The 72,089-nt window shown below is 30.8% G+C and overlaps 7 protein-coding genes and 1 long non-coding RNA gene across 12 annotated transcripts; 6 read left to right on the forward strand and 2 right to left on the reverse strand.

Annotated features, from left to right (window-relative positions):
• The first annotated feature begins 2,997 nt into the window (after positions 1 to 2,997).
• On the forward strand, positions 2,998 to 5,961 carry LOC114423316 (oxygen-evolving enhancer protein 2, chloroplastic-like). Its single transcript, XM_028390024.1, has 4 exons — positions 2,998 to 3,329; positions 4,538 to 4,770; positions 4,934 to 4,984; positions 5,370 to 5,961. The coding sequence occupies exons 1-4, from the start codon at positions 3,086 to 3,088 to the stop codon at positions 5,628 to 5,630; spliced, it is 789 nt and encodes a 262-aa protein (XP_028245825.1). The 5' UTR covers positions 2,998 to 3,085; the 3' UTR covers positions 5,631 to 5,961.
• Positions 5,962 to 9,210: 3,249 nt separating this feature from the next.
• On the forward strand, positions 9,211 to 17,289 carry LOC114423318 (WD repeat-containing protein 26 homolog). The gene is made up of 5 exons (XM_028390025.1): positions 9,211 to 9,589; positions 9,978 to 10,883; positions 14,266 to 14,367; positions 15,923 to 16,552; positions 16,918 to 17,289. The coding sequence occupies exons 2-5, from the start codon at positions 10,092 to 10,094 to the stop codon at positions 17,137 to 17,139; spliced, it is 1,746 nt and encodes a 581-aa protein (XP_028245826.1). The 5' UTR covers positions 9,211 to 9,589; positions 9,978 to 10,091; the 3' UTR covers positions 17,140 to 17,289.
• Positions 17,290 to 21,434: 4,145 nt separating this feature from the next.
• Positions 21,435 to 23,551, reverse strand: LOC114423319. The gene is made up of 2 exons (XR_003668819.1): positions 23,357 to 23,551; positions 21,435 to 21,763 (listed from the first exon to the last, which is right to left on the reverse strand). It is a non-coding gene; the product is annotated as an uncharacterized LOC114423319 (long non-coding RNA).
• Positions 23,552 to 24,059: 508 nt separating this feature from the next.
• LOC114423321 (pentatricopeptide repeat-containing protein At5g27110-like) lies at positions 24,060 to 30,706 on the forward strand. 5 transcript variants are annotated; one of them, XM_028390029.1, is made up of 10 exons: positions 24,060 to 24,245; positions 24,884 to 27,208; positions 27,364 to 27,451; positions 27,599 to 27,707; positions 27,808 to 27,926; positions 28,223 to 28,305; positions 28,465 to 29,009; positions 29,107 to 29,629; positions 29,830 to 30,009; positions 30,146 to 30,706. In XM_028390029.1, exon 2 carries the CDS (start codon positions 24,905 to 24,907, stop codon positions 27,020 to 27,022), a length of 2,118 nt encoding a protein of 705 aa, XP_028245830.1. In that variant the 5' UTR covers positions 24,060 to 24,245; positions 24,884 to 24,904; the 3' UTR covers positions 27,023 to 27,208; positions 27,364 to 27,451; positions 27,599 to 27,707; positions 27,808 to 27,926; positions 28,223 to 28,305; positions 28,465 to 29,009; positions 29,107 to 29,629; positions 29,830 to 30,009; positions 30,146 to 30,706. The 5 variants fall into 5 exon arrangements, 4 of the variants coding, with proteins under 4 accessions (XP_028245830.1, XP_028245827.1, XP_028245831.1 ...); XM_028390026.1 differs by having other exon boundaries at positions 29,830 to 30,706; XM_028390030.1 differs by having other exon boundaries at positions 29,853 to 30,706.
• Positions 30,707 to 33,037: 2,331 nt separating this feature from the next.
• Positions 33,038 to 36,551, reverse strand: LOC114423322 (membrin-11-like). Its single transcript, XM_028390031.1, has 4 exons — positions 36,156 to 36,551; positions 34,584 to 34,704; positions 34,349 to 34,498; positions 33,038 to 33,464 (listed from the first exon to the last, which is right to left on the reverse strand). Exons 1-4 carry the CDS (start codon positions 36,407 to 36,409, stop codon positions 33,303 to 33,305), a joined length of 687 nt encoding a protein of 228 aa, XP_028245832.1. The 5' UTR covers positions 36,410 to 36,551; the 3' UTR covers positions 33,038 to 33,302.
• Positions 36,552 to 40,267: 3,716 nt separating this feature from the next.
• On the forward strand, positions 40,268 to 40,621 carry LOC114424200. Its single transcript, XM_028391051.1, has one exon. It carries the CDS (start codon positions 40,268 to 40,270, stop codon positions 40,619 to 40,621), a length of 354 nt encoding a protein of 117 aa, XP_028246852.1.
• A 4,865-nt stretch (positions 40,622 to 45,486) lies between these two features.
• Positions 45,487 to 45,849, forward strand: LOC114424201 (non-specific lipid-transfer protein AP10-like). The gene has a single exon (XM_028391052.1). The coding sequence runs from the start codon at positions 45,487 to 45,489 to the stop codon at positions 45,847 to 45,849; it is 363 nt and encodes a 120-aa protein (XP_028246853.1).
• An 18,462-nt stretch (positions 45,850 to 64,311) lies between these two features.
• On the forward strand, positions 64,312 to 68,983 carry LOC114424495 (probable transcription factor KAN4). The gene is made up of 5 exons (XM_028391355.1): positions 64,312 to 64,628; positions 65,057 to 65,133; positions 66,880 to 66,992; positions 67,945 to 68,083; positions 68,644 to 68,983. The coding sequence occupies exons 1-5, from the start codon at positions 64,505 to 64,507 to the stop codon at positions 68,875 to 68,877; spliced, it is 687 nt and encodes a 228-aa protein (XP_028247156.1). The 5' UTR covers positions 64,312 to 64,504; the 3' UTR covers positions 68,878 to 68,983.
• Positions 68,984 to 72,089: the final 3,106 nt, after the last annotated feature.

Raw genomic sequence — 72,089 nt, forward strand, 5'->3', positions numbered from 1 at the left:
TCAAAGTTACACATGATTGACTACTTCCCTACATATATAAAGTTATAAACATACAAGACTCTTCTAATTTATCCATACTTTAAAAAAAATTGATTAATTTAGTTAATAACAAAATTTAAATATTTTTTAATCTTTATAATGTAGTTTTTTGTTTTGTTTTTGTCCTTATATTTTTTTAGTCTTTATTTATTTTTCATCCTTATAATGTTTTAAATAATATTTTTTATCGTTCAAAATATTATCTAAAGTATTTTAAGGATTAAAAATAAAATAAATATAATTTAATAAGATTAAATATAATTTTTTATAAGGATAAAAACAAAAAAATACTAAATTATAAAGAGTATAAAGATATTTAAACCTAGAAAAAGATCGAGGGAACAACAAAGGGCATCAATGAATGGGATAAAGCTATTCTGGAGCAAGTGGAGGCCAAATTAGGGTTAAGGTCAGAAAAAATGTGTGACACCAGACACGTCAATATGGTAACATGTCAAGTGTCTTTATTGTTTAATCGGGACAAAATACATAAGAAGATGTAATTTGACTTCTCTGTTATCCTTTTCTATGTATCCTGTGTTGTCCCATTAAAATAACATTATATAATATATAGTTATGTTAATATTTAATGGAGCAACACACAAAAATAACATGAGAAGGAATAGAAAAGTCAGATTCGAGAATATGGATATGAGGAACTCAAATGGTTGTGTTGTTCGGTTTTGGATCTGGACTCAACTTTGAGACCAATCACCTCATGCTTTATTTCCTAAGGGCACAAATCTTGCTTGCATCTAATCTTCTTTGCCCTATAATTATAATTAATGTTCATCTCTGCGTTTCAAATTAAAACCTTTATGCTTTAAGCTGTGTAATCCCTGCAAATTTGTAACAGAATTAATAAAAGTGTTGTTTGCGATTTCGTATGAACATATCAAGCTTTGCTAAAATAAAAAGAAGGAATATCAAACCAAATTAATGGACTCCATCCTAAACAACAGAACCATTAAATTAACCAAATCTATAAGTGAAATGAATAATTATAAGTTTAAGAAAAATCAAATAAAGTTACTCCAATCAAACCTTTAATTATCCAAGACATAAAATCAGCTGAACCCACTTCATATCAACAATAATTAATAGCATTAAATCTCTCTCTCTCTATATATATACTTTAAAAAAAAACAGAGGATGTGAAAATAAAATCAGTGGGAGATACGTGTATAATTTTCTTAAATTTAAGAAAATATTTGAGTAGATTTTAGAAAAAAGACTTATGTAATTTTTTTTAAATTTCAAAAATTGTATAATTTTTTTTAAAAAAAGATTTGTGTAATTTCTTTAAATTCAAGAGACAGGTTTGTATAAGATTTAAATAAAGAGGGAAGACTTATGTAATTTCCTTAAAGGAAAGGTCGGTGTAGTTTATTAAAAAAACAATTCTTATTTTTCTCCTCATTGCTAAAAGCATCAAGTAGTTAAATATAGTTTAGTTTTTAACAAAGAATTAAAAAAAAAAAGTGCACGCAGTGTTATATCGTAATTGATGTAAGGTGTACTTAGTAAGAAGTAAATAAATAAACGAGAAATAGGATAGACGAAAATAGACGAGAGATAAATAAAATAAATGAATATAGGCGATAAAAAGTAGATTATTTTGATTTAAGATAAATAAGAAATATATAGGAAAGAAAAAAAATACAAGACAGGCGATTCTTTTTATAACAACACTCTTTACCATGTTATATTACACACTTTTTACTATTAATTAAAAAATATTAAAAACTATAAAATTATTTATTAGATTTATCAAATAAAAAGTAAAATTAAAAATATAATTTTCAGTAAATTTTAATTAAAAAATGACTTAAATACATTTTCGGTTCATGTAATTTAACAGTTTTTTTATTTTCATCCATGAAAAAAATTTCATCTTATGTAAGATGTGTTTGTTTTATTTTTTGTTTTTAAATTATTTTAGATAATATTTTAAATAATAAAAAATATTTTAAACCGTGAAAAAATATTATTTAAAAATGAAAAATAAAGCAAATATATTTTTTAGGGATTAAAAAAAAACTATAATGACAAAAATAAAAAAGAATACAGAATTTTAAGAATAAAAAATGTATTTAAGCCATAAAAAATACTAAATTTATTTTTATATATAAAATATATTCAACTAATTTAAACCCTTTTAAAAAATAACTAATCACAATAAATTTATCAATAATTTATACTACATTTTTAAGATTATTTTTTATTTTTCTCTTCACCTAATTATTTCTCACTTAACTAATTAATGTAAGTTTTTTTATTTTTCAATCCTCATAAGAGAAAATGTAATTAATTAAGAATATTATAAAAAATATATAATTAATACACCAAACAAAGAAGAAAGTCTTGTAAAAATTAACAAACAATAAAGTACTTAAGTTTGGTTCATACGATAAAATTAAAAGGTGTCAGACGGAAATGACAAGAAAGGGTTTGGTGCAGATGATTTCAGAAAAAAATAAGTAACCAACCAACTTGGGGTTTAAATATTTAATTTCTCATTTATCTCTACTAAATAACTATACAATATTATTTTTCTATTCTATTTCTTACTTATCTCCTTTAAAACAAGCAACACACCATATCATTTTATTATATTCTATTTTTTCCAAATTATCTCTATTTTATTTTTCTCTTCTAAAGCAAATAGAGTCTGGTATCATTTCTCCTTAACATTGAGTGCACTGTGCACACTTGAACACAAGTTTTAACAGCTCTACATTTACATATTTACATATTTTTTTTACATAAAAAAAATGTCTTCTAGTAGAGAAAAAAGAGAATACACAGCAAGGTGCCACGTGGAGCCAATGAGAACCCCAAGTCCCTTATCCCACATCAGAAATCCAATCTAATGCCACCACCAATCATTCACCTCCAAATGCAATATCCAAAAACCAGCCACATTTTCATTGCCACATCACCCACCCCACATCTAAAGCCACTTCCTAGTCCACACACACTTTGCCTACTCTAGTGTCTGATTCATAGGCCCAAGAGCAAAGAAACTAAGAAGATTTTGAGCACAATGGCATCCACACAATGCTTCTTGCACCACCATGCCCTCACCACTCCAACCAGAGCTTCATCACAGCGCTTAGTTGTGAGCACCAAACCAAACCACATTGTTTGCAAGGCACAAAAGCAGGTTGTCCAAGAGGGTGAGGACACTACTAACATTGTCTCTCGCAGGTTGGCCCTCACTGTTCTCATTGGTGCTGCTGCTGTTGGCTCTAAGGTTGCACCTGCTGATGCTGCCTATGGAGAAGCTGGTATTTTACCCTTTTGCCTCTTTCTTTAGATGACCATCGCATGATTATGATCATGCAAGTTATATCTTGGTCCGAGATGGGCTAGTGTTGTTTTCCTTTTATTTTGTACAACTTTGTTCTTTTTTGGTTTTTCTGTTGTAAGGTGTTCATAGTTTGGTTGGGCACCACTTGGGCTAAACTAAGTGTTAGTAATAAAACATTTTGCCCTGTAAAAAAAAAAAAAAAACCCTTCAATACCTCAATCCTGGAGAAAATTGAGGTCAAATGTGGCTACTATGGCGGCAACTTTTGTTTTGGAATGCAATTTGAAAAACCTTGGTATTAGCATTTAGCATTGAGATGAAATTTACAGATTTGTTGTAGAGAGAATTGTCTTTAACTGATCTGAATGGTGTTTGATGGTTCTTGTGGGATAAGGCTTTTTTGTTGTTTGTTTGAAGAGAGAATGCACAACTTGATTATATAATCAGAAAAAAATCATTGTTATTGAACTAACGAGGAGTGCTACCAAGTACCAACACACTCTATCCACCATACTTTCTCATATTGGTTAAATTTATGTTAGTTCTACTAGTTTACTAATCGAAGCTGCGGAATTGAGAATCAGACTCTCGTATTTAGTGGGACCCACATGAGAATTTCATCTGATGATGTTAGAGAGGGTGTTGCAAGTATTTCTCTAATAGTCAGTGAGAAGGGAGCCGGTGCTTTGATTTCTTAAGGAATTCACACTTTCTTTGGTGTCATGTTCTTGGAGAAACCAAAGAACTGCAATACCTTTGCTTTTTAAACCGAAATGCTATTTTGTTGTAAGGAAAGTGTAAGTTTACTTCTGGTTTTTGTGCATTGCCCATTCTTTGCTTGTTAGAGTTTAAAGATGAAAGAAATAGACTGATCATAGGGACCAAACCGAGAAATTTGCATAGGTCTAGATAGTGTGCCAAAAGTGGCTTTCATTGCCCTTTGGCCTTGAAGCATAATAAGCCGACTCAAACATATTGCAGAAATTATAATTGAAAGAATGAGATTGGTGAGGATTAGGGTATTTTTTATAACTTGATTATATAGAATCTGTGATATTATATCAATAAACCCACTATCTCAAATGTTTATACAGTCAAGTGAAGGCCAAAGAATAGTTTTTATCTCAAAAACTTTTGGGTACATTGAGAATTATAACTTCTTTATTATTGTTTTTTTTATTACAGCCAATGTGTTTGGAAAGCCAAAGACAAACACTGACTTCCTTCCATACAATGGGGATGGATTCAAACTCTCAATTCCCTCAAAGTGGAACCCAAGCAAAGAGGTTGAGTACCCAGGTCAGGTTCTTAGATATGAGGACAATTTTGACTCAACCAGCAATGTTGCTGTCATGGTCACTGCAACTGACAAGAAGTCCATCACTGACTATGGTTCACCTGAGGAGTTCCTATCTCAGGTAAAATTATTATAAATTCTATCTTGTTTTCTGATTGATAAGGAAGGTTCATAATATAAACAAATGTATGTACAAAATAGTTTCGAGAATATGTCTCTGAAGTTTAAAGATAATGACAGCAGTTGCTGGCTGAAATTCAAGATTTGGTTTTTCCTTTTTGTAGGTGGATTACTTGCTTGGAAAACAAGCCTTCTTTGGCCAAACTGATGCTGAGGTAATTAATTCATAATTTATGAGTAGCATTATGAGATACATTTTAAAACTAACAATTGTCTGCTCTCTTTTTTTTGGCAAATGCTGTTAAGAAACTAGTTAAGGAATAGGAAACAAAAATAGGAGTAAAATGTATTTAAGGTTCCTCAAGATTTGGTCAAATTTAGTTTTAGTCACTACAGTTTAAAAACTGTGGTTTTAGTCATTATTGTATTTCTGAAATGTGGTGGATTTTGCCCTTTTGACCCTATACTTCATTTTGACTTAACGAGGACTAACCGTTGCTAAATGTCATGTGTAGGAGTGATTTTATCCCAAAAATTACGTTTTTCTGACAGATTCTATAACTTTTGAGTTTGTCCATCTTCTGAACTTTAATTTCTCAGGGTGGTTTTGATTCCAATGCTGTGGCAACTGCAAACATCTTGGAGAGTTCAACGCCTGTCATTGATGGGAAACAGTACTACAGTTTGACTGTGTTGACAAGGACAGCTGATGGAGATGAAGGTGGCAAGCACCAGCTGATTGCAGCAACTGTGAAAGATGGCAAACTATACATTTGCAAGGCTCAAGCTGGAGACAAGAGATGGTTTAAGGGAGCAAGAAGATTTGTGGAGAGCACAGCAAGTTCTTTCAGTGTTGCCTAAGAACTTATCAGTGGAGTGCTATTCTGCATGTGAATCATCTTGAAGGGGTGTGTATGTGTTGAATTATGTGGCCACTTTTTGTCCACAAGTTTCAGTTTTTGAGGCTGTTGGTTGGAGTAAGCACTTTGATTCTTAATTTTTCATGTCTTCTAAGGACTTACCCTCCTCTCTTGCCCCCCCTTTTCTCTCTTTAATTAAGCATTTTAAGTTGCTATAAGCCCTTAAGAAGCATTATGTTTATAAAGGGCTCAAGGGTCCTTTTGCAAAGTGCTTGAATATTTTGTAACAATTTTTTTATTTTAAAAAAATTATTTTATTAATGGACAAATCCTATCCTAAGGGTTATGGCTATCGTTCCATGAAAGTTTAGCAGCAGCAATTAGGTTGCACAATTAAAATCACAAATACAACCATGGCAACCAATAAGTACATAGTAGGTTTTAACAAGTCTCACATGGACTAAAATGGGCTAAAAATATACAATTTTAGTCATTTATGCTTTGCATTATATTTAACTTGATCTTTTATACTTTAAAAAGTTTAGTTTTGTCCTCTTTATGTTTTTTAAGTGAGTCAAAATGGTCCTTTTAAAATAATGATTTTTTTTATTTTATTTTGAGACACAATTTTGAATCCTTTTTGACTAATTTGATATGTGAAATTTGTTCTCTTATATTCACTTGCATGGAAACTATAAAAATAAGCTGATGTTCAAATAAAATATAGAGTTAGAAAATCACGTGAAAAATGAGTCTTACAAGCATCTAGAAAAGAATTTAATATTAGATTTTATAATTTTTGGTTAGTTGTTGGATTCATATTTTATACAATATTTATTATGTTTTTGCCTTTTTGATTCAACCATAAGTTGGTTTTTATAGCTTTTGTGTACATGGGTTTAATAAAATAAGTTTTACATTTTGAATCAATCACAATAGGATTCACAATCATAAACTATCATTCTTTTTGAAATGATCATTTTGATTCACTTTACAAACATAAGGGACTGAACTTAATATAATTTAAAACATAAAAGTGTCCGTTAAGTGTCACTATTTAACCTTTCTTCATTTCTAATGATCTTTTAATCCACTTCAGCTGACACCGGAGCTTAGCCTCTAAGTCTATAGGAGGAGAAGATCTTGAAGACATGATAACTACTACACGAGAGTTTTTTCAAGAGATTAATATGGCCATCCATTAAGTGGTAGCCTCCCAATAAGGCCTTCAACACTAAGTCCTCCTCCAAGCTCAACACTTGTTTCCTAAAAGCCACCCACTATGGCTCAAGTTGGAGGGAGTACACAAAAGTTATGCACCACCAGCCACCAATGGAAATAACACACATATTCCCATTGTAAGAAACTCTAAAAGAGTTCTAGAGGCAAAAAAATCTACTTAATGATGGGATATTTGATTTGCTAAGCATCGATGTAGTAAATATCATGGATGAACACTTGCTACTGAGGACAAGTGTGGTGAGGTCTTCACTTCAGCTGCAAGACTCGTAGAATAAAGAAGACCAAGAATCACCCTGTAGAATAAGAGAAAGATTTAGTAGCCTTTCAACAATAGACTTAGGTGTTGAGTATAGAAGACTGAAATGCTATCTTCAAAAGATACAGTGGTTACACATGAGATGCACAAGACAAATTATGTGTGAGTGAGTTATATTTTTTATTTTAAAAAATAAATTTAAAACTAAAAAGAATAATATTATTGTTTGTAATTAATTTTTAAACACTTTAAATATAATACGTTTAAATGCAATGCTTCACTAAGGGATATAACACTCATAGTAGAAGGAGCAAATTGCACTCATCTCTCCTCTATTGTGTTTATGACCTATTACACACACCCCTTAAATGTTGGACCCTTATATAAACCTCCCCTAATTTTTGCAATTTTGTTACACAAATTTCATGTGTATGCACATGCTCGTTCAATGATAATTTTAGACAAAAAAAAACCATATCTTAATTCTTTGCTGGCAGACAGTGTGTTCTTTGTTGGTCATGGACATGAATAATAAACTAAACCAAAAGAAGGTCATGTGTCATGCACATGCTTGTTCAATGATAATTTTAGACAAAAATACCCATATCTTCATCCTTTGTAGGGACACAATGTGTTCTTCGTTGGCCATGACCATGAACAATAAACTAAACCAAACAAATCTCATGGAGCAAATCAATAAATGATGGGTGTTTTGAAGAACACAACCAACCCAAAATTGGCACAACATCTATGGATAGAAATTAAAAATAAACTTCTCAAAGCAATCAACACTTCTTTGGGGTCCCCAATGGGTGATTCATTCACGTTTAGTTACCATGGGCTGCAATTGCTATTGCTCCCTAATATTCTAAGAACCAAAATTCATGATTTGGAGGGTTTAGTTTGGTTTGGTTTTGCAATTCTAGGATGAAGATTAGGGATCTGGTGTTAATTTAGAGGGAGCGGGTGTGGCAGAGGCAATCGAAGGAGGTGTAGAGGAGGTTTGTATAGAGGCGGGAGAGGTAGAATGTGGTAAGGAGTTCTGTTGCTATTGGTGGTGACTAAGTTTTGAGATAATTTGGTGAAGATTAGGGATGATGAAATTGGTGAAAAAACACAGAATTTTTTGAACTTTTTCCTAAAAAAATTAACACTTCAATTAACAATGAGACTTAGGAGTGCAAAAATAATGAATTTTAATCAAGAAGATGCGAGTGTAATAAGCCACCATCAACCTAGGAGGTGAGTATAATTTACTCTAACAACAACCATGCCAATTGATAGGAGCTTAAAGAATGATACATAGACACAACTATGCCAATTGACAATAACAACACACATGAATACTTCTACAACATAAATTTAAACATCCTCTAACAAAAATAGAAAAATTAATATAAAATGAATACTTCTACAATATAAATTTTTATATCAATCTTTCATATCAACGGAAATAACAATGCTTCCACAAACACACATATAATTTATAGTATAGATGAAAAAATAAAAATTATAGATAATAACAACAGAGTGAAAACATCATATTTGTGAGAAAAATATATATTTAAATAATAAAACAACCATTTACTGCTATAAAAAAAGACTACCATTTACTAATTAAACAACCCACTATTTTATTGGTATCTAGCTTAACTAACTCATTAAATCCAACTTGTATTAACATCTCTATCAAATATTATTTAATAATTAACAAATACTCCAAGTTCTAAACAACTTAAATTATGCAACACCAAGTTCTAACCACTTATAATCAAACAAATGTACACATACATCAATGGACATTAAATATCCATACTTTTTTATTTTTCTTCTTATTTTCAAAAGGGTCAGTTCAAGTATGTACAACTATTTTCGAGTACAATACTTAGGTATGAATAATATATTTTTTTTTGACAATTTGTCTTGATTGATTGAAATTTATGAAATGCATCTAACAAGAATGGTACTATTTTCATGGTTACAAAGGAAAACAAAAATGCAACAGTTGAATTAAGTAGGAAGGAAGCTAGGTATATACCAAACCACAAAGCCCAAATAATTTAAAAAACTGAACCACAAAGACAATACCAAACAAACAAAGGGTGATTATCGGAAAAAACAAACAATGGGAAATGTAATGCAGTGAGACGAAGAGCAGAAGAAGCCAATAGATTAGATTAAGAAAGAAAAAGGAGAAAATAGAAAGAAAAATAAAAGAGAAGAGAATTCAGTGGAATAATCGATGAAAAATTTCTCTATATAAAGAGATATCCACACACAACACAAACTCTTCTTCTTCTGTGCTTCGGTAACTGCAGAGAGAAAGGAAGAAAAGAGAAGAAGAAGAAGAAACATTGCGAAGCATAGAACTTAGAACCAAGCGGAAGGAGGAATCGGCGGTGCTCCCCCGGCAATCGCTCATCGGCGCCGGCGAACTTCAGATCGCTTCTCTTGCTTCTCCGGTAAGTCGGTGGATCATCACCGCCGCGTTCTTCTGTTTCCTCACTTCGTGGATCTGCGGTTTCTGTTGCCGATTGTCGCGTTTCTCTATCGTTCGGTTCATTTCCGATTCTTGTTTGTGAAAGTAGATTTTTCGTGTTCGTGATTTTTTAGTTCGTTAGCGTCTTCGGTGTGTGCGTTCGCGGTTTAGCGTCGGTTTGGTGTTTACGGATTAGAATCTGGTGGATGTGTTGTGTTGTTTAGGGAATATGAGTATGTTCTTGTTTTTGTTGCGGATTGTGGTTAATCGATGATTCAATTCGAGGAACTTGGTTTTGCTGTTCTGATTTGTGGTTCTTGTGACGAGTTTTATGGTTGTTTGGTTATTTATTGTTGGTTTTCTGTGTGCAGAGGTTTGTGCCTTGCGGTTTTTTTCAGAGGCATTTGTTGTTGGAAATCTTGCAGTACGGGTTTGTTTGGCTCACCGGTGGAAAATTGTTATATATGGGCTGAGGTGTGCTTTTCATGGGAGGTGTGGAGGATGAAGAACCAGCTTTGAAACGCATGAAATTATCCTCTAAAGGATTAGTTGGTCTCTCAAACGGTTCGTCTTCAGTGGAGTCTGTTGGAGGCTCTTCTAGTGACTTGATGGCTCGGCCCCTGTCATCTGAAGGGGACGGCGAAGTTATTGGTTCCAAAGGGGTTATAAAAAGGGAGGAATTTGTTAGGATAATCACAAAGGCATTGTATTCGCTTGGTTACAAGAAGAGCGGGGCACGCCTAGAGGAGGAGTCTGGCATACCTTTGCATTCGTCCGTAGTGAATCAGTTTATGCAGCATATACTTGATGGGCATTGGGACGAGAGTGTAGCCACATTGAATAAAATTGGTCTAGCAGATGAAAATGTTGTCCGGGCAGCTTCGTTTTTGATATTGGAGCAGAAGTTTTTTGAGCTTCTGGATGGGGAAAAGGTCATGGATGCTTTGAAGACGTTGAGGACTGAGATTACACCACTTTGCTCCGATAGTAGTAGAATTCGTGAACTTTCTTCCCGCATGCTTTCTCCATGTGGCCAGGCTGGTTCTTCTAAGCGAGATATTGTACTGGTGAGGTCTCGGTCAAAACTACTGGAGGAATTGCAAAAGCTCCTTCCCCCAACAGTACTGATACCTGAAAAGAGATTGGAACATCTAGTTGAACAAGCCCTTATCTTGCAACGAGAGGCGTGCCTGTTTCATAACTCATTGGATAAAGAGATGTCATTATATTCAGATCATCACTGTGGAAAAACTCAGATACCTTCTAGGACATTACAGGTCAGAAAACGTTATGTCTCTATGATGTGAGGTTTATGTGGGAACCTTTATACTTCTAAAATGACCGTAATTTTCTGAACAATCTTTATTGGTTACTTTTTACTCGTTAGTCAGTTGTGGCAACATCATCCTCTTTCTGATTGCTTTTTGCTAGGTAGAACTCTATGGTTGTTTACTTATTCTTGTTCCTTTACTGACTTTTTTTCTCGTTCTTTTTCTTTCATCGGGGATTTATGATGAAGCCATGGATGTTTAACAGTTTGTGTTTCCTTTTTGTATTCAATAGTTGTACTTAATTATAAAGTTACCTTTTGAAGTACTAAATTTTCTGAATATTAGTTTTGGATCTGGAAAATGGCTATGATTATTGTATACTAAATGTGGATCATTTTTCTCTTTTGCCTCCGCATATATGATGAAGCATTAATGCATTATTGATGAGAAAACTTTTGTAGAGGGACCACCAAATAACATTATGTTGATAGTTGTTTCACACTAATTGTCAAAGATGCTCATCTTTATCATAAAAAGATATAAAGCCCTTTTGTACTAGAAATGTAGCATAAGCTGTACTTGGGAAACATGAAGCTTCTCTATCCTTAGGCTTTTGGGTGTGCTATGCTAGAGCTTACTTTAGTTCTAGAATTTCTGTTTCTCTTATTGATATTGAATTACTTAAACATCATTCATATTGGGTTCTGGTTACCCTGGTTTGCTTATAGGTTCAACTATATTTCAAGAATGTTCTTGTCAATTGTAGCTTGTATTATGTCCTATATTTTCTCATTCTTATTACTCCTATATCCTTCTAATTCTTTAAAGACTCTTCTAGTCATGTGCATCTGTTGTTTCAGCTCTCAGCCTTAACCTCAACTTCTCTGTACTTTGTTGTCATTTTGTGTATGTTGACTTATATATCTGTAAATGTAGGTAATTTTTCCCTAATTGAAATAATTCCTATATGTGCTATGAACAATCACACATTATTACCATAAATTGGGGCCTGCTTGTGTAAACAACTTAATTAAGGATTTATTGAATAAGAACTTATTATGTATGTACTTATTATAAATTGTTTCTTGCTGATAAAAAAAAAATTATAAACTGTTTCTATAATCAAAGAGGAAATATGATTAATCTGTTTTCATAGAATCTGTAAGCTTTTTTCATAAGTTATCCGGTAAAGTTTATTAAAATAAGCCAAAAAAAGTTTATGCACATATTGTAAACTCTCCCAAAGACTTGCACCTACCCAGTGCTTATGTCATCAGATAAGTCCAAATAAGTTATAAATAAGGATGAGCTAGATTTTGCTATAACTATAGGACTGCACCCCTATCTTTTTTCCTTGGTTTTGGAAGCTGGTGCCACATTGCATGCTTGTTGCAAATGATATAGTCTTGATTAGTGTTGAGACAAAATAAATGGGAAGTTGGAGATATGGAGATTGAAGATTAGTTTTTGGGGCCCATGTCTTTTGTTTAAGTAAAAGTGGAGTATATGGGATATAAATTTAGCAAAGAGTGAACTAATCCTAACTTAGAATTGAAAATTGGAGACTATTACATATGATAAGTCAGTAAGTCACAGTTTAAGTATTGTGGGTCCATTATAGAAAACAATGGAGAAAGAGGGAGATATAATTTTGTAAATCATACTATTCAAGTAGGGTGGGGAAAATGGAAGTGTTTCGGATGTCATCTACGATAGAAAGGTACTACTCAAACTCAAGGAAAATTTTACTTCATATCAATAATATTTGCAGTGTTGTATGGAATTGAATGTCGGGTGATACAAAGCTAACAAAAGAATAAATTTAATGTAGCTCATACAAGAATGTTAAGTTGGATGAATGGACATATTAGACAAGATACAATGGAGAATAAATTTAATTAGAAGTGAAGCCCGGGGTAGCACTTATGGTATAAAAGAAGGCAGAAGATCATCTTTGGTGGTTTGGGCATGTGGAAAGGCGGGTAGAAGCCCCAATAATCAAAGAATAGCCTAATTGCTAGAGTACGAAGGAAACTCAGAAGAACTATATGTGAACTCATTAAGAAGGATTTAGAAGTCAATCGTTTGTTGATAGAAATGATTTGATAAACATTATGGTGTCGTTTGATCCACCTAGCCAATCTCACCAAGTGGGAAAAGGCTTGGTTGTTGTTTCTGTTGTAGCTACATGATGGTATGCAATGTTGTTAAATATCGGCCATGGCGATGGCATGACATGGCAGAATGGCTGAATGGCATGATGGATTTTTGCCAACTACCATAGGCCATTTGTTAAGGGAGGCCCGCTATGGCGACTCTATAAGGCGCAATGGCATGCTTATATGGCAGAATTTTGGCCTTCCGCCATCCACCATCCGCCATCCGCCATCTGCCATTAATAACACTGATGATATGTCAGGTCTTGAAGTCTTATGCTTGTTTAAATAAATAACTTTGTGGAGTTAAATGTATATTTCCAAAATGATGCTTTTGGGATTTCCAAAGTGCTGTTGAAATAATATTTGGTTAGAATTAACGAATATAAGGCATCAAGCATCAAGCAGTTCATAGCTTCATATTAAATAGAAGCTAAAGAGTGTACATGTATGTTGTTGATCTATGAGCTGCTGGACAGTTGATGGACATTATTCGGTTCTCTTATGTATGTCCATGACTTTGTTGATTGATTAGCTGATTGGTGATATTGGGGACTCCTTGAGAATTTTTTAGTGAAGAGTCGTGTCACTCCATAAGTTCTTATTAAATAGAAGCTAAAGGTTGTGCATTAACATCAATTCCTTTTGGGGTGAAACAAATTGAGAGGGGAATGAGAATGGAAGCAATGAAAGTAGGGAAATAGAATGGATGGAATTCTCCACTTCAGTTTCAGATATGTATAAATTGGGTGGAATGAAAAAGAGAAGAATCTGATTTTTTTTTGTCTGGGGACAAACCAATTGAAAGTAAGAAACATATCAATGGTAAAATAACACTGATGACAAGTCTAGGACATGAGCTTTTGCATTGTCAAAGCCTGCTGGACTAATGAATTACTTTTCGAAGTTATTCCTAACACTTTCTGAGTCAGAAGTCAGAACCAGTGTTGTTAAATTGTGGCCATGGCTCCACCATGGTGTAGCGGATTTTTTTACAACTGCCGGCATCATAATGTGCAATCTGCTATGGCATGTTATATGGCAGAATTTTGGCCTTCTGCCAAGTTCCGCCATCTGCCATTGATTACATTGGTTATGACCACTGGATTCCTCACACTTTTGTCCACAGAATGTTTCGTTTATACAATGATCATCTTGTACTTACTTTCTATGGCATATAAAGACATCTGTGTTCTGATTTTATTTTCTTTTTCCTGTAAATATTCTGACAGATATTAGAAGCACACGATGATGAAGTTTGGTATGTGCAATTTTCGCATAATGGGAAATATTTAGCTTCAGCATCAAATGATCGATCTGCAATCATTTGGGAGGTAATATCTGATGGTGAAACATATGATGACATATCTGTTCTATTTTTATCAACAGATCCTCATTGCACATATCAATTGTAATATTTTATTCATGTCACATACACAAATAGAATATGATGACATGCACTGTTCGTTTTATAACTGGGAAGGATATCTGCATCCATTAGCATGATCCCAAGTTCAACAATGTCCAATTCTATCATACCTTGTTCTTTACTTTTGCAATATGTAGGTCATGTTTCATTGAAAATAGTGAGAGCTTAACCCTAACACTGTATGATGTGTTCAAAGACAGTAAATCATCTCAAAGATACAGTCGGTGGTTAGATTGAGTGTAGTCTACTGGTATAGTGAAAGCCAGAGCACAGAGAAGTTAGACCAAATTAATTTCTATCTAAATGGAAACAAAGACAAATGGAAAAGCATGGATTTTTTATGTATAGATGGTTATCACTGTGTATGTCCTATTTTTTTTTGGATCCAGTAGAAGGAACATAAAATCTTGTGGCATTGTCTTGTTTATTAAATGGAACCATTTTAGTAAGATGGAAAGGAATGTCTGTTGGTCCTTGCCACCTCTGAATTTTTATTAAATGGAACCATTTTAGTAAGAGAAACAATTTGAATTGGTAATGGTATATGTATTATTTACCTATATGCAATATGTCTACCCCCTTATAATATTAATCCAGAGAATGCAAAGCACAACTGCCCAGCTTGCAGCCACAAGAACATAATAGAATGCAAAACTGACTCTTCCTCCAATCTCTACAGGTTTACACTTGACAGACCCCTTTCCCATAGCTAGCTGTGACAGCTCAGCCTACTAGCATTTCCCTTCCTACCCCTTTTAGTATATACTTGCAAAATCATAGGCTTGTGAATGAGTTTTACCACCCCATGTCCTGTTGCTTCGATTGGGTTTCTAAATTCGCTGGCCCTAACATTGCCCTCTCTTTTGAAGCCTTGTCCCCAAGGCTGACATGGTAAAGGCCTCTTCCCATGTAGCTTCTTCAACATGTTTGCTGCTCCATTGAATGAGCCATTCAGTTTTCACTTTTCAAAACGTTCTGTAGCCCTCCCTTAGCTCTAGACAATGCTTCCAACAGCTGTGACTTCTGCAATTCCTGCGCCATTCACTTTTTTGGTTCATGTCTCTGCCTGATCCCTCCACTCTTTTCCTGCAGCTTCCAAAGAAGTTACATGAACATCTATGTTGGCAACCTATGATGCACAGATATTATGTGTATTAGATACAATACATATTCAATATAACAATACAATTATTCTTACAATATAGGAATACGATACAATATAAGATACATATCTACATATAAATAGGATTTGAAACCTTTTTCTTTCCTGACGATTCCACAAAAAGTTACCCCTCCATTTTGACTTCTGTTTCTTCACACTTTACAAGTTTTTTTTTGTGTTTTGTTCTATCTTCTGTTAACATTGGCCACTGTTCACACACACAGACAAACAAACTAAATGTACTTAAAGTTGTGCATTGGGTTTCACATTCTGTGCTTTTTGCCTTTTCATTTAATAGGTTGACATGAATGGTGAACTGTCTGTCAAGCATAAATTGTCTGGTCACCAGAAACCTGTTTCTTCTGTTTCATGGAGTCCTAATGACCAAGAGCTCCTCACGTGTGGTGTGGAGGAGGCTGTTAGGCGTTGGGATGTCTCTACCGGTACGTGCCTGCAAGTTTATGAAAAAAACGGTCCTGGCCTCATCTCCTGTGCATGGTTTCCAAGTGGGAAATATATACTTTCTGGCCTCAGTGACAAGAGCATTTGCATGTGGGATTTAGATGGGAAAGAAGTGGAGTCTTGGAAAGGACAAAGAACCCTTAAGATTTCTGATTTGGAAATAACAGGTGATGGGGAACACATGCTGAGTATTTGTAAAGACAATTCAATACTGTACTTCAACAAAGAAACGAGGGATGAGAGATATATTGATGAGGACCAGACAATAACTTCCTTCTCTTTATCAAAGGATAGCAGACTCTTGTTGGTTAATCTTTTGAACCAAGAAATACATCTTTGGAATATAGAAGGCGATCCTAAACTTGTTGGCAAGTACAGAAGTCATAAACGCAGCCGGTTCGTTATCAGATCTTGCTTTGGTGGTCTTGAGCAATCTTTTATTGCTAGTGGTAGTGAGGATTCTCAGGTATTGATTTTAAATCCCCAATGTACAAATACATAATTTTTATTTATTTTATTATTTTGATGTTATTTTGTAGGTGGTTCGATTTTCAAATCTCGATGTTTTGCTATGCATTATTCATGCAGTCAGAAATTCAGAGTCGTCGGATGAAAATCAAATGACTAAGATTTATCTTTATAAATTAGATTTAAAACATGAATTCAAGAACTGAGTTGTCTGATATTCATCCAACAGTTACAAATGTTCTGACTGCATGAAAAACCGATTGCACCGAATCCAGTGTCATGATTTTCCTTTATTTCGTACTGTGGACAATTTGGACAAAAGCCAAATTGAGTTTTTAATGGGTTTGTGTCTTTTTTGGTTAGGTTTACATATGGCACAGAAGCTCGGGGGATTTAATAGAGACATTGCCTGGTCATTCTGGAGCAGTTAACTGTGTGAGCTGGAATCCAGCTAACCCACACATGTTAGCCTCCGCCAGTGATGACCGGACAATTCGGATATGGGGCCTAAAGCGCCTGAATGTAAAGTACCCTAATGTACGCACCAATGGCGTCCATTACTGCAATGGCGGCGAATTTAGATGAACCTACGCAAACTGTTTCCAATTCCATTTCTTTTTTTAACCTTGCAATTGTACGTGTAAATACCTTCACTATCACAAGTAGACGACATTCATACCTAAACATGCATGTGACTTTTCATCAATCTCAAAATAAATTCTTATTTTATTTTAAGCGTGTTTAATTTATCCTTTTTTTTTATCTTAGTTTGAATAATTGACTTCAAGAAAAAAGGAATTCTTGAATTCTTGTTTTCTATATAAAAACTAATTTGAGATTTATGGATGTGAAATAAGAGAGATTTGAAAGGTGTTGATAGAGTTTTTGAGAGAGAAAAAAGAAAGACTAAAGATATTATTATTGATTCAGACTTAATACACCTGAATAAGATAGTTAGTAACTGCTCTAACAGCTCTACCATAATAATAGAATCACAATTGTTCTAGTTGAATCACAACTGCTCTAGTAGAATAACAACTCATGAATCATAGAATAAAACTTAATACATTAATACCCCTGAAACTCAATGTAGTTGAGAATCAGAAATGGACTTAACTACATTGAGTTTGGACCTAAGAAAGAGAAACCAAGTTGGTGAGGCTTAGCGAGGACATCAATCCACTGATTTATAGCAGTAATATGATACACATTGAGTTCTTTAGCTAAGACTTTCTCTTTGACAAAAAAGATGTCAATTTCCATGTGCTTAGTCCAGGAATGAAGAACTAGATTATGAGTAATAACTATTGCAGTTTGATAGTCACAATAAATCTCTGGGGTCTAAAAAGGAACTGATAATCCATGTAACCTCAGTCATGGCTTGAGCCAAGCTCCTATATTCTGCTTCAGTGGAAGATCTAGCCACAATTTGTAGTTTCTTAGACCACCGTGAAATCAAATTAGGACCAAAATAAACCACTGCATCAAAGGTAGACCCTTTATCATCTGGATCCGATGCCGAATCAGCATCACACATGAATTTAATTGTAAAAGGCTAAGAGGAAGAAGTAACCTTGAAATGCAAACCATGATGAATAGAGCCTTTTAAGTACCTTAGAATGTGAACTGTCCAATGAGAGTCCATAGGATTAGCCATGAATTGACAAACCTTGTTCACAACATAGCTTAACTCAGGCCTTGTAATGGTTGTGTATTAGAGAGCACCAACAACAGGCATATAGAGAGATGAATCACTGAGCCATCTTTGGTTAACTTGTGTCGTCACAGGGGAAGAAATAGATCGTGCTTCTGCCATTTTGGTTTTCTGAAGAAAATCTTCTATATATTTACTTTGAGTTAGTAGAATAGTCCCATCAACCACTGATTTGATTTCTATACCAAGAAAATAGTCAAGTTTTCCCAATTGTTTAAGAGAAAAATTGGAATGCAGCTTGGTGGTGAGTTGCTGAATTATAACATTGGAGGTAGTAGTAATAATGATATCATCTACATAAACAAGAATGTAGATAATGTGTCCTGTGTCTTTATAAACAAACAATGAAGGATTGCACTTGCTGGCCACAAATCCAAGTTGTAAAAGAATTCCTTTGAGCCTATCAAACCATTGTCTTGGGGCTTGTTTAAGGCTATACAAAGCTTTTTGTAGCTTGCAAATCAAGGTTTTATCGAAACTTTCGAAGCCTTGTGGCTGCTACATGTAGATAGTTTCTTCAAGATGACCATTTAAAAAGGCATTGTTGACATCTAGCTGGAACAAATCACATTTATTAGTGAGAGCAAGAGTGATAATCAACTTGATTGTAACATGTTTTATCATAGGATAAAATGTTTCATTAAAGTCACAACCAGCAACTGATGAAATCCTTTAGCCACTAACCGAGCCTTGAATTAGCTAACTGTTCCACAAACATTTTCCTTAATTCTAAAGACCCACTTACAACCTACAACCTTTCTGTCTTTGGGAAGAGGAACAAGATCCCATGTTTTATCGTTAAAAAGAGCCTCATACTCTTGTTTCATAGCAGCAAACCATTGAGGGTCATCAATAGCCTGTCTAATAGTCTTAGGTTCAAATTGTGCCAAAAATAGTAAAGGATGCATCCTAGGTTGATGAATTCCAGATTTAGATTTGGTTTGCATAGGGTGGACATTATGTGAAGGAAGAACAAGATTAGAAGAAGAAGTAGAGCTGACAATATGAAACTGAGAAGAAGGGGTACTAGACAATTCACTTGGATTTCTGTTTAAGTTAGAAACAATGTTAGAATGTTCATTAGTAACAAAATTTGGTTTAGCATTTGAAAGGGGGGAAGATGATTTGACATTTTGAGAATTAGGGAATTTACTATTAAGGGATCAACACTTATAAAAGTAGAATTAGTTTCAGCACGTTGAGAAGAAGGAATGGGTTCATTAGAAGAAGGTGAAACAAAGGGAATATGAGTAGCAGGTAAAAAATCACTTAGAATAAGTGACAAGTTGGATAAAGATAAAAAAGATCACTGTAAGGATATTTAAGCTCATTGAATATAACATCTTTGGAAACATATAATTTTCAATTAGGAGACACTTGTAGCCTTTATGAGAAGTGGAATAACCAAGGAACAAACACTCATGTGACTTGAAATCAAGTTTGTGTTTATTATAGGGTCTAAGAAAAGGATAGCAAGAACATCCAAAGTTCCTCAAAAAATTGTAATCAAGTGACTTGTTGAACAAAACAATATAAGGAACTTAAAATTTAAGAGAGGTAGTGGGAAGTCTGTTTATCAAATAAACAATAGTTTGGAAGGCAAAATCCCAAAATTTTAAAGGAAGAGAAGCTTGTTTGAGATGGGTGAGGCCTAACTCAACAATATGCCTGAGTTTTCTTTCGACAACTTCATTTTGATGATGTGTGTGAGGGAAAATTAACCTGTGAATGATCCCTTGAGTTTGAAGAAATAGGGTACGAGGTCTAAATTCACCCCCCCAATTTGTCTAAACACTCTTAATTTTGATATCAAATTGGAGTTCAACCATGGTTTTAAATTGCTGAAAAACAAAAAATATTTATGATTTATTTTTAAGGAAATAGATCCAAGTGAACTTAGAATAGGCATCAACAAAGCTGATATAATAAGAGAAATCATTTGAGGATGAAATATGAGATGGTCCCCATAAATCACTGTACATAAGTTTTGATGGCACTCACAAACCAAAAGGGGGTGAATTGGTTCTAAATCAAATCAAACAAAAAAAATAGAGTTTTGAAAAACTTTCTTTTCTAAGGATCGTATCACAAACTTTTTTTAAAACCAATATTTAACCAATCACTGTTAACACAAAATCCTTTTGTTAAAGTTCTTATTCAAAAAAATATTTTCTTTAAACATCAGCAAATTGATCAAGAATACAATGAGAAATAAATATAAGATGAAGAGAATATGTACACTAATTTTTATATTGGTTCATTTTCTATCTCCAGAGAAGCTACTCCAGTTATTTAATCCAAATCGAATTAGATTTTCACTATGCAATAGAATTCTTTCAAGAAATCACAATCAATCTCAGTTCTTACCCTAGGAAAAGAGACTAAGGTACCTACCCCTAGGGTACTTTGTGAATAAAATCCTAAGAGAAACCTACCCTTAACCCAAATTAGAAATACTTATTCTAGCATGCCTTCAGAAATTCATACATATGCTAACAACATGTAAAACACACGAAAATTTGAGTCAAAGAGAGATGCAACCTGATCAATCACACGTAAGAACCTTTGCTTGAGTGAATGAGTCTCTCCTTGATCCTACAAGTAATTCACAACTCACTTTTTACCATGAGAGCTTCAGAAAACGAAATCTAGAAGTTGTGAGTCACATACATATTCTAAGCACTTTTTCTTCTCTCTTCTTCCTTCTTAAAAATGAGAACACAAGGTGGTTATTTATAGAGAAAATAGTTATAACCGCCTGTAATCGATTACATATCCAATGTAATTGATTATTTCAAAGAAGTAATCGATTATATTATCATTTCAATCGATTAAAGTATTCTTTCCAACATTTGGAAAACTTTCAAGAAAAATGTAATCGATTAAAATAGAGAGTTTTATGCACTGAAGAAGTTTCTAGCTTTAGAAACAATCTTTCAACCTCTACATGATGATGAATAATGTACATATGAAAAGATAGAGACTAAGATGCAACAATCAATACAAATGTCACTCAAAGAGTTGGCCATGTAAAAGACAAAATTTCTTCAAACTCTAAAGCTTAGTCTTCATGTTGCCCCCTATCTCTAACAAGTTCAAGAGGAGCACAATATACTATTGGAGATATAGAAGATGGTAGTCTATATGACTTACCAACATAACAAGCAACGCAAAATTTGAACATAGTTTTATTAACTATGGGTATATTTACAATGATTAAGCATAAGCCTTAGTACATTAGCATCAGGATGACCAAATCTAAGGTCCCATATAGTTTGAGAGCTAGTACTAGGTGTTGTTTTAACATCAAGAACTGGATTTACAATGAAATAATAAATTTGTTTTAGAACAACTAGAAGAAGAAGTAATAACATAATCAACACTAGAATTTGAAAGTAAGCAGGTGGTTGAGGCATAGTCTTTGGGTGCAAGATGTGGAAATATGTAGAGGCCATCAGGACCTAGTGAACCTTGAAGTGAGACTTCATCGGTTTCCTGTGATTTCACAACACAATGATTAGGACTAAACTCAAATAAAACATTGTTATCCTTAGAAAATTTGTAGACACTCATTAAGTTTTTAGTTATGGTAGGTACATGCAATAATTGTTTTAAGGATAGAGAAACTCTAGGATTAATAAGGGAAACAAACTTAGCGTAACCAAAAGACTTAATAGAAAGGCCTTGGCCATTACCAATGTATATTTGGTTTGACCCCTAAAATGGACCAAGCTGCTGGATGTTTTGAGACTTTCTAGTTACGTGGAAGGATGCAACATAATTAGGTATCTAGGTAGTTGAGTTAGGATCTTGATTTTTAGAATTAACCAACATTGCACTAGGTTGGGAGTCTTTGTGAGAATTAGTTCCCTGATTCTATTCTGAACCAAAAGTGTTCGATGAATTGCTTTGAAACACTGGTTCCATAAGAGTGAGAGATGTGTTTGGCTGAAAATCAGAATCATAGTGAAAATGACACACCGTTGTTGTGTGACCAAATTTGAAGCAAACTTGGCATTGAAAATTTGCATAATGATCGCGACCTCTACCGCCACGATGATGACCTTCACCATGGCCAAATTCATTGCCTCCATGACTATAGCCATTGCCACAATTTAAACCACTACTTCTCCAATTAGAAGTGGTTCAAACTTACTTTCAATCACTGAGATAACTGGATCATACTCCTCTGATAGTTCTGAGTTCTGTTCAAAGTATCCTAGCTTTCGCACATGTTTGCTTTTATGCAAACGGGATCTCCACATGATCCAAGCGCATCAACTATGCATTTGATGCGCAGAAGAAACTCACACATTGTTTTTGTTCAATCATTGTAGTTTTGAGTTCTGTTTGGCGTATCCTAGCTATTGATATGTTATTCCTCCTAAAATAAACTTGAGAAAATGACATATATATATATATATATATATATATATATATATATATATATATATATATATATATATATATATATATATATATATATATTATCAATTGACATCAGGCATCAAACTTTAGCAGTTACACCGCTTAATAACTTTATGTAGAATACAGAATTAATCAATCCAACCGTTGAATCATGATATTATCTTTCTAATCTGTATATAAAATTTCACATTATTTGGATAGCCATTGATATGTTATCCTACTTTATAAAAACTTCCAATGCTACATTTGGATTGCTTGATTTCATATTCTACAAAACATTAATAAGCAGAGTATATGCAGAAGTTTGACAACTGGTTTCAATCCCTGCAGAATACACTCTTCTTGGTGAGGAGTGAGAAGTTTTAACTTTTAAGCGTGACTAAACCCATTACTCCATTAGTCTTGTAGCCGGCCCAAAAAACCGGAGCTTGTGGCATACCTCGGGTCTCATTGAGCCAAAGTTCCTAATTACAGTGGTTAAAAAAAACAATGATAAAGCAATATATATGTATGCGCGTGCACAAACAAAATTGAGTAAGCAAAATACTAACATTTTGTTATGAAAAAATTATTAAAATCGAATGGGGCGCATAACATAATTTAAAGTCAAGTAAGTGAGTGAGTAAAGTAGAAATGAAAAGAAAAGAAGACAGTTAAAACCTTGATCGTTGGAGGCCACAAATTCTTTGAGTATCTTCAAATACTTGTCCATGAGAACCTTCGAGGGTTCACCAACGGAGGAGAAGTTTATGAGATTGGGTTCATCGGTGTTCGCCATAGCATTACCTGCAACCTTAATCCAAACGAAGAAGACACGACAACAGAGTAGGGCTTTTGTTTTGTTTTAGAGTAGGGTTTTTGTTTTCAACCGTGGGAAAGGAAAATATAGTTAACCGTGAGAAACTCAATCCCAACCGTTGATGTTTCATTTAATTTTAATTAATGGTTACGATTTCTGTATTTTCTTTCCTTTTTTTTCTTCACTAAATAGCTAAATTCATCCATTAAATTGTGACGCATATATAAATTTGTCCCATAAAAAATTAAATTTATTCCATGATTTTTGCAAGAAGCAGTACGAATTAGTGTTGAAATTAATGATAGATTCCTGAATTTTATAATTTAATATTAAATTAATTTTTAAAAATATATTTTATTATTAAATTTAATTTATAAATATGTAAAATGTTATATTTGATTCCTAAATTTTATAATTTAATTTTAAAAAATATAATTTATGATCAAATAAATTTTTTAAATATTATATTTTTCACGTAAATTAAATTTATTTATTTTTATCTTAGAATTAATTTCTCACCAATAGGAACGTTGGGAACCAATTTGCCTATTTCGCCATTTTTTTTTTCAACTTGTTTCTCCCTCTGTCCCTTACACAATGCCCCCTTCTCTCTCACCGCCGCTCTATACAGAACACGGGAGCGCTACAACTGTACAAAGTCTCGTATCAAACACAATCTCTTAAAACAAAACTCAGATACTTTTTTATTGTTCAGTTTTCTGCAAATCTCTCTCTCTCTCTGTCTCTCAGGTGAGCATTCTCTCTCTCATATTCAGCAGCTAATACAACCGAAATTTCTGGTGGCAATTTTAGAATCATATTGATGCGGGATTTACAATCTATAATCAAAGTTCACATTTTGAATTTGAGTCAGAATATGGTATATTCTTTAGTTGAATAAAAATGTAGTCAAGTTTGGTTAGTTGATTCTCTTTCTGGTCTCTACTTATGCTGATAATAGTGATAGAGAAGTTCTAATTATCGGTTGGCTTATCATTCTAATTAAAGAATTACTACCTTAGTTGCTTCTTCTCCTTTGCCAATAGGGATGTCCTCAATGAGATGGAGTATTGATACTAGAGGGAAACTTATGCATGTCATTTATGTTTACACTTTTTATTTTACTGAATACTTTTATGTCATCTTTTTTTACTTCTGCAAGAACTCTGATATGCTCATGATCTTTGTTTATAAGTATGATGATTATCTTAGATGGGGTGGGCATTAGGGTGTTTCCGTGTTTGTAGTTCCTATTAATTTAAGGTCGTTGGATTTTCCACTGATTTTAGGAAGTTAGCAATTTGAGTGATTGTATTTGTGTTTTTGTTTGTTATTTATTTTATTCCCATGCTTTAGAATTTAGATTGATGATTATGGTTTCTGTGTAGTGTCTCTCTGGTCATTGCTGAATGGACACTAGAAAACTACTACCCCTTTTGAGAGCTTGTATGAATTCCAAGTCACTGAAGCAAGGCAAGCTCATTCATCAGAAAGTTGTAACTTTGGGCTTGCAAAATGATATTTTCTTGTGCAAGAACTTGATTAACCTGTATCTTTCTTGCCATTTGTATGATCATGCAAAGTGTGTTTTTGATAACATGGAAAACCCATGTGAGATATCCTTGTGGAATGGCCTGATGGCAGGTTACACTAAGAATTACATGTATGTGGAAGCCCTAGAGCTTTTTGAGAAGTTGTTACACTACCCTTACCTAAAACCTGATAGTTATACTTACCCTAGTGTTCTTAAGGCTTGTGGGGGGCTGTATAAATATGTTTTGGGAAAAATGATTCATACATGTTTGGTAAAAACTGGTTTAATGATGGACATTGTTGTTGGAAGCTCTCTTGTGGGTATGTATGCAAAATGCAATGCATTTGAGAAAGCCATATGGCTGTTCAATGAAATGCCTGAGAAGGATGTGGCATGCTGGAATACAGTGATTTCTTGTTATTATCAAAGTGGAAACTTCAAAGAGGCCCTAGAATATTTTGGCCTAATGAGAAGATTTGGATTTGAGCCTAATTCGGTTACAATCACAACTGCTATTTCATCTTGTGCTAGACTTTTGGATTTGAACAGGGGAATGGAAATCCATGAGGAGTTGATCAATAGTGGGTTTCTGCTGGACAGTTTCATTAGCTCTGCTCTTGTTGACATGTATGGAAAATGTGGTCATCTAGAAATGGCCATAGAGGTTTTTGAGCAGATGCCTAAAAAGACTGTTGTTGCTTGGAATTCCATGATTAGTGGATATGGTTTGAAAGGTGACAGCATATCATGCATTCAACTTTTTAAGAGGATGTACAATGAAGGAGTCAAGCCAACTTTGACTACCTTAAGTAGTTTAATAATGGTTTGTTCACGATCAGCCCGACTACTAGAGGGGAAGTTTGTGCATGGATATACAATACGAAACAGAATACAGTCTGATGTTTTTATTAATAGTTCACTCATGGATCTATATTTTAAATGTGGAAAGGTAGAGTTAGCTGAAAACATCTTTAAATTAATACCAAAGTCCAAGGTAGTTTCTTGGAATGTTATGATTTCTGGATATGTGGCTGAAGGGAAACTTTTTGAAGCCCTTGGCCTCTTTAGTGAAATGAGAAAATCGTATGTTGAACCTGATGCTATTACTTTTACCAGTGTTTTGACAGCTTGTTCTCAACTAGCAGCACTAGAAAAAGGTGAAGAGATTCACAATCTGATTATTGAGAAAAAATTGGACAACAATGAAGTGGTTATGGGAGCTCTACTTGATATGTATGCAAAGTGTGGTGCTGTAGATGAAGCATTCAGTGTTTTTAAATGTTTGCCCAAAAGGGATCTGGTGTCCTGGACTTCCATGATTACTGCTTATGGGTCTCATGGTCAGGCCTATGTAGCTTTGGAGCTTTTTGCTGAAATGCTGCAGTCCAACATGAAACCTGATAGGGTTACTTTTCTTGCTATATTATCTGCTTGTGGCCATGCTGGGTTGGTTGATGAAGGGTGCTATTACTTCAATCAAATGGTCAATGTTTATGGCATTATACCTAGAGTTGAACATTATTCATGCTTGATTGATCTTCTTGGACGTGCTGGAAGATTGCATGAAGCATATGAGATTCTGCAACAAAACCCTGAAATCAGGGATGATGTTGAGTTGTTAAGCACATTATTTTCTGCATGCCGTCTGCACAGAAATATTGATTTGGGAGCTGAAATTGCAAGAACGCTTATTGATAAGGATCCTGATGATTCATCAACCTATATTCTCTTGTCAAATATGTATGCTTCTGCACATAAGTGGGATGAAGTACGTGTGGTGAGATCAAAGATGAAAGAGCTTGGATTAAAGAAGAATCCAGGGTGTAGTTGGATTGAGATTAACCAGAAGATCCTTCCTTTCTTTGTAGAAGACAATTCACACTTGCATCTAGAGCTTGTTTTTAAATGCCTTTCATATCTCTCTGATCACATGGAAGATGAGTCTAAACCATTTACATATCATTTTGATGTTGAAACACTGAGATTATATTAGTTTTCAAATTTGCAAAGGAGGATAAGCTTGGGAGCTGGACATCTCATTGGGGGTATTGTTTATTTTATGCAGCTATATGATGTGGGCCTCATTTGTTTTTTCGAAGAAAAACAGTTTTTTCTGGTTCATTGGTCGTTGGTCCTTTTGTTAATATTTCCCGTTAATTTGGCATTTTGTATGAATTGGGTATGTAGCCATTTTGTCTAGTTGAGAAATTTTGAATTCTTTTGGCTAGTTTGTGAAAGCTAATCTACACTGAAAATCTTTGATGGATGATTTGGTGCTTATATAAATTTGTGGCTTGTAAATGTGTCCATTCATGATCTGAATTTTTACTGCAGTGTACAATTTTGATGAATTGTCCTCTAGAGATCGTGCTCTAGTGGAGAAGTTATCCCAAAAAATGGGGCTTAGTTGTACATTTTCCGGGTGAGTTCTAACTGCAGCACACATTAAATTTCCATTTTAAATCTGTAAGAATTATAGTCCCATGCCTGGATGGGAACTGTTGCTATTGTATTTGTTTTCTTCAGTTGTACATAATGTTTTCTTGTTCTGAACCTGCATTTTGTATAGGCGTGGGATTAGAAAGAAATCATCTGTTCACAAAACCAAAAAGGAGGTTGACACCACTAGGATGTTGGGTAGTCTTCCTCATGTCACATTTCCTGAAGAGTCAAATCAGGTATTGGGAGATTTCTGTTTTGGCTTAAGGTCTTTGAGTATTCTTGTATAGACCTGTTTCACACTATGTCCACTTCATTTTATTTGTGTTGGCATGCCAGTGAAAATGCAGAATAAAAAGGAGATGGAGCATCCCCAGCATCAAAACCCATTGTTGATGAATCAACAAGGATAGAGATTTCCCAGACATAAGAATTTTTTTTAGCATCAAAGGATGAAGGTTTCACTGACTAAGAATACCCATGGAGTATTTTATGTTGTTTATCTGTTTCACATGGAAATATGATATGGGCTACATTTTCTTTTTTAAAAAATAGTATGATTCATTGGTCTTTTCCTGAACCGTCCTGGTGAATTGGGCATACATTTTGGCTTTTTGTTAAATTTGAATATTTCATAAGGGCTAATAGACATTGAAAATCTTCAAAGGATGATTATATAGCTGATATCAGTTTGTTTGGCATATGCAGATTGTATTTGCTATACACATTCACAGAATATTAATTTTGTCTGCAGTGTACAATTTTGAAGCGAACTGAAGAATGTGTTGCAGTGCATCAATTATCCCAGAAAACGGGGTTTAGAGTAAAAAATTCGGGGTAATTTCTAACTGCCGAGTATATTAGCTCATATAAAATTGCATATGCAATTTTCCTTTTCATTGTGTAAGAATTAATTTACAGTTTTACTAATACGTGTTTTTATTGAGTTTTACATATTGTTTTCTTGATAATGAACCTGTTTTTTGTGTATGACAGGTATTAAACAGAAAGTATCTGTTCACAAAATTGAAAAGAAAATTCACACCACTACCAAGTTGGAGAATCTTCCTTGTTTCACATTTTCTAAAGAGTCAAATCAGGTGTTAGGAGGTTTATTAATCCGTTATCTATCTGGTGATGAAGTACTTTGGGGAGAGATGATTGGAGCATATAGTGACCCTACCGACAGAACAAAACAAAAGGCTTGGTTGAATAGTCATTCTGTAAATTCGAAGTTGTCACCACAGAAAACTTTTGATTGCTCTTTAGTTGTATATGATGAGAATGAGATTACTATCAACGACTGCAGCATGTGGATAAGGAACTGTACTGTTGTTGGACTACTTCCATTATTCTTGCTTTCCAAAGAGATCGCTGTTGCTCTAGCAAAGGATTGTACAGAGGGACACGAGTCTATATCTTCTGATAATTTAGTTAGAGTAATCATATAGATCGGTGGCTTTATTTTGAGTCAACAGCACTTGATGCTTCTCAGATGAACTACGTGAGAGAGTGATTATCAGCAGCAATTTTATACAAAAGTATGCTGATATTTCTTTGTTTTTACTTTCAGATTAGATCTTGTAACCATGTTATTCCTTTTCTTTCAATCTGCTTGATATATTTGTTTGTTTTCAGGTGACACATTCAACCGATGTTCTTCCTCATATTCTACTGTCTGCTGTGGATGCCTTAGCTTGCATTCTGTCCCGTCATGGGCTTTCTGGCATACCACAGACCTCAGATTGTGCTAACACACTGACTTCTATAAATGCTACAAATCCAAAAGAATTCCAAACACAGCTTATAAATCAAGATGCACCCCAGATCAATCCTTCTGAAGTTAAGGCATCTGAACCTGAGGCCATCGAAAATCCGAGTAACTAAACTATTCAAAGCTTGCTCAACCCCAACAATGAATACAGATAAGACTCCTGATTCCTGAAGGATTTTGTACTGGGCTTATAAATCACAATGGCGTGCCTTCTTCTGGAACTATCCAATGGCACAGAAAATCCAGGTGATCCTCCTACAAGTCAGAACACTACAACAGGTTCAGCTTGCTCCATCCAGTCAGCACATATAAATGATGATGCAACCATGACTGATGTGACACCTTCTAAAGATCCAGATCCAACAATATGGTGGGATGTTTCAAAAGGTATAGGGTGAAGTTGTAAATCTTCCTTCTTTTTTTCATTGTTAGTTGAAGGCATGGTTTTAAGTTGTGGTCTACTAGCACAATTGCAAATGCAATATTGTGGTTTTCGACGTCTCCACAATCATTTGTCAATTTCTTGCAATATTTCTCACATTGGTTGAAGGTGTAATTCTAATTGTACATTTACGGGCAATTAACAGGGGCCACTATCAAATGATTTCAGTTGAGTGAACCTTTCCTGAGGTGGGATGGATCAAAGCTAATGTAGATGGGTCCTATAAGGCTCTGCAACATCTTACTAGCAGTTCAGCAGTTTTTCGTGATTCCACAGGTTCTTGGTGTTTTGGGTTCGCGCTAAATCTTGGAAACTTGTCTTGCGGGTAACCCTTGCTTAAATTAAGTGAATTTGAGGATTCTGTTAGGATCTTTAGTGTGACTTTGATTATAGAAGAGCATGTGTTTATTAGGTGTGACAAACTGCAATATCTTTTTTTTTTTCCCTTCATTTTGTGTTAGATCATTGGATTCCGCAAAGCCTTGTAGTCATTGGTTTATTGTGGTACTGTGGAGTGTCATCACTGCCCTCAAGCTTGCTAAGGAGAAGGGCGTTTCACAGCTGTGGATTGAGACTGATTGTACTCCAGTAATGGATTGTATTTTGAATAAACGGGTACAGAAAGGTGTTCCTTTTGCTCCTCTTGTTGAGTCCATACTTGAGTTGATGACAAATTTTGACGGTTCGAGTTTACCGTTGTTATCATGAAGCAACCACAGTTGCTGACTGGTTGTCTAAATATGCGCATAATATTGCATTTGGTCTTCATGTGCTTGATGTTCCTCAGCATGGTTGTGTAAAATACTTAACTGATGTCTCTGCTGGAGTTTATAAACTCCGTACTGTACGTGTTAATGACTCATGAGGGACATGTTCCTCTAGAGAGTGTGAAAAACTAATATGGCCATTTATAGATGGTTAAGATTAGTTTCTAATCAATTTTGATTATTCATGTTATATGGCTGATTAATTCTTCTCACACTCTGACTTGTCCCTTATAAATAATGTATTTGTATTCTATATTGACTGGATATTTTTGCTAGGAAATCTACTAATATGTTTCAGCCAGAAGATTAAAACAAGGAAATGAGGTCTGTGGCTTTTTCACATGATAAGGCCGTGAAGAGAGGGAGACACAAAACCAGGACCCTACTGGTTCGGGGTCCTAGGTGTCATCTCTCCTAATATTGTTATGTGAAAACTCACGGTATTCATTGCCCAGCAAATACCCTTTTTTTTTTATCTGCAAAATTTATTTCCCATCATTTGCTTCTTTGATTGATTGATTAATCACAACGGACCTTATGTTCAATGGATGGTGTATGCCCTTTATCTTTTTGCAATCTTTGGAGCGAAAAACTCAAAAATAGGAAGAGTATGCAACCATTCTAAACATAGAGCATGCTTGGATAATAAGTACTTTTGAGGCAAAAGTAATTTTTTCAATGCATCAGGATTCTTGCTTTTTTCATTTTACTTTTATCTGTTGGATTTACATTGGAACATGCACCGCAAAATTTTTAACTACAAATCAAATATTCACTTAGTCATTTGCAAACAAGTTACTTTTATTAGGTGTGTAAACCCAGGCTATTTCTGACTAAGTTGGACATCAATCTTATTTCTGATAAAGTCAGACATCAATCTTTTGAAATATTGTTGAGATTTGAGATTTCAATTTAAACTCTAGGACAACAAACAGATTTTGAGAAAAACTCTTACAAAACAAAATCAAATTCAAATCTTGTCATTTAAAGTGAAAGACATAGATATATAAGACATAAAATTTTATACTTAATGGTTTCTACAATAGAGACTTCTTTATATTTTTTACAATTTATTAAGCTTCACTAACTTTAACAAATCAAAGTTCATTAAGTTTTACTAATTTTAACAAATCAAGAAATTTTGATGTTTTATTTGCATGGTCTTATCATCTTAAAAATGAATATATAAATTATGCATTAAGTTTTTTTTCTTTCAAGATATACTGTGTGCTTTGAGAATACTATTTATATTGCTCCTAATTATAAGATATTTTTAATTAATTCACGTTCCTTAAAATATGTAGTTAGTTTAGTTAATTATATTAAATCTATCAATTATTTATATTATCATTTCAAAACTATATTATCTTTTTATCCACTTAATTATTTTTTTATTAATGTTTGGAGAGAAAATTATTAAATAAAGGTATGTTGGGAAAAAATAATTAATGTATCTAAAAATTAGAAAATGGTTTTATAGAAAGATACAAATAAATTTATAATTAGGGACAGATAGATAATTAAGAACGGAAAAAATATATTAAATTTTAAGGTTAAATAAAATTTTGGTCGCCTTGGAATTTCAAATTAAGTTTTAGTTCTTATAGTTTGTTTATCCATTTTTAATGCTGGTAATCATAGGCTATATAGAGGATAATTTTTGCCATTTTGTTGCTCATTTTTAGCCCCTCACTGGAACTAATTATAACAATAAAAAAGCAAAAGACTAAAAATGGAAAATAAGGATTAAAACTCTGACATTTGACATCGACCAAAAATTTATTTAATTCAATATAAAATAAAAATTAATAATAGTTATAAAATAATTAATACTTAATTTATTATCGATATGTTCCCTAAACTTTTAAATTTATAATTTTAGTTTTTAAGCTAAATTTTGACTCAAACTTTCTAAACTTTTTTTCCATTATTAGTTTTAATATATTTACCAATCTAATCACTTACATGCCATAAAAAAACTTGTCTAAATAACCACGTGTAATTTTAACAATTTAATTTAAATGAAATAAAAGTTCAATGTTCATTTATAAATAAAACAAATTTAATTAAATATAATTTTAATCATTATTACACAATTTTATAACTTTTAATTAAATAATATTTTCTTAAAACTCATCATTGCAATTATCATTGATGTTTTCAACCGAATATGTTTTCTTAAAAATATATTACAATACAAACTTTTGTTACACTATCATATAACCATAAATTGCCATTGATGGTAAATTTGATGACTTTCATAACAATTATTTTAAAAGTGATATCTATAAATAATTCCCAATTGATTTTTTTAGGGAAATAATTCCTAATTGATTAATATTGTAAAAACATTTACATGGACAATAAATGCAAATTAAATTCTTCATTTTCTCGGGTTATTTTTCTTTTGGCCAAGATCAAGAGTACTAAAATTTTGAAGTGACCATATGCTATTTTCTATATAAAAAAAAGGTTGCAATATTTTTGAACCATTTTTTTTTAGAATTATTAAGCATAGAGTACAATTGTTTTCCTTGACTCAAGTTTGAACTTTTAGTGCGAGTTACAACCCAGTAAAATTAAAACTTTGCTTTATCAAGCATCTCTTGGGTTTGAACTTTAATATTGAAAATAAAAATAGATACTTCAAATCAAAAGTAGCCTAAAACATATGTTTTCAGTTAAGTACCTATCGTGCAACAATAACAAGATTTATAAGCAGAGCAGCTCTGTGTTACCTCATGATGCACAAACTGTTTAGGTTTCGCATTTCAGCCAAATATACTTTGTATTTCACTTTTATATGCTCTCTCATAAACAGAAATTTCAATTTTTCAACATCTGAGAATGATCAATGTCTCCACATAATAAACGCGAACAGGAAAACGACAGTCAATAGCATTCCTGCATATTTGATCCACTGGTCGACTCGGTTTCGTCTCTCAATTAGCCTCAAAACAGAGTTTGATATTCCCACTGTATTGAGGATGTCCAATGCTTTTCGATGTGCACTCTGCACCAATATATACGTTCAGATGAAAATGTATATCAACAACAATATGACGGGGATTAATAATGCTTCGCTAATTATCACTACTGTAAAGATTCTTGGGAATTAAAACCATTAGAAAAAACCAATCTGGGTATAATATAGGTTAAAATAGAAAACAACACTAAGATGGTAAAAAATACATTTCCTTTTCTACAAAAGAATAAAAAGGATAATGAAAAGCATCAAAACAAACTAAGCTTGATGCTCAACGCATGAAACATAAAAGATTCAATTTCAAGAACACGCTCTCATGGTATTGCCCAAAATGAATTTTTCAAGTGTGATGAACTCTAAATGGAAGAAGCAAGAATTTTTCAAAATTTAATGGAAAAAGGGGAAAGGAAAATGTAAAATGTTTTAGCTTCTGAAACATAAACTAGCATAAAATGAACAAGAAATAGAGACGGAAAGCAGAGATTTTTCATAATTATATCTAATGTAACTAATGACCTAGTGGAAATATTTAAGAGGTCAACATCTGAAAAAGAAAATGGCATAAAAAAACTCAAATAGAGACAGAAAGAAGAAATTTTACATAATTAAATCTAATATAACTAATGACCTGCTGCCTGCTGGTCTGCAGCAATTTACCATCTAAATTTACTGGGTAGAGAAACTACCTCTTTACAGACATAATATCTCTGCTTTTACCATCTAAATTGTACTTTTTTTTATGATGTCTGCTTTTAGTAATAGGAATGTTGTCATATCCTAATATTGACTGTTACTCATAACCGGAAAGAGATTATTGTAGCTAAACCTAAACTGTAGCATAGCAATGTTTCGTATCCTTCCATCCAGCTATTATGTTATATGTAGAAGAATGAAAACAGAAATGAAATTACCTTCAAGCGTTCTCTTTGGCCATGTATTGAAGAAAGGATGGCCTCCCCAAGAGCATTTGCATTTTCCAGTTCCCGGGAAGAAGAGCGAACTGACTGTAATGCTTGTGCCTCCTCATCATAAATTCTCAAAACATGAGCAGAATCCCCATTCTAGCAATTTTAAATGAAGTTGCTGTTAGCAAAGATTAAAAATAAAAAAGCAATTAAACAAGAGCATGGTAGTGCAACAACATACAGCTCGTCCCAAGAGTTCTGTTCTCTCATTAGCTTCTCTCATTCGTTTCTGATTCCGTAAGTTATATTTATCCAAACTTGCTCTCAGTGATTCAGCCTCTTCAGCTATTTGTTCCACTTTTCTGTACAAGAGAACATAACACCCTTTATGAAAATGTTCAACTAGAATACTGCAAACCCATTGACAGAACCAATGATATATAACATATATAAATATAAACAGAAGAAAAGAAACAAATGAAAAATTTGATTTTTTGTTTCATAGAAATGAAAAATAGCATGTAGTTATGTGTGAAACCATTTTACATGATATGACTAACCCAAATAACTGAGACAATTAAGAGAACCTGCCCACAATGTTTTGTTGGGGACTCCAAAATTCTGGAGCTACAATAGATCTTAACTTGGATCAAAGAACGTCACTTTGGCAAAGATCAAGGAAAAGAATCAGGATGTAACATATAGTCCAAAAGATTGAGATGATTTAAAGTAGAATATGGTTTAGTTTTCAACTCGAGGGGCAGGGCGAAACAAGTAAATATGGTTTAATTTTCAACTGGAAGGGGAGGATAAAACAAAGTAAATGTTATGATGTGTACCTTACCTGTCTGATTTATTTAGAAGAAAGGAGGGAGTTGTTTAGAAATGCAATACAGATAAAAAAACAAATTTATGTAGATGTTCTTATTGCTCAGTGAACACTGTTGGAACAGAATGAAGAGGCTGGGGCAAAAGCTAAGAAACTGCACACACATTTCACTCATGTTCTCATTATTTCCAACTATGATAAATTGACAAGTCCTAATTGCTAGCATATGTCTGAGTAAAATTTATAAACTAATGGTTTCCCAATACAGCTCTAGAAACATGCATACATCAATTAACAACATATGCAAGGTCTGCTTTGAGAGCAGATTCAAGAATTTACAATAACATATCAGTGTATAACTATCACAAATTGCAATCACATAAAATCTAACATGCCAAACATTTTACTGAAATCCACTACAACAATCCATTAAAAAACAACAGCAAAAAAAATGCTAAAAAAAGCACTTCGGAAACATAAATGAATAAGCAACAACAACAACAACAGCAAAGCCTTGTCTCACTAGGTGAAATCAGCTACATGGATCACTTAAATGAATCAACATGAAACAAAATTTCCCTAAACTCCCTCACTTGAAAAACACACACATTCACCCTAAGCCAACAAAAATAATCAACCACATCATGCACCGAATTTCTCTCAAGACACACTGAACGCTTTCAACTTCGCTCCTACATTTCGAATCATCAAAATCGACAATCCGTCACACAACGCAAATCAACACACAGTTTTAAAAAGCGTAAATCCAAACTCCAATAGTGTAATTCCGCATTGAATTTGAAGTATTCTTATGATTCATTTTAAAAATGCAATCGCCAACATTCTTCCACAATTCGAAAAGCGCCTCCAACGATCACAACGCCAATCAACACGGACAAAATGAAGGAAGCAATTTCATCAGAAACACGCGATTATCCTAATGGAAACAACCGATTCAACGAGATCCAGATCCGAATCGAATACCTTTTCCAGAGATCGCGCTGAGGTTTTGCGGCGATGGATCGCCAGAGTCGGTCCATCTCGACGCAGAGGGTTTGGATCTGTGTGATATCCTTCTTCACGGCGAAAGACAGCTCGGAGTCGGCGCCCGAGAAGGCGGCACCGGCGGCGGCAGAGTACTCGAGGCGTTCGAGACGTTCGAGGCCGTCGCGAGACCTCAGCAGGAGCTTCTTCGCGGATTGGTGAATCTCCGAGAGCGTTCCTCCACCTCCTTCCATGGCGGAGACGGTGACGGTGACGACAACGGTGGCTTCTGAGATTTTCTCAGAGAGAGAACACGTTTCAAGGTCACCGGGAAAAAGCAAAATGAACCGTTGGTGTAGGTTGTAATATTTTTTGTTATTAATTTGAGAAATGCTAATTCCACCGAATTTTTTTGCCGTAACACCATCCGCATCAATCTCATGTAGACACTTGTCATTTCATCTTATAGGAAAATGCCCATTTAATCTATAGTGTGGTTCCATTAGACAATTTAAATTATGAGAATTTCAAATATTTTAATTTAAAATTTTTTATTTTTAAAATTCTGTGTTTGGATTCTTTTATTAAAAGTAGAAGCTATTTATTTTCGACATCGTCGCCACCGCCAACAGCTTCTCCTCCGACACCTTCCTTGGTCGAGGCAACCACGACAGAGTCTACAGAATCACCTTGGACCCTGGCAAGCTCCTCGTCATTGTCAAAACAACCAAACTTATCACCACTAGCACCTTTAAAAACCACGCCACCAAATGCACCGGTTGCGGCAACTGCACCAGTCCCGCTGAAAACGAGATCGAGATCCTCTCCTAAATCCCCAGTCCCTGCCTCGTCAACCTCATTGGCTTCAGCACTGACCCAAACAACAATAAATTGCTCGTCGCCGAATACATACCCAACGGTAGAAGAAACTCTATTGATGTTAACTTTAGTCCTCCATCTGTGGTGGACTAGGCGGTGCCGTTGATTAAGATCAACGACTTTGTCGAAATCTACGACTACCGAATCGGCCCTCCGCCGGACCTTGTCGAGGTGCGATAGCTCGCAATGCTGGTCACCAAATGCATGAGATCACAGATCTTGCCGCATTGGTTCTTGACTATGGAGATGCAGTCCACGACGCCGGAGTCAGAATTTAAAATTCAATCTCTCAAAGGTAGAATTTGAAATTCTATTCTTCAACTAGTTAAAATCTTTTTTAAAATTTTAAAATTTTGAATTCCTTTTACTAAAATATCCAAACAATTGCTTTTAATAAAAAAATTTAATTCCCTATAAAAAAAATATATTATCTAGTTAGATTATCTTATCCAAACACACTCTTAAAAGATTTTTTTTGGAAAATTTGGAGGATGCACCATACATTTTAACACATTCATCCTAACACGTTATTATGGTCAAAATTTATTAAAAATTAAAAAATCATAAGAGAATCATTTAATAAGACTTGAGATTCATAATTTTTTTAAAAAATTTAACCAATAAAAAATATATGTTTAAAATGAATATTTAAAAATATATTATTAGTATTTTCGATTCTTACAAATTAAAAAAAAAATATTACTCATATCCCTCACCAACTCCAACTTCACTGTCAATAAACTGGAATATTATAGCTAAACATGCTGAATTGTGAAAGCATCCCTACAATTCCCTCCTAGCTAGCCATCCCAACAATTTTCTTAACTTCTAGAAATTTAGATAATTTAGATACACTGCTGCAGTAAGCATCAACAAGAATATATAGTAAGGTTCGTGCCATTATGATCGAAGTGGTCAAGAATGGCAAGTAGAAGTAAGGTTCATGCTCTTTATAATGATTAATCTAATGGCATAACAAGGAAAAGGACAAACATACAGAACTCTTAGTAGAAAAGAAAAATACCTAAGTTGGTCAGTATAATAATGCATATTTTGGATTCAAAACAACCACTGTCCAATATTGACATCGTTGCTCTACAAAACCGGAATGATATATTGAGATTCATCCGTAGGGTATTTGCTCATTCATGTTCCTTGTGTTCGGGCATACCTAACTGGCTAAGCACAATTTCCTTAATTTCAATTTTAGCAATTACAATCTTAATTAAACTGAGATCGGGTTTATATATATGCTTGTCTTTTCATCCAAAAATTAGTTTATATATTTAAGGGGTATGGGTAACCCTGTCAAAAAAAGGGTATGGGCAACGTGAACAATATAATCCTTACAAAAGGTTTATATTTATATATTTCTGCTTGGCTTCTTATCCCAAAGTTAGCAAGCATTAAATGAAGGGTAACGTGTGTTTTTTTCTTATTAAAAAAAACATAGTACATTTTTTTATAACATGAAAATATTAATTATAAAGTAGCCAATAGTTATAATTTTTTCACTAACTCAAAATAGTAGTGAAAAAAAAATTATATTTTACTTTTGGATCAATTAAATTTATTTGTAAGCAAATAATTTTTCATTAACATTTTTTATTAATTTTTGTGATAAATATGTTCATAATATTTTAAAAAATATTATAATTTAAAATAATTGCATTTAAATTTCACTTTCCAACATAATGTGTTGGGGTTAGCTGGAATAGCCACGAATCTCCCCGAAAATTTACCACCATGCACCCGTTTGTTACATGGAAAGCCACACTTGCAACAAGGGAATAAGGGGCATTAAGTAATTTGTCTAGTAATTATGTAAATAAGAAGTTATAAAATGGAATTTAAGAATTAAAAGGAGAAAGAGAGAAGAAGAGAGGGATTGCAGATTCTAATCTCATCACTAATATTGTTTGCCGGCACCACTACTGTATCTCTCTGTATGTTTTCCGGTACCATTTGTGCTTTCATTTTTTATATATTTTGCCGAGAAAAAAAAATATCATTAATATTTGAACAAAAATTAATAATTAATATTGATTGATAAAAAAAACTTAACCACCCACGAAGACATCCTCCAATAGTCCAATTGTAATATGTGTTTTAGTACATAAGAAAAAAAAACTTGTAATTACTAATATATATCGTGACTTTCCTCATAAAATTGATCCATATATGTGACGAAGGAAAGCTTAATGATGATAGATAATTTGATCATGATATTTTCTCCCTCCGTCTTATTATAATTATTGTTTTAAGTTAGTTTACACGAACAAAAAAAATTAATAAATAAATTAAATAAAATAATAATTTTATAAAATTAATCTTATCATCATTATTTATTTTTTTAGATATTTTATACATTAATTATAAGTATAAAATTAACTAATATTGTATTAAAATATTAAAATAATAATTATTTTGAGATTTATTTTTTTTTCTGACACAATTGTTTTTTTTATACTACATTATTAATTCAAAATATCCATAGACTTTGTCAAAGATTAGTTTTTATTAGAATATTTGATTAGTCAATTTTTCTCATCTACAAGACTCAAACCTCAAATCTTATTTAAGAAGATCGAATTTAGTATTACGGAGTTATTAATTCTTAAACAACTATTCATATTATGGGATGAAGAAAGTATTATTTTCTTAAAAAAAACATACTATCAATTTAAATGAAAAAAGAGAATTTCATTTTTTGATTTATTACTTTCTCCAAAAACTTTAACTAAACTTTTAGTACAGTGTCTCATACTAATCGCCGTATAAGAAGCAAAAAATTATTTCAAAATAATAGTTATTTTAACTTTTAAATGTAATGTTAATTTTTTTTCACTTATATCCCTTGGAATATTAATGATATAGGCGAAAAATAATAAAAATGAATTAATAATTATAAAGTTAATTTTATAAAATTATTATTTTCTTTCTTTTATTTATTAATTTTTTTATTTATGTAAAATAATTTAAGACGATAATTATAATAAGAAGATAAAACTATTATATAGAGAAAGAGAATTTAACTCTAACATTTATTGCATTCTCTAAAAAGTTTAAATTAACTTTAATTAAGAAAGAGATTTAGATTTTGTAAAAAAAAATTCTGAATTACCCAAAAACTTAATATTAAGCCTATATATAAGTAATGTTACGCTATGAATGCTTCATCAAATTAAACTTCATAATATTAAAAATAAAGTTGCATACATATTGAAGATAACATGGGGCAGAAGAAAGTTTTGACACTTGTCATGTTTGTTATGGCTTATGGTTTGGCAGCAACAAGATTCAGTGCCTCTCAAATCCCTCCAACTTGCAATGGAGATGAAGCATTACTCACATTTTGTGGGTCTTATTTGGGGAATATCCTACCCAACCCAACTTCTGATTGTTGTAAATCAGCAACTTCTGCGTTTGACAGAGCCATGTCCGACTCCACCGGTCAAGGTATAAGAGATCTTTGTGATTGTCTCATGGTTGCTGGACCAGTTTTGAACTTTCAACAAACCAAACTTGAAAGCCTTCCTGATGCTTGCGGGATTAAGCTTTCCTTTTCTATATTCTTATGTGTATGAGACAAAATTAATTAATGCCCCTCCTAGCCTAAACCAAAAAATAATAATATATTGGTTTATGTATTTGGTTATGCGTACTAGAATATGGTTATTGTTGAAGAGAAAGCATAAATAAATTCACAGTATAAACCCTAGATGTAAAGTTTTAAAGTAGCTTGCATGTGCTCCTTCAAAAGATTCTCTTTCTTTTTCCTGGTCCCTCATTTCTTATAGGTTTCATTTATGTTCCTGGCAACATGCTTATTAATTTGTTGAGATTGTCAGTTTATGTTTGTTTAATTAATCCTTGATATATTGAGTTTTAAGTAGAAATTCCTATTGCATTATAGTTTTGTTGGTTGGTTGAAACGAGAAATATATATATATATATATATATATATATATATATTGGTTTTATAATTCTTGTGAATTTCTGGATTTGGAAAAATATAGTGAATTGGGCCAACTTATAGTCAAAACATATATGAAATGAAAACATATTCATTTAATACCATAATTAGTTTTTGGTATGTTATGATTTATTTTCTTCCTTTTGTGCTTTGGCCTTGTTTAATCTACCCCTGCGTGATTTAAGTTGCGAGGAGCGACTATATGGCTCCTAGTAGCTTTTTTTCTTTCTTTTTTTCTGAATGCCTCAGTAGCTTTAATAAGCTATGTAAGTTACATTCCCTTGTCTTCTTCACTTATGGAATTTGATTTATCGTTCTCCAGTTCAATAATTTGTTAACGGAAGCTTGAGGCTGTTTAGAGAGGGGCTAAAAGTAATATTGGCAATCCTATATATCTAATGTATTGGCAATCCTAATTCTATTAATTTTAATTAGACTACATTATAATTTTGTTCTTTTTAGTTTTCTAAATTCATGATTTGATCCCTGATTTTTAATTAACTGTAACATATATTTGATCCTGTTTAGGATTATAATTAAATGAAAGAAAGAATAATAACTTTCGTTTAGGTCTTGCACTATTGAGAATTAGCCCTTTCGGATATGTTAAGTGAGAGAAAAAAGTTTGATGGCAGTGAATCATCTATTTTAACATTCTCCTACTATTGAGACTTAAATCAGAGAAAAAGGAATAAAACGAAATTTTTTGGGCAAGGAAAGATTTTTTCGTGCGTGTTAATGTCCAGAGGATTGAATTAACACGTAGTGAAGTGATGCAACATATTTTTCCCGCAAGTGAATTACTCTTGAACTTAATTGATTTAAAATGAGACTCCCACAACACACACGTTTACCTTTAAAATAATATTTTTGATAGCTCCGTGTTTAAGATTTGTGGTCACACTTATATAGAGGGATGTGTCAAAAGTTCTATCCGTTGTGTGGGGAGAATGAAATATGTTGAGATCACACATTGAATAAAGGTAGTTTCGAGATAAACTGTATAAGTGAGGAATAATCCTTACCTTACAAGATATGTTGAAAGTCTCATACGACGAATAATCATGATGAAAATATGGTATATTGAAGTATGAGACATGTTGAAGTCTCACATAGAATAAAGATAGTTAATTTCGAGATAAACTATACAACAAGATGTATGAAGCACTATAGTTAAAAATTATATTAGGTTATAGATGATTTTATCTAATGACATTATTATTTCCTTTAACTATTTCTTTTAATTGATAGTAACTATTCAATAATAATATAAAAATTTGTATTAAAAAAACTATCTAAATTGGTCTATTTTTTAATTCACAGGTTTGGATAATATTAAAAAACAAACAAGTTATTTAAAAAATTACAAAAATATCAATTTTTAGATAAATTGATACTGTGATGCTTAAATTAACATTGACTTTTAGAAAAAAAAATTGATGTTATCGTGCATAAACCAACATCAATTTTTAGAAAAATTAATATTGTGGTATAATAATAACATTAATTTTCTTGAAAACAGATGTTGATTTTTGCAGGAGAACATTTTTCTATAAATTAATATTGTTGCATGTACCGCACCATCAATTAAAAAATTAATGTTGTCAATGTGTACCGCAACATCAATTTTCGAGAAATTAACCCTCCATTTCCCATGAATCCTAAAGTGAATTGCACCTCTACTAGTAGCCAAGGACATTGATGGGGTCGATCAACCTCAGGAACCCATGCTTCAGATCGTTAACTCCTTCTTCTAGAGTAAATAACAATAGAATACTATTAATTAGCTAAACCCCTGTGATCGAGTTAACATCTATCCATGTTTATATTCTTTGTATATATCTAAAAAAATAGGCTGTTCAATTTACAAAATTGAACCAATTAAAAAATTGACATGTTTGATATTGGGTGGTTCTTTTGTCATTTTGCTACATACAGCTAACTTACTAGTAATCTCTTAAAACACAAGAAAAAGAATTAAATGCAAGAAGCAATAGCAAAAAAATTAAAAGAAACATAAATTCAGAAAATTGATCAGGATTTAAATGACAAAACTAAAATAAAATAGAAAGTTAAAGAAATAAAATTATATATAAATCAAACAAAAATATATAAATAGTATAAACAAAAATTGTTTGATTTATATATTTATATATTTTTGTTTGATTTTCCCAAATTAAAATAAGTTATTTAGGAACTATTATGTTTATTTAAATAATTGAATATTTTTTATAAATATTTAATATAAACTATTAAATTATTTACTAATTGTAATGATTTAATAATTATATAGATAATCAATTAATTATTTGGTTCTTCCAAATTATTAAAAAAATTAAATGGAATAATGAGTAAAGAAGTCAACGAATACTATGAAACCTAATATTGAAATTTACGTTAATTAATTAATTATATTTCAATTGATGTGACTCTCCATGTTGTCTATTATGTTCCTCTAATAGATAATTAATTAATTATATTACCTTTGCTTTATCCTTAATTTGAGCCCGTGCAATTTGAAACAAATTACCTTCTTTATTATATACAATAGAATTATAATACAACTATAAATATTTAACGTAATATATTTTTATGAATTAAAAAAAACAAATCAATAAAAATGTATGATTTCAAAACCAAATTATTATAATTTAGAAACCAAATTAATGACAGATAAATTATTATAATTTTTTTTATTAAAATTACTTATCAAATAAATTATCACTAAATTTATATATAAGGATATACGGATCATTAATTTCATGATATTATATTGCTCGGATCAGCTAACAATCAACGATTTGAATTGAAATAAATTATCATAGATCCATAATCAATATTTTTTGAATTATTAAAAGATTTAATGGAATAATGAATAAGAAATGAAAAATATTTTTTTAAGTGATAATTGAATTAATAAATATATTAATTTTATTCAATAACTTTATAGTTATTATAATGATTCAATAGCTAATTAATTCATTTATTAAATAAATTTCTATTAATCTAATAATCAATTATTTGAATTAAAATATAACTAAACGTATATATTTATTTGATCATTATAATTAATATTTGCAATTATAACAATCGTTACATTTATTATAATTATATGATAAATAATTAATATTTCAATCAAATCAATTTATTTAGAGAATGTTACATGTAAATTTTTTATTTATTTCAAAGCAATTTAATTTATAGAACTTCGAAGAAAGTCATGTATACGTTTGCTTTTAAAAAAATATTTTCGTAGGTTATTTTTTTTAGAAAAAATGTGTCCAAATTAGTAAATAAAAATTCATTTGGGGAGATGTAAATTCTTGCATTATGTAAAAAGAAATAAGTATTTTTCCAATATATAAAATTTTCATTATAAAAATATAGGATTTAAGATATAATTAATGGTGATTTTTTAATGAGGTTCTAATTGAAAAACAATTCAAATTATTTTATTTTAGTGAATTAATTTATTAAATATGTATTATTGATTATATTTTTAATGTAGATAGCATATTGTTCATTTTGCACAAACAATAAGAATTGCAACTCTTGATGTTATAAATCTGACAATATAATATATAATTAATTGTACATGATGAAACATAGATATTGTTATTTGTTATTTTATTCGACAAACTATTTATAAATTGATCTCAACAAGATTATGTCAAGAATTGATTATTGATCTCAACAATATTCGTGTTTCAAAAAAAAATATCAACAATATTACCATTTATAAAGGATTAATTATTATTTTTTCTGATATTTTTAATTTTGCATATATATATATATATATATATATATATATATATATATATATATATATATATATATTCATACTAAAATTTGAATATGAATCATCGTCTAAAAAATTGAATATGAATAAATCAGTGATTATCTTAAAAAAATATTAATAAATGAAGTTATTAATTATTTACTTTTAAATATATTATATATTTCACTGTTTATGATTGGAAAAATTGTAAACAAAATTATTAATAATTATCATAAATAAATAATGTTCAATCCATTGGATTGCAAAAAAAAAAATCACTGTAAAAAAAATAGAAAGTCAAATGAATCAAACAAGCAATAAATAAAGTCAAATAATTTAATTGATTTCTTATCACAAAATATGTTAAAATAACTATATATATATATATATATACATATATATATATATATATATATATATATATATATATTTAGATTAAGATATTATAAATCATAGACTCATTATATATTAATGGTTTGGATTTTGTAATATTACATTTCATTTAATATTACACATTTTAAATAATTAATTTTTATCAATATAATAAAAAAGATATATTTAATATTTACCATATACGAAGAAAATTAAAAGATATTACAAAAGGATTTAGAATTATTCTAAAACTTAATACCAACTGGGTCTATATAAGTAATGCTATGCTATGAGTGTTTACCATCACACCGAAAATTAAACATAAGATGGGAGAGAAGAAAGTTTTGATTCTTATCGTGTTTGTTATGGCTTATGGTTTGGCAGCAACAACATTCACTGCCTCACAACTCCCTCCAACATGCAATGGAAATGAAGGATTACTCACCTTTTGTGGCCCTTATTGCGGGAATATCCAACCCAATCCAACTTCTGATTGTTGTAAGTCAGCAGCTTCTGTATTTCAGAGAGCCATGGCTTCCGGTCAAGGTATAAGAGATCTGTGTAATTGTCTGAGGGCTGCTGTACCATTTTTGAACTTTAAAGAAACAAAACTTATCAGCCTTCCTGATGCCTGTGGGATTAAACTTTCGTTTTCTATGCCCTTATGTGTATTGGGTCCCGGGCCTTAATGTCCCTCCTCCCATCCAAACAAAAATAAAAATTATTGCTTTATGTATTGGTTTATTAGATTAGTGAAAGCATATTACCATGGTTAATTGACTAATGTTATTTTATTCAACATCGTTATTTAGAAACTAGATCCCTTGTTATATCAATGTTAATTTGTTTATCATTCTTGTCTAGACACATATATGCTAACTAAAAGTTTATAAACTAGCTGGTATATTATTATTATATTCGACAAATTATTTCAGTTATCTTTTAATATTTTTTCTTAGTTATAAGTCAAAAGATAAAAAGTTGGATACTAGCTAATTTAATTAAATGTCAAGTGACGTAAAATGATATATTTAATATTTCTAATATATTTAAATTTTATTTCTAATTATTAATCATCTTAAAAATAGGATAATAATTTTTAAAATTTTGTATTATAAAATTTTGCATAGGGTAAGTTAACAAAGAGGGTAACTTTTACTTTCCCTGATTCAATCCATAAAAAAATTATGCAAGGAACTAAATAAGGTAATATAATTTTAGGATAAACATTGAACAATTCAACAAATAATGGTAAAGGTATATGGTTTCAAAAAACTTTGAACCATTAGGAATGATGTAGTGATATCAATTGATGTGTCGATTGTTGTGTGTTATGGGCGCCGTAAGAATGTAAAATTATATATGAAAGTTTTTCTAAACAATGAACAAAAAGGATAAGAAGGTTTTTAAATTAAATAAAATGATAAATGAAATTTTAAATAAAATAATAAGAATAAGTTGAAAAAAATTATAATAATTTATAAGCTATCTTATTTTTCATGTTATCAAAATAAGCTTGTGTACCAAATATTATTTTGAGGAAATGAGCTTATAAGTTCCTCAAACATCTTACCAAACATATGTTATAGTGTATGAATGACACTTCAAGGGTTTCAAGACATATTTTTTTTTAATCCGTAAGCCAAAAGACAAGAATATATAGGAGGTTTATAATAATTTATATACTTTATTTCACCAAGTAAGTTAGACTATCTAATCAGGCTATATTTGACAAAAATAGAGCTAAAAGGTGATAGTTGAAAATTAAAAAATTAAATTATAAATATTCAGTAAAACTAGTTATTAAAACTAGTTATTAAAATAGTTCAAAATGTAAAATAAAATATCATAATTTATTTAAAAGGATAATAAAAAAAATTGATAAGTATATTAAAGATAAAAGGAAAGTAAGTACAAAAAGTTAAAAGTTAGACATTAGTAAAAAAAATTCTTAATTAAATAGTAAAATATGTTATATAAATTTTTCTTTAAATTCAGTATGACATATTTCTCTCAAATGAATTTTTTTATAAAAATATTTCATTTTAAATTTCATATTTTTAAAAATTTTCAGTAACACATGAAAGAATTATAAATTAATTAAAATTGTCAATCTCATTGTTTTCTTCATTTTATACGAAACAATTTATTCTTTAGATAATATTCAATAAATTGTATAGTATATCCACGATTTTAATGGTTAATTTAATTATTATATAAGTAATTTTATAATTAACTTATTATATATATATATATATATATTATTTCCTTACTTTAAAATATGTTTTTATGAAAAATAATAACTAGAATAAAGAATTTTTTAAATTATTTGACTAAATTTAAATAATTGATGCAAATTTACGGTCTCATTTATAATCAACAAGTTACAATATAACTTGTTTCTTATAAATAGGACCAAAGGTAGAAATTGTAATAGATATTTAAGTTATCATGTATTTGAATTAATATTTTTGGAACTAACATTTGACTAAATTGAAATTTAAATTAATAACTAAATTAATGTTTGACTAAAATTATATTTAAATTAATATTAGACTAAATTAGTATTTGAAATTAATTTATTTAAACATTTGAGTATTTGACTAAACCAGTATTATGTTAACATCCAAAGGAAATGGAAAAAATATTGTAAAAATAAATTTAAAATTATTCTAAGCATAATATTAGGTCTATATAAGTAATGCTATGCTACTGATGGTTGATCACAATTCACAACTTCATAATACTAAAACAAAGTAGCATTCATATTATTCAAGGTAATATGGGAGAGAAGAAAGTTTTGGCTCTTGTCATGCTTGTTATGGCTTATGGCTTATGGTCATACGTATGAGCCATTACTTTGCCAATGTGTGACTTATTTGGGTAATATATAGTCCCTACTACTCCAACTCCTCGTTGCTGCGGTGGAGCAAGAGTGGCAATTCAAAGAGCCAACAATGCTTAAGCTATTAAGAATTTTTGTAGTCGTTTGTTAGATGCTGGACCATATTTAGGGTTTCAAAAGCAGAATTTCACTGCTAAAAAAATGGCTTTTTAAGACACGTGATTTACGACGGTTATTTGAGAAACCGCTTTAGAAAGTGATGCGGTGACATTTTTGTAATTATTGTGTAACAAATTTCATTTTACGACGCACTTTCTAAGGCGGTTATTGAAAACCGCCGATTATTGAAAACCGCCTTAGAATGTTATGTTTTTTTAAAATTTATGTCGATTTTTAGAAAAAAAACCGTCGTAATGTTAAAAACAAAAAAGGGAAAACTGCTTGCTCCTCGCGGTTGCTGTGTACGTTTCTGCTAGCTAGCTTTCGAGATTGCTTTGAACCCTAGACTGCTTGCTCCTTGCTCCTTCGTTTGAACCCTCCCTTTCTGCTTGCTCCTTCGTTTGAACCCTCGCTTTCTTTGACATTGAAGCCCTACCCTTCTTCCATTGAAGCTCATTCACCTGTTCTTCCATTGAAACTCCTACCCCTTCTTCCATTGAAGCTTCTTCACCTCTTCGACTTCATCGCTCCAACTTCTCGACTCCAAGTTTCGTGAAGACAAAGATTGGTTAGTCAATTACTAACTTTGTTAGGTTAAGCTTATTTTAACCTTGTTTTAGGTTAACTGGTTCGTGTACTGTTGAAGAAAGGTCGCGGGTTCCATGTAATTTCTTTTAATGGTGATGTTTGGTAATTGTCGTTGCAGGGAAGACACGCGCATGTCATGGATGACTTGTTGATGAAGAAGCTGATGCATTTTTGAGTGGGCTGCAAACGGGTCAGTGGCTATTTGTTATTGAAGCTTTCGTATGGTGTTTTATTAGTAAACTATATTTTGTCATTAGCTAAATTCTCAACAAGTCCATCTAAGATATAAATTTTTTTCATTTGATAAAGAAATGATCACTGAATCCTAATATGTTAGGAAAAAAGCACACACCTTGAACCTTTTCTGCAGAAAATTTTCATGTTCTCTTCTCCAATATTTCACTCATTGCCATACCACCCCAATTTTGTTCTTGTCTAGGCAAATTCTTGTTATTTTATCTCCATCACTAACTTTATACAATGTCAGAATTTAGGCAAATAATATAGCCGAGGCCTAAGGTCAAGCTTTATAATTAGTAGTGACCATACCCGAATATAGAGATCAGTGAAATCTCACAAGTGCATATCTTTGTTCTCATGTGAAACACATTGTTTGGTCCTAGCTAGCTTTTCCCTTACCATTTTCTACCTAGCCTTTCAGAGATCACATGTAGTGTTCCCTTCATTTCATTTGGTAGCAATTTGAAAGATATCACTGTTTGAAAATGAGGGTCCTCTGTTTTTTCACTTTTTCTTGGTACTGAAGAAGACTAGCTTCACTTTCAGCCTGTAATTTGATTTGGGCTTCCTTCAAGGCTTGAACTTCAGCTTCAGCTTTACTTGCTTGCTCATCGAGTTTTCGAGAATTCTCTTGTGCAGTAGACACTTCTAACTCGAGATTAGACATTTTCTCCAAACTCTGCTGATACTGAAGCAAGCCAGCTTCCTTTTCATCTTTTAATTTGGCAATGGCTTTCTTCAAGGCCAAAATTTCTGTCTCAGCTTTTGTCACGCGTTCAGACTCAGACAAAGTGTTGTTGCTTCCACTGTTTTGCTCATTACTCTCCTCCTGCGTCTCAAAAAAATTGAGCCCCCTTCTAGCAAACTTTGGAAGAACATCCTAATCATCAATATGATTAATCAGTAGAATTAGCAGCTTCACCCTGTGAAAACAACTTAACTGAGTCAGTATATATTTAAAGAAAATATAATATCAAACATCTCATATATGACTTACATTTGAATTTGTATCATCAGTATAACCCACAGCAGGATTTTTGGGCTCAACCTGTAAAAATAAACTCAACCTAGTAAGCATTTAACAATGTTTTTGTAGACATGAAATAGAGAATACAGATATATCAGTTAGGATTTCTCACGAAAAGCTTCCTTGAACCAGCCAATGAGGAATCCAAATCCTTTAACACAATAGCTGGCATTTAATCGATATCCCAACCTACAACTTTGTAGATGACTTGTGCATAGGCCCTGTGAGCTCGCTTCCTTCTTGTCCTTAGTATGGCAGTGGAGTGCTGAATTAGTCCAATACAATCCTTAAACCTCTTCCATACCTTGTTCCCAATACCCCCACAAACCAAACAATAAAAATCTCCTTCCTTGTGATTGTTATCATAATATCTCCTAAGGTCACCATCTTCTGCAAACACTTTTTCAAAGAACTTAAACCTTCCTTTGATTTTAGTAAATGTGTATATGGTTGGGGTGGGTAAGCGGAGCGGTCTGTCCAGTGTAAGATTCGTTCGCGTAATTTTGCATTGGCAGCTGACTGGATCAGCTCGTCCCATACTTTTACACATATTTAAAATATTGGTCTGCACTCGCCTTGTGAATCCCGAGGGTCAAATGGGCTGGTCTGCGGACCTATTTTTTTCTTAAAAAAATATAATTTAAGAATAAATATAACATAACCGATTACACTCAATTATATATATATATATATATATATATATATATATATATATATATATATATATATATATATATATATATATATAAAGTCTGAATAAATCTCTAACAAATACTTAATTATAAAAGTTTTAACGCAATCAAATAAATTTTTAACATAAATGCAAAAAAAAATTGGATTGAAGTTTTAAGATTAATTAATTTGGATTTGACTTAACCGGTGGTCATGGGTTTGCGGGCCAACTCACGGATCCCGCGGACCAAACCCGCATAACCGGTAGATTATGCGGGACAAACTTAAAATTCTATATAGTCATAGATTTTTTTAAAAAAATTGATCCATAGCCTGCGCGGACCGTGGGTCTCGCGGGCTAGTCCATGGACCTAAACTCGTTTACTCACCCTTATTAATCCGTTGATAATGGTTACTTCCTTTCCAGCAGATAATTCATCAATAATATTTACTATATATTCTCGTTAATTTGCAAATAATGTTTACTTTATGTTCCAATGGATATTTTAGTTAATTGATAATTATCAACTTAGTTTACCAATGAATAATCTATGTGAAATTTACAAACTTAATTTATATATTAGTGATGGATATTTCGTCAGTAATTTTGTTATTATTTTGTATTAATTATAATTTAATAATCAAGTTTATTATAATACAATAAAAGAGTAAGCTCAAATTCATCTCATTACTGTTATGGAAAATACAAATTAAGACAAGAGAGACACACTTTTATGGTCAACAACCTTCATAATTTTTGGTGTCCTAATTTACTCAACCTTTAGCTTGCTTAAATTACTTGTTCAAGCTTGAAAATATGAAGTTTGAGGCTCCTAGTGTTACTTAGGATTAGAGTTAACTTGTTCATAATCTATTGATGTAAAATTTTGTGATATTTAACTCTGTCGAATACACAGTAATTTATGTCACACCTCATCCATTTAAGTCAAAACATCAGTTGTGCCAAAAAAAAATGCATAATAGTCACTGAAACCTAGCTACCTGACAAGAATATTCAATAAATATTCCACAAACTTGAAAAGTTATGGGACTGATAAGGATGAAAAGAGGACTTCCAAATCTAAAATCCCCTAAATTAAATATCAAAGACTAACTCTTCGAGACATTAATGCACGAATTCGAACTTTCTCAAGACAGCCTATTAAAATGGTTAGTTGTTGTTAGTTGTTAAGTTTTCTTGAAGTTTTAACCATCCCACTTTTAACTTTTCTCAAACCCACCGTGCTAAGCATGTTAAACCTTAGAGTTTAGCTTATTTAGAAGATTTTGGCTAAATTTGTATTATGTTAACATACAAAGGATAAAACAGATTAATTAAAAATCCTGAAAGATAAAATTTGGATCGGACAATTAGAGTTAACAAAATCTTTGTCAAAGCTTTCTTTATTCATAGAGAATAATTATTTTTCCAATTCTTGTATTATATATTGTTGTAAAAATAATTTATGATTTGAAAAGGATAAAACAACTCAAATCATTGCATAAGATTTCCACTACACTGAGAGAATCTTTCTAGAATTACACCATTTTGTATAATTTGAAAAGTCACTCTAAAACCACCTAAAAATATGACTTGAAAAGTCACTCTAATAATCAACAAAAGATATGACTTGAAAAGTCACTCTAATAGGCAACCAAAAATTTAGAGCGACAAAAAGAAAAAGGGAGAAGTTTGCCGAAAATGCATCGGCTGAGATATGGGAGAGAGAAAGAAAAGTTGAGAAAATACTTTTCAATTGAGATAAGAAAAATGAAGAAAGAGACTCTCTATACATAAGGAGTGAAACACTATTCAAATATTTATTCTGAGCGATGTGGGACTTGAAGTTTTTTTTTAAAAAAAAACTTTCATCCATTGTCTCCTTTGTTTTAACACATATTCTTATAAGTTTTTGTTAATTTATCATTTAATATTAATACATATTTAATTATCACTTGACTCATTCTCAATTTAACTGCGGTTGATCAGTTAATATATATGAATTTGATCAATAACAAAGGAAAGTCTAATCCTGCAAATTGTAGGAAGTGTTATAATTTTTCCCGGATTATGCCCTAAACGTAATACAGCATACTGCAAACACTCACAAAGACTTTTTATAGCTTGAGATGTGTTGGCTCTTTGAAACACCATAGTTGCTCCTTCAAAACAACTAGAAGATGGATTGCCCAAGTTTTTATTCCTTAAATAAGACGCACAGTTGTAAAGTAACGTTCATCTCCCTTGCAGAGGTACGTACACTTCACCATTTTGTTTGTAACATGCAGTGATCTAGTGTTGTTACCGCTAATAAACTATAAACCATAACAAACATGACAAGACCTAAACCTTTTTTATTCCCCATCTTATATATCTTGAATATGTATGCATGCAATTTTGTTTTCAACATTTGAAACTTTCGTAGCAAAGCCTTACTCATAGATCGACTCACAATGTTTTATTCATTTTTTTGTTTTTTTGTTCTTGAGTTGTAGTTATGGCTCTTATCTTTTAGTGAGGTAAGCTATTTAGTTTCATGCATGTTGGTAATTGCACCGCCATCATTGTATTAATAATAATTAATGAAGAGTGAGAATGTGTACTTTTAAGTTTTTATCATAATTTTAAAAATCAAATAGACGGTTAATTTGATTAAGGTATTGAATTATTAGGTTTGTTAAATTATTGGGAGACTAATTAAATCATATGACTTGACTTTTTTTAAAATTTTGAAAATTTCACACCCTCAAGAAATATCATGCTAATTTTTTAACATAACAATAATAATAAAATTAGTAATAAATAAATAAAAAGTTTATATGATAAATTAATTTGGAATTTTTTTTAACATAACAATGGTCGACGTTGAACCACTTGGGTCCCGTGCGAGCTGACGCAGCGTGGAGACTGTGCGAGACTGCAACAACTTGTGGTATATAAACCAGTTCGGGTTAAATTGAGTATAGTATCATTTAGATTAATAATTTATTGATAAATACATAATTAATTCTCTATAATTTTGAATTTATGATTTTAATTCTTCTATTTTTAAGTTAAGAAATTTAATCTCCTCCAAGAGATCCATTTAAAGTTCAGCTTTTGTATGGAGAGCATCATATACTAAGTAGAATAAAAAGTAAAACCAACATGCAAAGGAGAAATATTAATTATGATGGACACCGAAGATATTTTATGCCCATTTTGTTGTCAAGAGGAGGAACTTACATCTCACCTTTTGTTTCCGTGCTCTTTATCTATTTGGAAACAATGCTACAAATGGTTGGGGTTGTAAGTATTGATGCCAAAGGACTTTAGGAATAAATTTCTACAACACTTCTTCTATAGTGTCACAGGAGAAGAACTCAAAAGAGCTTGATGGGTTACATGGTTTTCCTCCGTATGATCTCTATTGTTGTATAGAAATAATATTATTTTCAAAATAAAAGTTAGGGTGCTAATTTTGAGTATGTGATGGAGTTAATTAAATTTATATCTTAGTCATGGTTAAATGTTAAGGCAAATCATTTTTCTTTCTTTTTTTGATTGGTCTAAGGAATCTTTGTTGTGTAAGAAAGCTTTGTAATATGAATGGAGTATCCCTTGTACCCTTATCTAATATAATATGCCTTTGCTAATAAATAAAGAAAAAAATTTCGTAGTATATATGTCATTTAAATAACAACGGACACTGAAAAAGGGTAAGTGACAAGCTAACCAAAATTGGTGTCTTCTGCAAACCCTCCCAGAAAGATTGTATGCCTACTTTAGCAAATTAATTGCAACATTTACTCTTAAATGGATAATCGTGAAAGAAAAGATAAACTAAAATGGGCAAGGGCTTTGTGAAGTTGGTTTTCCGGTCCCCCTCAATTTTACTTTACTTTTACCGGGAGTTTCTGTTAATCTCACTCCCATTGGTTCCTGTTAAGGAGTTGTCAACTTTTTTTATATTTTCAGAATGTGTTTTCGAAACTATGATTTCGTCGTATAATCATGTACAAAATATTATGATACAGGAGGTGTAAACGTACAAGATATAAAACAAAAAATATATTTCTATTTTAAGTTTTGTACCTACAAACATGTTTTTATTGATTATTTTATACACACTCCTTATATCACAATGGAAATGTGTATTTCTATTGTAATAAGGGATGTATATAAAATATTTAACGAAAATATGTTTTATGTACAAATTCTGAAACACAAATATGTTTGTATTGTATAATTTTGTCGCGTCTCTTTTTTTATACAATGAAAACATATTTTGGTTAGGTATTTTTTTATGAAAAATTAATATATTGTAAAAATAAGTAACCTTTTGTATAACAAAAAATTACTTAAAAAAACTGAGCATTATTAAAAATGATAAATCATATCACAATTAATTTGATTATTTTAAAAATGATAACTTGCATTTATAATTATGAAAAATCATAAAAAAAACAAAATGAAATACAATTCTGTTATGCTTTATGTCAAGATGCATAACAAAATCATATTTTTGTTGTGTAGTTTTTAAAGGATAAAATATGTGTTTTATCCTTATAAAATAAGTAAAATTCAGACTTAATTCTTCAAAAAAAAATATTTGTTTTTTGTCCTCATAAAAGTACAATTTATAACTTTTTGTGTCAAAAGTAAAGTTCAATTATATCTGAACTTGTGATTTTTAATTTAAATTTTAAAATATGATTGGAGTTTAAAAACCGCCACAAAATTACAAACCCTTTTCCCAATACAAGAAACAACACTTTAGGTTGGCCAAAATCTGACACTAACAAGAAAAGGTCGATGCTAAACAAAAATAAAACAAGGACATAAACCCTTTCCACAATGTCAAAATTTTGTGGTCGATCACCATGGACACAACCTCCTTTCTCCTCAATGACTTTCTTGCACTATTGAACCCTAGTCATCCTTATTTTTTGAAATGTCATATTAGTCGTCAGGAGTAATCTCACACCCTCACTCAAGAATATGATCACGTTGGCAAAACAACTCACAACCCATCTGCGTTCCTCTCTCTTTTCTATGTTTCTCACACTCTTCTCCCTTATCTCCCTACTCCTTTCCCTATTCCTCACTCTTGCTCCTCCTTCTCACACAATTGCATCATCATGAATAAGATTTGCATCGCCCCTCGCCCTATCATGATGACACTATGTTCATGTTCTTCTTCTCTCTCACACACCTTCTATACAATGTTGTTGGTTTTGGAGTTAGTGTCCATAGATATGATGCTTGAGAAATTGTAGTTGTGATCAAAAGAAAGTGTTTTATGGATGAGGACATTTTCGAGTTGGAGGTCACGGTAGGTGATGCCCATAGAATGGAGGTGATCCATTGAAAGTTAAGAAGAAGATGAAAATGGTGAAGGAAGAAAAGTTTTTGTGGAAGTTTTTTTGCATTGTCACGATTTTTTCATAATTGTATTTTCAAATTTAAATTAAAAATTATAGGTTTGGATATTATCGAATCGTGCTCCGAATAAAAAAGTGTCACATTTTAATTTTATGAGGACTAAAAATGAATGAAAATTTTTGCAATATGACTAAATCCAAACTTATTTTAAAAAGGACAAAAAATATATTTAGTTTTTTTTTAAACTCAAAAGAAATACACAACGAAAATATGATTTTGTTGTGTGTCTCAACGAAGATCACAATAGAATTTTGTTTCTGTTGTATATTTACTTTTTGTTTTAAAAATAAAAATAAAAATAAAAATATAATTTTGGTGTGTATCTCAACAAAGATCATAATAAAATTGTATTTTCATTGTGTATTTAATATGATGGTGAGAAGAAGGCACATGTGAGAGGAAGGGGAAAGAAAGAGGAGTGAGTTGAAGTGTTTAAACAAAAGCATAAAATGATGATTTTTTTTCAAAAAAAAAATTTAAACTTTTATAGAGATTAATAACAATTTTGATAGAAACCAACATCAATTCCCTTTTTATACAGGCTAACATTCTAGATACTCACAAGCCATTGAAGTAATCTAATATGTAGCTGTATTGAAAGCGATACTCGAAAGACAGATAAGAAATCTATGCATTCATAATGTCAAAATTATTTATTGAAGATAAGCTAATTGTGTTAGACCTCAAACCACACCCTACCTACTTTTTCTATACCAAAGCATACACGCAATATGAGAGAGAAAATAAAGTGGTCTTGTCTAGTGATTATCTACTAAATCTTAGGTTTAGGAATTCTTTGAAGGATTAAATTTTTAATTTAGAAACTACTCAGTTAATGTACATGTATAATAGCTAAATTTTCTTTCCTCTATAATTCAATCATTTATAGTCATGTTACGCTATTAAAGATGCTAGACAATCATAGCCTCTGCCTCAGAAAGTCCAAATTTTAAAAAATGGATCACTTCATTATCAAATATTAGTACATCAAACTTTATTCAGACAAGGGATTAAATTTAAAACCCATTTTTACCAGATTTAATTAATTTTATATATCAACTTAATATAAATTATTGTTTTTTCCCCTTGTATATATCACAAGTATTATTTACTGGAGATAAAAATCTCACTCGAGCTAATTGGTAGCGCCATTATAAATGATAAAATTTCTCCCTCTCTATATATATTAAAATGTTACAATACCCTCATAAGAGATCTAATTGTCAATCTTCTACCGAGATCAAAATACAAAATTAGATAATAGAAAAAATGCTTTTGATATAAAATAACATCTCACAAAATACAGTAAAATGGTTATATAGAAGATAATGTCTTATCTAGCTATTTCTATGTCTACATAAATTTTATAGTTTTCAAATATTTATATATTATGAAGTCAATAATAAATAAATGCTGGGAATTCGGGATAACATCTACGGTACCCACACTGGTTGGATATGGTGAAAGAGATAAGTCTCCCATTTGAATTTTTGTTAAAAAAATGTTCATATTTACTGTTCGACAGTGCTTCGAATAAAATTGCTTAAAAAAAAGGCATGTGAAAAAGAAAGCTTAACATCTACAGTCAAATGTGGAAAACAAGATAATACTTTAATTATTTGGTCTAATTATGTAACATTCTTTAAATAGTCAAATAAATCCACACCTTGAAGTATGTAAAACTATGTGAAGATAAACGAAATAATTTTTTTTTTGAAAATAATACTCTCTCGGCTTCATTATAGTTGTTCTGTAATAAAAAAAAATCTTAAAATAATTATCATTTTAATTTTTTAATATAACATTGATTTTTTACATATACATGTAAGATTAATTTTATAAAATTATTATTCTTTTTATTTTTTAATTTATATAAAATAATTTAAGACAATAATTATTTCAGGACATAGAAAGTAATGTTTATAAACACTATCAAAAACTTGGAAAAATGAGTAGTTGTTAATAAAATAATTAAACTAATCTAAAGAGAAGCATATACGGACGTAGTGTTGGTATGTATGAGTAGAACTAAACTTATATTAGATGTTTTAGGTAATATTTTATGTTTAAGTTTTATGAATAAAAAAGTGATAAAAATCAAAGAAATTCTATTAAAAGTTATCAGTCATGTTTTTTAATATAGACCAATTAATCATTAGTAAAGTTGATCAATATTTCACACCAACAAAATGTTAATAAAAAAATCTAAGGAGGAGCATTAATAAAAAATATTTATTATTATTTTTTATAAAAAAAAGCTATATGTTATGTTGATAAAAAGACTAATTAGTAAATATCTCTCGTTTAAAGTAAAGAATTTTCTTACAAAAGTAATTTGTTTTAGGTTTCACACTCACCATTGTATCCATCTTGAGCATATCTAATAAAGTTTTTGCAAATACTATATCATGTTTATTAGATAACAATGTAAAGGTCTTTTTTCCCCATCAACTATACATAGAGTAAATTTGCAGATATTCCACATGCATTTTTATTCATTATAACAAAAGAAAAAGCAAGAAAGAGAGAAAGAAAACATGTGTGGACCTGGTGTGTTTTCTGATGAAAAATTACAAGGATGCATGTGATGCTATTCAAGAATTGAGGCGGGTTGTTTAGTTGATTGGAACTTTGTAAGTTAAAGAAGAAAGAACATTCTCAATGGCAATAATAGGGAAGCAGATAGAACCTAAAAAAAATTAAAAGAGATGCCATAAGTCACGACTCAAGATTACAGTGCTCCTTGATCTGCTACTCAAATGCAAGAGAAGGTGTTGGGATATTGCATACTTTACTGCATCACGATCACTTTGACCTTGTGCCATCAAAATTGCGGCTATATAATAGCATAATGATACGCACCAATCATTCAACCTTTGAAGGCTAACCATTCAAATTTTGTGTCTCATTTTTCGTCTCTGATAATGTTATTCTTAAAATTAATGTTCATAATACAATAATGCGTAATTAATAATAACTTTCTTAAAAGAAAAATACTCGGTCTCTTTTAGTGAATTGTGAATAATATGAATTAGATAAATATCTAAAGTAAAAAAAAATGATTTCAGCTCACCATTCAACATTTCCACTAACAAAGACAGGTGAATACGTTTCCTTGTCTACATACATAGATACACAAAGAATGAGGTATGCATCCAACCAATAGACATTTAAGAAAAAGTGAGCTTATATATATTAATCAATTTGAAAATAAAAAAACTTGATGTTTAGCTGCATTGTCAATGTCATCGTTTCGTGCTGTTTCATGTAGTATTTGCTTTCGTGTATATTATGATAAAGTCAAATTAAAAAATCACTATAAGAAAATCAAAGAATTAGTGACGAAAATTACTTTTTCATCATTAATATCAGTACTGTCACATAAATTTGGTGGTAAAATTTAAAAAAATTGCAAATAAATTATATATTTCATTACTATTTTTTTTTTGCCGTAAATGCTTAAAATTAAATTTTTGCCTGTAGATATTGATTCAGATATAATAATTGCCTTTCTTAAAAAAATTAATTAATTAGTTCGGATTCCTGCACCCTAAGCAATCTATAAACACCAAAATCAAACCCCAAAATAACTTATTATTTTATATGTTTTTTGTATCATGGATATGTGGTATCATGTTATTCAATCAAGATGACGTGTAATTTTTTTTTCCAATTCTGTGGCAGATATTTAATGAAGCTTATTTAATATTGAAAAATATGTCAACACCAAAAAATATTGACAAAAATGTTAAAATTTTTTGTAGGTGAATTTTTTTTATCAGCAAAAAAAGAAATTGTATATTAAAACTATGGGCACAAGGTACTTATCCTTTTCAAAAAAACAGTGTTAAGTTACCCACAAAAAAAAAATGCCATTCTGCAGAATGTAGTAATCTGCATATACTGCATACTGTTAAAAATGTATCATATTCTGAGAAAAAAAAAATTAATGCATCATCATTTGATTGTAGAACTTATAAGAGGAAGAAAAAAAATTAATTTTATATTCTGAAATGTCCCAATCATAACAACTAGAAATTTCATGAAATAAGCATTCATCATATTTATAAAAAACACGTGATTTTCAAATTTTGAGTTGCAATTCATGGATAAAGAATTGCCTAACTCCATTTCTTACCCCTTTTCTTATTTATTCTATAAAAAAATGTTACGCGTGATTAAAAACATCATATTCTATATCTTCTTCTTCTCTTGTTTTTGTTGAAGTACCATTTCTTTATTAGAGGAACAAGAAAAGAGACACACAAAGGGGATATAACTGGTTTGAATCCACAATTGATATACTACCTAATAGTTCCGTAATTGCTTTGTTATATTATTGAGCAACTGGGAAACAAGGAATGCGTAAAAAGAAAACTTGATGTGTATAATATTGAACGCAACACACAAAACGGCTACTACAACAATTGCGGCCACAAATTACAGCACATTTCAATCACGTTTTTGTTTTGTCCTACATACACTATACTTTCACTGATTTACGAGTCTTTCCTATCCTACTACGTACTTAATCGATATTCTTTTCGTTTACTTTTTCTAGTATGTGAATAATTCCCATGTTTATTTCGTCTATGATGGCTTTTTTTAATTTATCTTAATTGTCATTTTTTCATATTTCATAGCTTATATTAATTTATCCTCAATCATGTCTAAAACTAGTGGACAAACGAAAATCTTAGCTCGTAAAATTGCTTTCAATAATTATTTATTCACGAGAGTAGTTTGATGAGTAAGTAGAAAAGTGGCTACATGCATGTTTTGTCACGGTGGGGGACCATTAATTTACGGCATGTGAAAATAGAAGCAATAAAAAAATGACTTTTCAAAGTTTGAAATTAAAATTCCATTTGTCTGACATAATAAGAAAAGTTGTAGTAGATGCAACCTAACAGTGGCATATGTACACACAACATTATCAACAATGTCATTTAGCATAATTTTGAAGATTAATTAATTATCCCGTGTCACTTTCACAATGGAAAAGATCGATCGAAATGGACAATGTCCTTTGTTCGTTTGTTTCATTCTTGCTTATTTAACACATCACTCTTTGGAAAAGAATACCATAAAAATTAAAAATACCCTAAACATTCCTACCCCGAAAGAAAAAAGAATATTACTATAGTACACCAAAGTTGTGTGAATGAAGAAGCATACCTTAATTTGTTTGCGTGATCTTTTATGGGTTGGCTAGCATTAGGGTTTATATACGTGCATGGAAGTGGGGCCAACTTGTGATTAATAAGGGGATATAGTCAAAGACTCAAAGTCATGCCATCAAAGGCTATCTGAGAGATGGTAACGAGTGGTGGTCCATGATTTTTCATGGAAGAAGATGCATGGGAATGTGGCCCATATATATACATATATAATGAATGGAGCATTGGAGAAATTCTAAGCATAAGGTTCCTTTTTCCATGGTGCTTGAATTTTGAGGTTAGTTTAGTGTTGAACACGGCAGCATAAAGATGGATGTATGGGTCCAAAAGTAGGCACCGTCTATTATTGACGTGATATTGATTGGAATCAGTGAAAGGGAAGGCAAATTGCTCTCTTCTATTTATTCACAACCTTGACTAAAAGAAGTTTTTTTTTTCTTAGTGTTGTCAATGTCAGCCATTAAAATTGATTTCAAATCGATCATTAGAAGGCTATTAAAAAGAAAATATTTATTATTATACAAAAATATAAGAGTATGAAAAATAATTTAATTTTTTTTTTTTTTTTACTTTCTGTGTTGTTTGAAGTTAACTTAAAAATTGATTAATAAAATCATTTTCCTCTTTTCAAACCTGTAAAGTTACGTGGGTGTGAGTCTAATCACCATTTTTCAATATATACGTACATTTGCACTAATATTCAAGAAATAAGTTACGATAACATTTGAATACCCTTATATTGTAAATGACTTCTAGTCACAGAGTTAATTTAACAATTAATAGCAGATTTTTGAATTAATTTGTTTAAAATAAAAAATTTATCAAAATATTTTTTGAGAATTTAAAAATAATTTTCTTAAATAATTCCACATATACTTTCTGGTTGGATTAATTTTGTGAAGGAATATATACTTTTTATACAAGTTTTAATTTAAAAAACAAAAAATTTGTTATTTTTTTGGTTGAAATTATTATATTAAAGAATGCTTTTTTTTTTCGAGTATTTTCTTACTATGATAAATTTTTAAATATTTTTAGGTTAAAAAGGTGATTTTGTTGTAAGTTCTCTTTATTGGTGGATTTTATACCGATGGGTCATGCATGACTGACTACAAATACGCGTCTTAAAAGCTGCATGTGATATGTTCTAGGAATTTCCCTCGTGAGCTTTTAGATTTAACACGTGAGAGACAGAGAGAAATTTAAAGGTGCGCAAAGAGGGTTAATTGTTGTAAAATAACTACAGTATTAATTAAAATATTTAAATAATATAATTATTAAGAGTGTCGCTTATTCATAATTATATCTCATATATTATATTTTTTTCTTCTTCCATTCTTAATTATAACATCATTTATGTTCTTTAAGAAAAATAATTATTGTATTAAATTTTTAATTATTTTATATTATGATTCTAAAATTATTTTTTTCTTGTTTCTTATTTTATTATTTATTTCTTATTAATTTTTGGAGAAAATAATTAAATAACAATATATAAGAAAAAATAATTAATACATCTAAAAATTTAAAAAAAATCTTATAAAAAAATTTAAAAAATCTTATAGTTAGAGACGGAAAAAATTAAAGTATCATCAACTAATTCACGTATATTAAAATATTAATTAATTTAATTATTAAAATTAAATTTTTGTAAAATTATATTACTTTCTAAAATTATCCTTAGATAACTAATACATGGGGATATAACAATAGCATTAAAATTTTAATTTTTAAAAATAAATTCTTCATTTTTTCAATTCTTATGAGAGAGAATAAAGTCTTATAAAAAATTATTTTGATAGAAAAATTAATGGAATAAAAAATTACAAGAAAATTTTAAAATAATATCTTATAAAAATGGATAGAGGGAATGTTAAATTTTAGTGACGGATCTTTTCAAAATTACATATAAATTATTTTTCTATTAATTTTATTTTTTAATAGATGTAATATAAAAAGAAGTAATAAAAAATATTTATTTGGTGTTTGAATTATCAGGTATGAATAAATATTACCAATAAAATAAATACTAACAACCCATTCTTTTAAACACATTTTCTATTACTTTCTCCATCTTCATTTATAAGAAAAAATCGTTACTTTTTATTAAGCAAATAGTGTAAACTAAATACCTCTTAAAAAAGAAAAGAGTAATTCACTCTAATCCACCATTTCTTTAATTTCCGAATTAAATGACATTGTTCTCAGTATATATGAAAGGAGTTATTCTATTTTTAATTAAATATATTTCTATAACATATTTAAGTCTCTGTATTATTTATTAGAAGTATTTATTAATTTTTTCACCTTTTTATTATATATATATATATATATATATATATATATATATATATATATATATATATATATATATATATATATATATATATATATATATATATAACATTTCTCCTCTGTATCTTTTTCTATTATATCATTGATCTTATTTTACATTTCTCTCCTGATTTTCTATGTCACTGCTAAAATTAAAAATAGGAATATGAATTGAGTTTCTAATATAAAAAAAGTTCTTAGTCGTCTCACGCACAAAAAGATCAATCTGCATGAAGAAATTTAAATTTATCCAATCAATAGAGATTTCGTTTATATGATGGAATTTTTAAGTGTGATATTTATTATTCATTCACATACATTGATCACACGTAAATATTGATAAAAAATAATTTAAAGACAAGAAATAAGTGCAACAATTTAAAATTCAAAGAACTCACTTATTATTTCTTTTGTTTTTTTTTCGAAGCAATTGATGATCACCTTCTTTATGAAAGTTCGACGGAATCCATTTCTTCTTCTTCTTTTTATTCTTATTAATATTTTTATACATTACAATCTAAATCAAACGGAATGTTCAACATATATCCAACGGAAAAGGAAAAAAAAAAGAATTTTTTATTTTTCCCCAAATACAGAAGAAGACAAGATATATATATATATATATATATATATATATATATATATATATATATATATATATATATATATATATATATGGAAAGTATATGTTTTTAACAATAATATCCTTTTTTTATGAAAAAGTCATTGACCTTGGACACAAAGAAAACATTCTATGGTCGATGCTGCTGCTTTCATATTAGATGTAAAACATAACAAGTCTTATTTATACACATATTCTTTCATTGAGCCTTCTCTTGCTGTTAATTTCTGCACGACGTGAAAGCGAAGAAAAATGAAGAATTCTAAGAAAACTTGCGCGCGGAAGTACCACAAATCGGAAAATCCACGCTTGCGGTGGACACCTGAACTCCATGAATACTTTGTTGAAGTTGTGGAAGGTCTTGGCGGAAAAAACAGTGAGTTTTTCCTTCATGTGCATGATCTAGGGTTAGCTATTTGATTTCTTCAGTTCATATCCATGTCGTCCAATCCTAGAATTTCATTTTTATTTTATTTCCTTGATGCTTTGTTAATTAAGCTAGCTTAATCTCTATTTGGAATTTCTTTTTCTTTAATTTCAGTTGTTTCTTTTTTCTAATTACTCCTCTTATATATACACTTTCACAAAGACCAAGAGAAGATGAGGAGAAGAGAGGGGGAGAAAATAAAATAAAATAACAGAAAAATACTATTAATAGCCTAAACAACTTGCACAAATGATGATTAAGTTATACTGATTCATCTCTTTTTCTTTTTTCTCCTTTGTAAGTGTGATATAAAATCATCAACAAGGAAAAGGATTTTTAAGGTTTCTGCTAACAATTTAGCAAACTGGATTTTGCAGAGGCAACCCCAAAGAGCATTCTGCATATGATGCATGTGAAAGGACTGAGGATCTCTCACATTAAAAGCCATCTTCAGGTAAATATATATATATAGTTATCCATGTGGTTCAATTCTTATTTAAAGATACTTATATTACTTATGCAGCAGTTGCTTTATTTGTTTTTCTTTTATAAGTAAAATTAAAAAAATGAAACCTGTTTTTTTTTGTTACTTTTAGGGTGGGGGTTAGAAAACCCCAAGATTTGAAAATATTATTGTTTTCACACCTAGTTAACATGAGATTTTTTGGCCTGTTCTCAGATTTATTCTCTCATCCCCCACAAGAAAAGAAAAAAATCCTAATTATTTCTTGTTTCTATATTAATTTCTTCAAAATCGATCAATCAATGCATGAGACAAAATATACGCGTCATGGTATATTTTGCCGTACCAACAATAATTGCTGAAAGAACAAAAAGAAAATACTGTAGTTTGTGGAAAGCAAGATTTGTCACAATATCTCGATGTATATGTTACATTCATAAATGATAATATTCCGTTACTTTTCAGCTTACGACCAACGTTCATGAAGAACTTCGATCACTTCTTTATGCTCCTAATTTTTTTTCATTACTTTTACGTTGTAACTTTAATTTACTTGGTAGAAAGCAGATAGCATATTGCCTATCTCATTATGTGAAGAAATTCAGAAATGATCAATAGTATCTCTTGTTTTTTTATATTTACATTACACCCTTCAGGTTATACGTCTTCCTCATATCAAAAGAATGAACGAAGCATTGCTTTAGTATTAAAAATGTATTTTGTGCACGCGCAACTTATAAAAATAATAATAAATCTGGGTTAGGTACATGTGCATATACTCTTCACGAAAAAGTGTATATATAAATTTTAAAGACGTGAAACTCTTTTTCTCTTCAACTCTCTTGTTTAGCAAAATCCATGAAAACAAGTTTGTGTTGCATTGTATAGCTAGCCTTGCTTTTTGAGATGCCCAAAGCGCATATCTGTATAAGCTTTAAAGAAAGGGAAATAGTTCTTTTGCCTTTATTAGGCTTGAAAATAGGTTCTACACTACACCTATCTCTAGTTTCAATGTACTACCATACTAGGCTTTAATTAGCAATATTATTATATTAGCATTTATAACCATGCGTTCTAACTTGTAATGTTATTAAAAGAAATTGAGTACAAATTATGTGAGATGAAAAGAGGAGGAGAATACGATGATATTGCATCATGTAAAAAAAAAAGATGATATTGTAATATGCTACATATAAAAACTGTAATGTATGTATATTTGTAACTTTCTTTTTGGGGGGGGTGGAGATCGGGGCTAAGGGCCTAAGGCCTAGGCCCTAAGAAGAAAGACAAAATTATTAATAGCTACCAAAAAATACAATAGTTTGTGCATCAGTCATCATGACAATTAAGGAGAGAAAAGAAGGCACAAAATTGAAATTACGACCCTCTGATATACAAGAGACAGATCATGCTTTGACAGAATATTTGTAACTTGATTAGACATATTTCTATGCAATTCTTTCACCACTTTGCCCTAAATGAAACTCTTAATATAATTGCGCATGCGGCTATACCTACTGGAATTTTATTTTATTTTATTTTGTGGTTGTTTCCTAAAAACATGATAGGTAAACATGCAAATTTCTTGTGGTTGCTTCCTAAATATTATAATTGTCTGGTGAATTATATATATCTAATTGTGTCTACTTAATTATATCCTTCCCTTCTACTAAATTTTTCAATAAAATAATTTAAGGTTAGATATTTTCTTTATTCAAGAGAAATTTTGGGTTTTAGATGTACAGGAACATGAAGGGAGGTACGATTCTCACATCAATGCAACAGGAAATGGAAGAAAATGTGCATGTTAAGGATCATCACCCAATCTGCTCCAACTGTTCATCCCAAAGGTAAACCGTCCAAACGTATAAAAAATAAATCCTTGTCAATGTAGTAGATAAAACTTTAAATTAAATATGAAGTTTCTTTTACAACATCATATACAATCTTTTTTTAAACACAAACATATATAATTATAGTGTTCATCATCCAATATAAACTAATTAATATTTTTTTGGAAATACAAACATTTATTATATGGATTCAACTAGTAATTACTTGAACGTTAAATTTATATGTTAAAAAACATTAGGTCTTATAACGCTCTATTGGTGGGATGGATTCATGGACATTATTCGTTTTTATTTAAAATTGCAATGGTCCTAACTCTAATGATTGAATGATATTTCAGTTGTTTTATATAGAACCTAAGTGACAGGCTATTGACATACAACAACCTGTCAATCATTGACACAAAACCATTCACAAACTGACATAATTACCAAACTCTCATCACTTTCCCCTATTACAGCCAATGGCATAAAATAACCTGTGTAATAATGTCTATATTTGACTACTACCCCAAAAAGGATCTACATGCCATGTTCCCAGATGAGTACCAAAATGTTATTTCAGTTGTTTTGTTTAAAAGAAAAAAGAAAAATAATTAACTTTAATTTCATTATTTTAACATCAAACAGTGACACTATATTTAATGTTATATACAATTATTTCTATCTCTTATTAGTTTTATGTTTTGTAAGCATTCACAGTAAAAATATCATTTTTTCTTAAAATTTAGATATAAAAAAAGTGTCATATAAATCAAAGGAGTTAAATAAAACACATAAAATTATTATAAATTTATAAATATCGATCTTTAATTTTTACAGATAAAATAAATGTGTCATAAGAGTTGTACATGAGATACATATATTTCTGAAAGTATTACTGCTTTATCACTCTCTTTTTTAAATGCATGTCACTAATTGTGATCGTTAATTCTTTTACATCCTCTTTCAGCATAATCTTCAGATCACAAGGAACAAAATTTAAATTAAAGGCATCAAAATATGATACGGGGATTGTCAATCAAGAAATTCACCCGCTAGAAAATAAAGGACTTTCGCAGACCAGTGAAACTGATTATGATCTAAATCAGGTACTATTTTAATTTACTATTTGATATACTACATGTCAAGCTATTTCATTACTATAGAGATTCAAACTTTTCAAGTTTTAAAGCATTGAGCCATTTGTTTAGAAAACCTTCAGCATGTTTGGGTTGCAAAACGTTGTTTCTATTTGTTGACTTTATATACCAAAAAACATCAAGTTACTTTTATTTTCATTGCTTTTTTCTCTAATATTGAAAATAATTAAGGTGAAAATAAATTATTATTCTTGTAATAATTTATAAAAGTAAGAATGAAAATAATTTTCATCAGAAAAAAATGAATTAAGGGAGTACACCGAGTATTCTAAGGTATTGATAATTGTATTACAAACATGCACTTGTAAGAGAAAAATAATAAGAAAGAAAATACATTGATATTTTTTTGATTGATATTTCTTCAGTTTAATTAATGACATAGCTTTCGTTTGTACTAATAAGTTTAATGAAATCATTTAATATTATTATCGATGGCACATTGAATAGTGAATAAACTTCCTCAACTCTTTTTTTATGATATTAAATATATTTATCATACTATTTTGCAGGAACCCGAGTCAAGTGCATGCTTATTTAGTGAATCGTCAAATGAAGAAAAGAGTAGGACAATGAAATTTCTTGATCTCTCACTCTCTTTCGGCTCTTCACCAATTCCAACAATGGACGGTGATCAAGAGAGAATGCGTTTTTCTTCACCAAATACAGCAGATAATCATGTTATCGATTCTAATTCTGTACAATCTCATGGGAGCAATTATATAAATTTAGACCTAACAATATGAATATGTATCATTTCTGTAACCACGTACGCAATATTTATCATAGATTTAGGGTTTTGGCAAAGATTTATAAAATTAAAGCTTTAATGAATTATTCTATAATCTCTAATAGTTAAAATGGTTTAAGGCTTTAAGTAGTCTTCTATTTAAGTTGCATAATATTGTTTTTATAGAGTTATCTTCTCTTCGTATTTAATGAGTTTTGGTTGTTTAGATTTAAGATTAGATCTGAACAACCAAAATTTTTGCTTGAAGTTGCCTTAAGGTATCCTGCATGAACTCAAATTGAAGTTTTCGCTTAAAGTTTCACAGAGCTCAACGACTTGATCATAGATACAAGTATACAACTAGTCTTTATTTTTTTTCTTAATCAGAAAACAAAAAAGATTTTATAACATGAGGTACCAGTAGTACCAATGAGAGTACATAAGGTTCAAAAAAATAAAATGAGAGTACATAAGGAAATAAAGATAGTTAGAGGATACGAAAGGACTTACCACACCTAACCTATCTTAACCATAACTGTAATAATTATGGCAAAATCGCTTATAAATAACACTTTTTCCTCTCTCTCAATTAGATAATACTTTTCGAGCTGTGTGAAACTTAATTAAACAGTTTAACTTAACTTTTATCTTTTTTAATCTATCATGTTTAATACCGTTAGTTCTAATTAACTTGAATTTGAATATCTATAAATAAATTATTAAAAATATAAATATATCATAGTATAAAATATTTATCACAAATTTTAAATATAATTTATATTAAAAAACATTTATTTATTCCAGATTTTAATTATAATATATCTTATATATTTAGAAAATTTTATTGATTTATTATAAATTATAAATTACAATTGTATAAAATATATATTTATTACCTACGATGCACACACTAAAATAGTTTTATGTGGTTTGAATGGGACTTTCAAATATACATGTTAACATTTTTATCATTAACACTTGAATTTGGTTTTAAAAAGACTTAGGATACATTTGATTTACTAAAAAAGGCAGGACATAAAGAATAACATTGGACAAGTAGTTGAATCATAAGATAATTTTTTATATTATATGTTATTTGATGGTCGATGCACTGTATAAGTAATTTCGTGTTGGATCTTGTTTGATGTGTTTATGTACTAGATAAAATAATATAAATTTTACTATATATAAAATCCTAGGTGCATTAGCAGCACCTTGATGACGCAACTAAGGAGAGACACCTCCACGAAGGAGGCGCGACCCTTGACACCACCGAGTGCAAGGCCTGATGGTGGCACGACTACATGACACAACCTAGCTGGAGTTGGCCAAAAGAAAAAAAACATAGCGAGAAGGAAGAAGATGACGATTGAAATATTTGAATAAACTAACAATAAAAATGAAGAAATAATGAGCAAAAAGGGAACAACAACCGTCCATACTGTCTTCGTTGGCGGCTAAGGTGCCCATGCTGGCGGCCCTCGCCAGTGGTCAATGTATGATGTTTGGAGAGTTTAGAGAAGGAGGCACATGGAAAAAGAAAAAAAGTGTGAGATAATAAAAAGTCAAAAAATAAGGATAATATTATATTTTTACTTTTGTTAGACACGCAACAAAGTTTGACAAATATTTTTGTGTTGTTCAGTCCCTTATGTTTTAGTGAATTAAACACATCCTTAAATGTATTTTTTTATACATATAAAATAGCTCATTTGAGTTTCACTATTTAAACTATCCTTTTATTTTTATTTTACTACCTGATATTTTTTATGTTCGATTTTAGTATATGTCATTAGTGATGATATGTTAAGTGATAACATGATACTCTATACGTTAAGCTACCATATTATTTGTTAACCAATAACATGATACTCTATTAGCATGTTATATCATCACTTAACAAATTCTTATTGACTATGAATATTAAAATTTAACATAAAAAATATCAGGTAATAAAATAAAAAATATTTTAGGTAGTAAAACTAAAATGGACTATTTTACATGTATGGAAAACATATTCAAATCTTTTATAATCATGTGCAATGATATGTGACTATATATACAAAAGGAAAAAACTGCTGAAGAAGATACAAAAGTTTAAAAATAAAAATTGTGTTCTTTCAAGTTTCAACTCTCTCAGCAATTTTGAGTATTGTATGGATGTAAGTTTGTGGGACTCTCTTTTGTCACATAAAGGGTTTGACTAATCTTGGAGGGTTGTTTTATCCTAGAGACGACAAGGTCCTTATTTGTTGTACATTTCAGGTAGACATGTGAAACATCTTACGAGGGCCACTTAGCCTTTGTTAGTTTTTTTGACCATGTTTGGTTTTTGCAGCAACACATCCTAAACACATAAGCTAATCAACACTAAACATAAAACACATCAAAGAAAAGAAGGATTATGTCTTCATGCCATTGAAGGCTCTCCACAATGTTCCCAAGAAAAGGATCCACCTTACAACATCTAACATTAATCATGTTATACTTGGTTTCCTTTGAGGTTTGAAATACGACATTTTAATACATGCTATCACAATATGGCCTATCTAAAGGATTCAATCTTCAGCAATAACAATCCATTTAATTAAATCTTTTCATAAATTTCTCCCTTATACATTTATAAATTCACTTCAAATTTATGAAACACTTTCACAACTTCAAAAAGCCATCGGTGTTTTAAAACATATGAGTATATTTGGAGAAATATTTAGTAAGCGAGAGACCCCAAATCACTCAACAAATTATAATTTCTCCTAGTGAAATTCTCCTTCCCCAAGCTATCGATTTTCAAATTTTCAAAACTAAAGTTGAATCATTTAATGTTTCAAAGTTATTTCTAACATCAACGGTACATTCACAATATCATATTACTTAATCTCAAATTATATTATCAAAAAAAGGATATCATTCACTTTAAGGTAATTCAATAATAACATCGACAATCTAATAATATATATAATAATCTCAATTAATGAAATAGTCATCTCAACAATAATACAATAATCTCATCAAGAATATAGTTATCTCAACAATAATATAGTAATCTCAACAATGAACTAGTCATAAACTAAGCAATATATCATGAATATACACTAGTTTATATACCAATATTACAATTATCCAGTTGATCTTTATGGTTGGCATGCTATTTCCTATGTTTTTGGGTTACAATCCCCTTCATTTTTCATTATGTGTCTATGACCTATGTGGGTTGTAATTATAATA

Source organism: Glycine soja, chromosome 8 (genome assembly GCF_004193775.1).
Source record: "Glycine soja cultivar W05 chromosome 8, ASM419377v2, whole genome shotgun sequence".
NCBI lineage: Eukaryota > Viridiplantae > Streptophyta > Magnoliopsida > Fabales > Fabaceae > Glycine > Glycine soja.

Excerpts from the sequence above, each read along its gene's own strand:
- LOC114423318 (XM_028390025.1), top strand. The coding sequence starts at position 10,092 with ATGGGAGGTGTGGAGGATGAAGAACCAGCTTTGAAACGCATGAAATTA. Across the intron at positions 14,368-15,922 it reads GATCTGCAATCATTTGGGAG|GTTGACATGAATGGTGAACT; the intron begins GTAATATCTGAT and ends TTCATTTAATAG. Across the intron at positions 16,553-16,917 it reads GTGGTAGTGAGGATTCTCAG|GTTTACATATGGCACAGAAG; the intron begins GTATTGATTTTA and ends TTTTTTGGTTAG.
- LOC114423322 (XM_028390031.1), bottom strand. The coding sequence starts at position 36,409 with ATGGAAGGAGGTGGAGGAACGCTCTCGGAGATTCACCAATCCGCGAAG. Across the intron at positions 34,705-36,155 it reads CAGCGCGATCTCTGGAAAAG|AAAAGTGGAACAAATAGCTG; the intron begins GTATTCGATTCG and ends TCTCTTGTACAG. Across the intron at positions 34,499-34,583 it reads CAGAACTCTTGGGACGAGCT|AATGGGGATTCTGCTCATGT; the intron begins GTATGTTGTTGC and ends TAAAATTGCTAG.
- LOC114424200 (XM_028391051.1), top strand. The coding sequence starts at position 40,268 with ATGGGGCAGAAGAAAGTTTTGACACTTGTCATGTTTGTTATGGCTTAT.
- LOC114423316 (XM_028390024.1), top strand. The coding sequence starts at position 3,086 with ATGGCATCCACACAATGCTTCTTGCACCACCATGCCCTCACCACTCCA. Across the intron at positions 3,330-4,537 it reads TGCTGCCTATGGAGAAGCTG|CCAATGTGTTTGGAAAGCCA; the intron begins GTATTTTACCCT and ends TTTTTATTACAG. Across the intron at positions 4,985-5,369 it reads TTGGCCAAACTGATGCTGAG|GGTGGTTTTGATTCCAATGC; the intron begins GTAATTAATTCA and ends TTAATTTCTCAG.
- LOC114424495 (XM_028391355.1), top strand. The coding sequence starts at position 64,505 with ATGAAGAATTCTAAGAAAACTTGCGCGCGGAAGTACCACAAATCGGAA. Across the intron at positions 65,134-66,879 it reads ACATTAAAAGCCATCTTCAG|ATGTACAGGAACATGAAGGG; the intron begins GTAAATATATAT and ends TTTGGGTTTTAG. Across the intron at positions 66,993-67,944 it reads TCCAACTGTTCATCCCAAAG|CATAATCTTCAGATCACAAG; the intron begins GTAAACCGTCCA and ends ATCCTCTTTCAG.
- LOC114424201 (XM_028391052.1), top strand. The coding sequence starts at position 45,487 with ATGGGAGAGAAGAAAGTTTTGATTCTTATCGTGTTTGTTATGGCTTAT.
- LOC114423321 (XM_028390026.1), top strand. The coding sequence starts at position 24,905 with ATGGACACTAGAAAACTACTACCCCTTTTGAGAGCTTGTATGAATTCC.